Source organism: Populus alba, chromosome 1, assembly GCF_005239225.2.
Source record: "Populus alba chromosome 1, ASM523922v2, whole genome shotgun sequence".
Classification (NCBI taxonomy): Eukaryota; Viridiplantae; Streptophyta; class Magnoliopsida; order Malpighiales; family Salicaceae; genus Populus; species Populus alba.
Window position 1 is genome coordinate 44,271,019 of NC_133284.1, and position 61,058 is coordinate 44,332,076.

Sequence of the window (61,058 nt, forward strand, 5' to 3'; positions counted from 1 at the left end):
ACAGAGGATCCATTTACCAGCTCTTTCTCCATAGATTCTCTATTTGTAAAGGTGATGACTGCTTGGCTTACTCCCAAAAAACGAAACCCAACTGTCTGCTTGACATTTTTTAGCACCATATGCTCAAGCTGAGCATAGTCCACATCTGTGGCTATGAATCCCACTAAACTTCTCTGAAGCCATTCCTTGTCATCGGGGATAGACTCATACGTCACTGTTTTCTTTGGATGCTTTGTGATAGAAAGAGCTTCAACGAAGGTCCGGGTGTCTCTGAAGGTGAGTTTTGGGCATGGTTTTTTGGTTGTGGTTTTTATAACAAGGTCTGTTTTTTTGTCTAGAGGTTTCTGAAATCTGACCGGGTTTGCACGAATTTTGTATGAATCGAACCAGATAAGGTTCAAGCTGTCACAAATGTCTGATTCTTTTAAGGTGGAGAGGAAGGAAACAAACCCAAACCGTCTCCCTAGTGATGTTTTTTTCCTGGAGACATAAAGATTGGTAACAGGACCAATCTTTGCAAGCGTCTTTTTGAGGTCATGATAATCTAACCATGATGGGAAACGTTCAATAAAGAACTTAGAAGGGGTAAAGGTCGGGAAGGTTGTGTTAGAAGAAAGCTTATTAACGTTCTGGACGTTTATTGTGTGGTGCACAGGTCTCGGTAGGCTTAGTGTAACAGGGAAGGTTGTGTTTAAAGGTGTTTGAGAGGCTGTATTATTCAGGTGAGGTTTGAGTAACGTTGCTACGGTCTGGTTTGCAGGGGTGAGCGAAGGCTTTTTGGTTGGGAGCATTTTGGGAAATCTTGTTATTGTATCGTTGTTCTTTGGGCTAGGAATACTGCAATTGTGTTTAGAGGGTGGTTGCTGTTTTGGGCAGAGATGGTTGTTGGAAAGGGATTTTTGATTGTTTGTTGGTTTGTGGGATTTTGGAAATCAAACCTGCGATGGGGAGGCTGTGTTTTGGGTGTTTTGGTGTTGGTTTGTGGGATGTTTAGTGGTTGAGGGGGTGATGTTAGCTTTGGGTGTTTTGGGTTTCGGATTGAAAGTCATGACAGATTCCGGACAGAGCTTCAAACATCAATTACTCACGAACAATTCAATCAATATCAAATCCCAACGGTACAAAGATAAACACACATCTTATGCAGCATATATCCAAATATCAGCTCAAGTTAACGGTTGGATCTCCCTAGATCGGAGTTAGACCAAAACTGACCTGAGATTGACGAGCCACCATTTAGACATTCATAAAACTTTGCTGGAAGGGTTTCATCTCATCTCCACCGTTCAGAATGTTTAATAAAACCATAAGCATAACATATCCAAAATTCAGATTGATCCAACGGTATAAAAGTGAGAAAAAGGCCGGCGGAGCTTACTGTTCCGAGAGTGGTTTGTCCAGAAATCTTCAAACAATTAGATTTCTTAAACGGCAGCATATATGAACGATCCCTCCGGTCTGGATGTAGGAACTATGGAGACACATAACATACCCAAAAATCAAGTTGATCCAACGGTAGAATAATGAGATATCGGCCGACGACAGTGACAGATCTGGTCTGGGCGATGACGAAGGTGGTGGCTGGCCAAAACTTCCCCTCCACTTCTGTTTTCTGTTGGGTTATTTCTAGTCGTTCTTCACTGTTTCACCTTGCGCGTCGCGATCTATCAAGTAGCTGAGGCTGGAACGCTGGAGTTGCAGCTTGTTCACGGTGCTGTGCAGGGCTTGGAGAGGTCCACGGTGCTACTGATGAAGAAGCTACTGACGAGCCAGTGTAGAGCTGATTCTACGAGATGCCACTGCTGGAAGTGTTCATGGAGCCTCACAGCTGCACTGCGGAGGAGGAATGGTTGGAACTCTGGAGCTGTCGCTGGAGAAGAAGAGACGCTTACTTATATAACCATTGACATCGTTAATTAAAACTATAATCAAAATGCGCGATTCAGGCAGGAATATAAATTTCAATTTTCTTGGCCGAGTAAAAACAATTTTCTGTTTTCATTTTAACTCGTTGGAGGGGCACCTACAATATTTGGCCCCTGAGGAACGGTCTCAGGTAATTAAATAAATAATATTATCACATAAAAAAGGCATTCAACATTGAGGAACAAACGTAAACAATATATAGTGATGAAATCCAAACCCAAACCCTATCATTTACAGATATATCAAGTAAAAAAAAAAAAAGATGTGCAGGATCGCACATCGTAAAATGTCTCTTCAGCTGTGTGTACCATCGAATCTACATGGTCAACGCAAGAACTCATAATAATACAAACATTTTAACAAGTCAAGCACTTTATTTTCATTCATGGCTCCACAATTATCTTCCCAGTTGCATGACCATCGATAACCTTAGCCCAAGCATCTTCAGCCTTGCTTAATGGATGCTTTGAGTCGATCACTGTTTTAAGCTTCCCTTCCTTTACCAGATTAACAAGACATTTCAGGTCCTCACCCTTGGGAGTAAGAAGCAGCGGTATTAGCTGCTTCTTGGAGAAAGTAAGTTTCTTCACAGCAGAAGTAATCATGGTACTGGGGCTAGGAGATATATGTACGTATAACCTTCCCATTTTCACTCAGATTTGGCTCAAAAGTACTCCATGGAATTCCTGGACTTCCTGGTGCGCAGTGGATCACAGCATCATATTTCTTACCAGATGGGCTCTTCAGAGCTGCTCCTTCAGGGGTTTTGTAATCCAGAACCTCATCAGCCCCCAAGTCCCTGACAAATTCAAGGTTACGAGCCCCGCAAGTGGCTGTCACATAAGTGTTTCCGAGCTTTGCTAGCTGAACTGCATAGTGACCCACGCCACCTGAGGCAGCAGTGATCAGAATATTTTTCTGGATTCCACTTCCATCAAGCTGGACCCCAGCACATTTGGTGAGAGCCTCGTAAGCTGTGAGCCCTGCAATAGGCAGGCCTGCAGCTTCAGCTGCTGAAACTTCAGGTGGCCTTGCAACCGACAAGCTCTTCTTAGCCACTGCGAATTCAGCTAGTCCACCTCCACTCTGATATTAGGATTACATAAAACACTTAATCAAAGAAGCAGAACGAAACAAAATTCAGAGACCAAAAACACATAAGATTGCCAGATGCTAAAATGCACTACTCTCCATATGTGTGCAACCAGATTAACAGCAGGTGCCAATTACGTCCCATGTCCATACTCTTACATAACACTAGTTAATGTTATACAAGATCCAGGAGCAAGGCATTTAAGCAAAATAATTTCCATAATGCACCTCCAGTTGGCAATATTACAAACTAGTAAAACTCGAACTTCATAAACATCAAAGGCTTTGACCTGTTTGCTTTAGCCAAAAAGAGCAGTTACAATGATGTCATTAAGGCATAGGATTATGTGAGAGGAAGGTTGGCTCCCGTTGTGTACATAGCCATTAAACCGAAAAGGATAAACTAAAGGTAATGCCTCACCAACGTAAATCATTTGAAAAACTACAAATTAAGACAAGGAAAAAAATAATAATGAAGGAGCACTTACAGAGGCGCCAAGCACAGCTACAACTTTGTCACCAGTTTTGAAATCTTCAACTCCTGGTCCAACCGCCACAACCTCTCCCGCTATATCAAGGGCTGTTGCGATAGAGATTTTTGCAGCCAAAAAGCAAATGCGGCGTGTGTGTGTGAATGCATGCTCGGCAAACACAGAATATTGCTAAGACTATGAAATTAATTTATTAGTATGAGATTCAAAGAATGTTATGCACATGGATCACGAGCTATCTTTGGGAAGGGTGCTGGGAATATAGTTTAAATCAGTTGCTTCTCCGTCTATACTCGCTTTCAAAGTTATGGTGTGAGCCACTGAACTGATAGAATGGTGTAAGTCCTAGAGCAGTGACTGCAACTACCCTCTTCTTAAGCTTTTAGATTGCCCGAACCACACCAACTAAATCACCCACAGGTCATCAGAACTGAAAGAGTGTAACTATGAAAAGGAAACCATCTGCCAAACAATACCCAAGAAGAACAAAAATTCCCAAAACTTTGATATCACAGGCAAATATTTGAAACTGTTGAGCATGGATTATTGTATTCACAAAGTCATATAACATAAAAGATTATTGTATTTCAAAGTTCTCTCATTCTGAATGGTAAACAAAGGAACAATAAATCCCATTTTAAAATCAGTTAAGATGCAACAGTCGAACACTTAAAATCCAAAAAAATATTATGCTTAAGCACCCAAAGGAAGATAATCATGCAATCAACTAACATTATCAAGAATAACTTGCTTGCGGTTAGAAACTGGAGAGTGTAAAATAATTAGTAGAATAGATCCTACACACACAAAATATATCCACACCAAGTGATGAATTACCGGGGATGTAAGGGAAACTTCTAGGCAGAAAAGGGCGCGCCATATGGGTTTAGACTAGCTGCTTCTAACTTGAGCAAAACCTCGTCTTTCTTGGCACTAGGAACTGGAACCTCAGCATGCTGCAAGAAGCAAGAGAAACTAGTTATATAATAGTAACCCGTAGTTCATACATCAATGCCTTTTCATCCGGCAACAAAGAATCTGACCAAACCTCACAAGTAATAAACTGTAATTCAGTGTTGTTATTATTATCACAACATTTAATCCAGAAACAAAAATCTAACCTTCATTTCCATAACCTAACAATTAGCTAGTAATACAGAACCAGCTAAGTACTGGCCATCACAGAAAAGTGACATAATTACGCTAACAAATATGCAGGTTTTTGTTTTAGAATAGAACCTTTAAACCGGCGGCGCCTCCGCCATAGCTATCATACTGCAAGGCATGCATTAGCTTCCGTGCCATGTCCATTAGAAGCAATGCGACAGACAGAGAAACAAAGAAGGAGGGAAGGAAGAAAGGAGGCAGGCAGATAAAAGGAAATACTTGGTGTAGGAGAGTAGGCGTGGCTTTGCGGTGTTCACTCTTTAAATAGGTGTCACAATTACCAAATAGAAATGACAAACTCTAGTATCTATCACTATCATCAGCCTTCTGCCTTTTTTTATTATTATTATTGGAAGCAACTAGATACATGTCAGGATATGTGACCCGTTCTCAGATGAATACAATGCATAGATTAGTTTACGTGTGCTTCGCGCTACGCCCAGAGGATGATTTTACTATTATTAACATGTTTCATGTTGATGATATTCTGTTCAAGGGTAGTAATTTTGTTATATTCCATCACCTTATACGGTTACTTCGCTCTGAGTTCAATACCAAGTTGAGAATAATGGAATGTATTGGGTTGTGCCTTAGCCAACCTTCATATTTATATAGAGGTAACAGAACACTGCAGTAACTGTAATGATTACAACATTCTATATTAGAATCATATTTTGATAGATACATGAGTAACTATAATGATTACAACATCCTATATTAGAATCTTATTCTATAATATGCCCCCTCAAGCTGAGGGTGGGGGATCAACCCAAAGCTTGAATCGAAAAGCAGTAAAGGATGCAACAGGAAGCGGTTTAGTGAAGACATCGACAAGTTGATCCCGAGAGGGAACAAAACGAATCTGAATTTCTTTCTTGGCAACACGGTCACGGACAAAGTGATAATCCACTTCAACATGCTTAGTACGAGCATGAAAGATAGGATTTGCTGAGAGATAGGTAGCACCAAGATTATCACACCAAATGGTAGGGGTAGAGATTGAGGAAACTTGCAAATTTGTTAACAAGTATTGAAGCCAAATGACTTCAGCTGTACCATCAGCAAGGGCTATATACTCAGCCTCAGTAGAGGAGCGAGCAACAGTGCGTTGCTTGCTGGATTTCCAAGAAATCGGCGTCTGACCAAAAAAGACAAGATAGCCGCCCGTAGACTTGCGATCATCAATACTACCAGCCCAATCTACATCTGTAAAGCCATGTAGAGCAAAAGAGGAGCCTCGAGTGATATGGAAACCATAAGATGCCGTACCTTTAAGATAGCGTAAAATACGTTTGACAGCGGCCCAATGAGAATCTATAGGAGCATGCATAAACTGACAGACTATGTTAACAGCAAAGCATATATCTGGACGGGTGAAGGTAAGATATTGAAGAGCACCCATGATTTGACGAAATCGTGTAGGATTAGAGAATGAATGATCCGGTAATAAAATGACTTTCGAAGGGGGGACTGGAGTATCAATTGGTTTACAGGAAGTCATACCAGCTTGGGTGAGGATGTCAAGAATATATTTATGTTGAACAAGGCGCGCTTTATAGCTCTCAATACTACCATTAACACGACATTTGATCCGATATACCCATCTACTACCAACAACGTTCATCGAAGGATGAAATGGAACCAAAGACCAAGTGCGATTTTCGCGTAAAGCGGCAATGTCATCACACATAGCATTATGCCAAACTGCATACCGGTCAGCATCAGAGAATGCAAAAGGCTCAGAAGAGGGAGAATACAATACCCGTGTGGAGGTAGAAGTAGCGGTAGCGGAAGCAACCAGATTAGCTGTCTTCGGCTGCCGCGGTCTAAGAGTTATAGGATGTCTGTTGTGTGCTGGTGGAGACGCAGGGGAAGACGGTTGTAGTGAGGAGACCTGTGGCAGCTAATAAGAAGACAAATCAACCATAAGTTGCAGACCAGTGGGAGAGGATGATAAAGAAGCAGCCTTAAGCACAAGACTATTAACAGAGGAGGGGCTGGAGGTAGAGACTGAAGCTGCAGGAGTGCTGGCCAGGAAGGGTGAAGCAGAGGAGGGACTAGAAAGTGCCCCAAGACCATGAGGAGAGGAGACCAGTTGATGATCTGAACCTGCATCATAAGGGTTAGATAAACAAGCATGGGATGATGGCCAAGGGATGGGTGGAGGCTGTGGTTGGGTGGCTGTTTGGAGTGGCAAAGTGGAGTGTTGTGGGCTATTTGGGTGGCTAGTGAAAGTGGGTAGCGGTGGGTGGTTTAGCAGATTTGGGAGGGTGACAGTAGCGGGTGGGGTGGGGATTATGGTGGAGACCTTTGCAATCTGTTCAGAATTATCAAATGGAAACACATGTTCATGGAAGCGGACATGACGGGAAATATAAATATGGTGAGATGCAATGTCAAGACATCGATAACCAAAATGCGAGGAACTATATCCAAAAAACACACATGGAGAGGAACAAAAATCCAATTTATGATTATTATATGGACACAGAAAAGGAAAACAGAGACACCCAAAGGTATGCAAAAAATGATAATCAGGAGACCGTTCAAATAAACAATCAAACGGAGAGCGATGGGCAAGAATAGGAGTAGGCATGCGATTTATAAGATAAACAGAGGTTTCAAAAGCATAATTCCATAATCGAAAAGGTGCTTTACATTGTCCTAAAAGAGTAAGACCTGTTTCCATAATATGCCTATGACGACGCTCTACTGTTCTATTTTGTTCATGAGTGTGGGGATAAATCAGACAATGATGAATACCAATGGTCTGAAAAAATATGGATAGTTTTCGGTATTCACCACCCCAATCAGTTTGAACAGATTTTATTTTTAATAAAAATTGACGTTCGACAAGAGTCTGAAATTGATGAAAAACAGAGTAAACATCAGACTTGGCAACGAGAGGATAATACCATACATATTTAGTATAAGCATCAACAAAGATAACAAAATAACGATAGCCATCTGAAGAAAAAAGAGGAGCAAGGCCCCATACATCACTAAAAATTAATTTAAGTGGAGCAAAAGTTTTGTGACCTGTAGATCCTAAAGACAAACGCGATAATTTTTCTAAAGGACAACTTTGACATTGAAAATTAAGACGTTTGTTGTTACAAATGATCTTATTTTTCAAGATTAACAATTGAAAAATACGTGAAGTAGGATGACCTAGTCGATGATGCCATAAATCGACAAAGGCAGAAGTGCAGGGAGACTAATAGGCTTGAGGAACTGACGTGACGGAAGACTTGGTCAGGGCATAGAGACCATCTTTACTCTGACCTGAGAGGAGGACTTTATGGGTGTTGAAATCCTTGACATAAAACACACGAGGGTGAAATTCAAAATAAACATTATTATCAAGACAAAATTTCTTAACAGAGAGCAGAGGTTTTGTGATTGCAGGAACATGAAGAACATTAGATAAGGTGAAAGAACGATGTGGTGTATATATTTTTATATGACCAAGATAAGATATAGGAAGGCCTTTACCATCACCAACATGCAAATTATCATTACCAAAATACGATTCTAAAGCGGTCAAGGTAGCAAGATCAGGTGTGACGTGTTGATTGGCACTGGTATCTGGAAACCAATCAACAGAACCGGTTGAGGAGAGATTACGCTGCACCAGGTTGGCAGTAGGTTGTTGGCCATAACCTCGCTGCTGGAATTGAGGGCAATGGGGAGCTGTATGACTGAAATTCTGACACAGTTGGCAGCGTGGATTCTGCCCCCTATTGCGCTGCCAACAGCCCTGCCTATTGTCACCAAAGGAGGAGTTTTGGGAGCTGCGGTGATCAGGTCTGGAGCTAGCAAATTGGTTGCCTCTGTTGTTGGACTGGTTGGGACGCCAACCACTGTTGAAACGGCCCCTGCTGCGGCCAGAATTGCCAAAAGTCTGGCGCTGCGCAACAAGAGCAGAAGATGGAATGCTGGGTGTAGACAGCAGAGGAGCATGTATGGCAAAAGAAGATTTGTGAAGAAATTCATGTGTGAGGAGATGGTTGTGAAGATCTGCATATGATAAAGGTTCAGCCTTGGTAATAAGACTGGTAACTAAGTCTTTAAACTCTCCCCGAAGACCACTAAACACATATAAATTGAAATCTTCAAGCGAAACTGGTCGACCAGCAGCGGCCAATTCATCAAATAAGGCCTTCGCTTTTTGCATAAATTGAGTTACTGATTAATCACCTTGTCGAAGATCCTGAAGAGAGCCGTGAAGTTGCATAATACGAGAGTTGGAGGTGGAAGCGAGATTTTGCTCAAGAGTGCCCCAAGCTGAACAAGAACTTTGATAGCCAACAACAAGATGCAAAACTTCCATAGATAGGAAGGAAAGAAGAGCACTTAGAATGAGTTGGTCATGTTGTTTCCAGGTTTGAAAAAGCGGATTTACCTGAAGAGAGATACCATCATGGGCAAGAACATGTGTTGATGAACATGTGTTGGAGCCATCAACAAAACCAAAAACTCCTTGGCCTAGGAGATAAGGTAGCATTTGCATACGCTAATATAAATAATTGGTGTTTGTTAATTTGAGGGAGATGACTTGATGAGTGTGAGAAAGGGAGATAATGCTTGCGGCAGTAGAGGCAGCAGACGTGGGCTGCAAGAGGAGGCGTTCACCAGCCATGGCAGAGGAGAATCGAGGCGGTGACACAGCAGAAGAAAGCAAAGGAGCCGCTGCAAGAGAAGAGGGCTGCACTGTCGGAGAAGAAGAAAGCTGGACTACTGGTGCTGCAAAATTTGATGTATGTGGCAGCTGTTCCATTGAAGAAGGGAGGCTGGGAGGCTGGGAGAAAAGTAGGTTTAATTTATTTTAGGGTTTTGTAGCTCTGATACCAAGTTGAGAATAATGGAATGTGTTGGGTTGTGCCTTAGCCAACCTTCCTATTTATATAGAGGCAGCAGAACACTGCAGTAACTATAATGATTATAACATCCTATATTAGAATCTTATTCTATAATATTAACATGTTTTTCCTGTAGATGCACGTCTAAACCTAATCTATTTAACCTTTATTTTTTCTTATATAAATAAGAGGAGTTAAGCCAAGGTTCTCTTGATGGTTAATTAATAATGTTTGTTCATTCTCTCAAAAAATAATTTTTTGAGAGTTCACATTTTAAGGTAAAATTTATTAAATTACTTAGAATGTAGGTAGAGAATGCTTTTTTAAGATGATTCCGATGAATGCACGAAATCTATGTGGAGAGTATAGTTTTTAGAAATGTATGAAGAGAAATTTAAATGTACAAAAGGATTTAATTTCTAATAATATAAAAGTTTTTATTGAAATACTCTTATAGCTGAATAAATAAATAAAAAATAAACTTAGAGGAAGTCATTAATAGTCGCCCATTAAAAAGTACTATATTCTAAATAGTGTTTTATGAAAATTTATTTTTTATATGTTTTTATATCATTTTAATGTGTTAATATTAAAAATAATTTTTTTAAAATAAAAAATGTATTTTAATATATTTTTAAATAAAAAATAATTTAAAAAAAACCATTATCACACTTTTAAATACCCCTTAAACAGAGTAATCACTATTTTATTGCAAAAGAAGAGTTTCAAGATCCTTGCTCCAAATTGAATACATCCACAACACAGTTGCCCTATAATTGAAACACTGGACAACGCATGTTGTTTGACCTGCTATCATCAATCAAATTGGATTTAAATTGAAAAAAAAAAAAAAAAACAGTAGTCATGTGCATTATGCTTAGCATATGTAGTTACCACCGATACAATTCGTGGTCTGCTAACACATATAATTACTAAAAAAGGCTCTACGCACATATAATTTATTAATTAAAGCTTATAACAAGCGAATAATGACCTAAATATTGCTGTAAATTGGATCTATTCTTCAAAAACTGGAATTGGACCACCTATGCAATCTGGATTGTTCACCACCACTTCAATTTGAAAAAAGAATTCGTTAGCCACCAAATTTGATTCATAGATGCCTTCCTCGAACTCAGCTTCATAGTTGAAAAACTTGAAAAAAGTTGGATTCAAAACGATCGCATTTCTCATGCATAGTTTGACCAACCCTTCTACTTGAAAGATGTAATGGTTGGATTCAAAATGATCGCATTCAAACTGAAGAAGTTTGATGTCAATGCAACTAAATGTTGTTGTACCTCAGCGTTAATGCATAAAACATGTCTATAACAAACGACTAAATGCAGAAAACTCAACTAAATGTCTATGCAAACATGGCTCTATTGTTTATGGGTTTTCTTTACCAGAAGCAGTTACGAGCTACTTTTTATAGACTTGTGGTTGTACTACAATTAATGATGGGATCTATCAGTGCAAAATTGTGGTAAGATCATTACCAAACAATAATATTTATAACAGCGGATGAACCTCATCCACAGCCACAATATTAAACAGCATCTATGTGCTGTACCTCAACGTTACTGCTCATCATCCACTTATGTCTTCACTTCACAGACAACATCCCCCTCTCCGTTGCTATCTGTTCTTTATTTGCTTCCATTCCAAGTCCATTGTCCATTGATCTATGCGCTAATTTCTATAGAATATCACTAAATATCAACAAAAGCTCTCGCTCTTGTAGAAAAGAAAAGGAGGGCAAAAAGTAATAACAGTAATACCACCTATAATTTGTCTATCTAATAGTGATGAAAACAATGAAGCACAAAAAAATGATATAGACTGAAATAATTGGCGGGCTTAGGTACTTGAGTGCCAACCTGCCTAGTTCTTGAGAGCTATTCGAAATCTTAATCTCTTTTCCAAATAAGTTCTTGAGAATGGGATGCTCTGCTTTTTACGAAAATTCATGTTAAAATTCAAAATTAACATCGGAGGATAATAAAGATACTATGTATACTAATGTCCTCAAAGAACTCACAATTTAAGCAAATAGGATGCGTATGCCGTGGACGCCTCTCTGTGTTCTCTTCCAATCAAATTTCTATTTGATACAAAATCTATTTAATCTACTGGGTGTACCTCTCTCAAGTAAAATTACATCAAAAATAGAATATATATCTATATATATATATATATATACACACCCAAAATAAACATCCTTCAATTAATTATTAGACAGAGTTGAATTGCAAGATTTTCATTGGCAATAACTTAATTGGAGACTTGAAGAAACAATAAGGACCAAATCATGTAAAGACTAGGCAAACTGTTTACAATTTATTTTAGAATGCACTTATAAGAAATATTATAGGTATACTATATAGGAAATATTATAGTCATACTCTTATGTGTAACCTCTACCATTACTATTATATATTGCCCTATACATATATATAGAGAACATTGGTTAACCAATAGGTTAACACTCCTAATTATAAAGCTAAATTTTAAGATAATTCAATATTAAAGGATGAAATCTGAAAAAACAAAATGACAAAAAAATCACTGAGTCAATCCAAGTTAGTATGACAAATTCGTAACCCAAGTCATGAGGCTAGGCCAAAAAAAATAAAGAAGTTTGATCTTTCATAAATCTAATATTAAATGATAAAATTAAAAAAATAAATTGATGTGAAAAATAAAATAAAAAAATCAAAGTCAATTCGTGTTAAAATTTCATAACAGTGGCCTAAGTCATAAGACTAGGATCAACACATTAAAAAAATTATGAAGTTCAATTTTTCAACCAATCCAATATTGAAGATAAAATTAAAAAATAAAAAATCAATTAAAAAAACAACTAAAAGAATAAGGATCAAATTTAATATAAAATAAAATAATAAGTGGATGGAATTGAAAAACAAATATAATCAAGAAAAGGATTTAAAAATAGCAATAAAAAAATAAAAACTAAAATTTATATAAAAATTATATAGCATCAAATATTAAGAAATAAAATTAAAATAAAAAATCAAGACAGATATAAAGCAACCAAAAAAATGAGAACTACAAATAAAAACAAAATGGGAGGACTTTGGCTGGGTTAGCATGAAGTTTAATGACAGGAGAGATAATGATAGAGGAGAGAAAAAATTCAACTAACGCTAAACTATTGTGAACCACCTTATACGTGGTGTCCCATTGAATGAGTTGCTACTCGATGCTTTAGATGACACGGAGGTTAGCTATTTTTGGTCACTATGAGGCACTATAGGAGTGGCCCATAGAGTGTAGGCGCCTCCCATGTAACAACCACAATTTCTTAAATACATAATCACATGACTATCCTTTAGGTTAATCCTGAAATGATGATGATTTTCTTTTTAATTTCATTCATTCTAAAGGTATATTCTAGTTATTTATTTATAAACTTATCAAAATTTCAATAAAGTTTTCTTTATATTTAGATCATGCTAAATTATCAACAAACTTCTTTCTCATCACCATTTATCAACACGAATCATGATTCAATCATCCTAAACCTTATCTCATCTCATTGAAATCAGGGTTTCCAAATATATATAAATTTTTATGATGCACAAAACATGTTGTTTACATCAACATATGCATCAATATTTGTTCAAAAAATAATCAAAAGTATTATAGATAGTTAGTTTTAGCGATATAAAGATGTGAATTTATATGTTATATGATCCAAAAATATATAGAATTATGTTATATATTATTTTGATACCATATGAATTACATAGTTAAACCTAAATAAAAAGTAAAAGGAAATGGTTCACTAATCAGCCTTAGGATGAGAACATGTATCAGCCAAATATTTTAGTTATTGCATTTAATTACAAAATATTTTAAATAATTAGTCTCATGCACAACTATTTTACCTATTAGTTCATTCCTTAAAACAATTTAATTCATTACCATGTTCTCAAATCATGCATATCAATCATGTATATATTATATTCTCAGAGTTCAAATTCCCTAACAGTCAAATAACTTCTTCCAAAATTTAATTGAATTTTGATTTCAAATTTCAAATCAATATTGCAGAAACTTAAGGTTTTCTTAGACACATCCCCATTCATTTATATGATCATCAATCTCATTATGTAATTCATACATATAACATGGTCATAATTGTTTATTAACAACTTTGGTCCCCTTTTCTTCTTCATTTCTTTCAAGGTTGGCTTCTTTAACAATACATTTCAACAATTTTCTTTCCATTTTCGTATTCCATTTTTAATTTCATCATATATTATAAGAGTACAAAAATACATGTCGATCTACTTGATTCATCCATCTTCTCAAAGAATATAAGACTCGCCCCCCCACCCCCACCCCCCTGTATAAGGGAAAAACACCAAAAATCCATTCAGGTTTTTCTTCATAATGCATTCATCAATAACTATCTTATCTATATCCTAGCATAACAATGTCAAGAACAACAATTCAATTCCTTTTTATTCTTCTTGGCCAACTATAGGCTTCCTTTCAAATTTTTGTAGAAAGGGCGTACCCTTTCTAAAATACAAAAATCTCATTTATTAGTGTAGTCGACAATCAACTAAGAAAAAAAAAAAAAAAAACCTTCCAATCTTTATCTAAGGAACAAAATAACAGTGACCCCATTTTACTAGCTTTTCTTATTGATTAGGAGCCTTTATGTAACCCACATGAGTAGAATTTAATTATAAGCAACTTGATTGGTCAAGGTTTACCACCAGGGAAGAGAGTGAAGGTGACTTCCCAGGCCCCTATGTCCACTTTATCATTGTAAGTGTAGACCTTCACATTTCCGTCTACTCCGAGTCGAAGGAATGACAATGTGCTGTTGTATTTGGGTGTAGCGAGTATGGCATTCCCTCCAGTAGAGAACTCCAAAGCCAAATCATAGGAAAATCCCTCCTCTGTCACGGGTTCGCTTTGGAATGTAACGTATTGTAAACGACCATTCTTAACAGTAAACCTATCAGATGTGTAGTAAAGCTTGGATTTTGAGGAGCTTGGGCTCTTGTAATAAATGGCCAATCTCTTGGGCTCCATTACCAGGCTATACGCTCCATTTGAGTTTTGCTTCTCAGAGCGTCGACTCACAAGCCTAGCTGCACCTCCAGCGCGCAGAGACTGACCCACCAACAAGGTATCAGTGGGATAGTCAAAACTTTGCCAAATAAAGTAGCCCTTTACGTCTTGAAGAACCATGTTACCGTTGGGTTGCACTTGGAAGTGAACCACTCCTTTATTAGCAGTGTTGGTTTGCCAAGCAATCCTGCCATCAGCATCCGCCAGCACAAGGTTTCCATCCTCTCCAAAGGTGAGGGTGGCGTTTTCTCCAACAGGGTTTCCCCGGTTGGCTTCCCATACCCAACGCATTGTTGATGTAGACCTGACGGTACCCATGCGCAGAGCAAGGGTGAATGCATTAGGGGTGGTGTTATAAAAGCAAAGCTGGAAAGGAGAATTGAAAGGATCTAGGACTCGATAATTTGCACCATACTCTACAATATAATCCCCGAATTCTCCTTCATTCACATATTTAAATGTGGAAGATAGAGGGACACTCACTGCTGTAGCCTGTGCAATTATGGAAATGATTGAGAGCAATGCCAAAAGAGAGACTCTAAGCTGGGAAGACATTGTTTTTTTCTAATTAGGTTCTTGGATGGAATGGTTTGAACATGTGAAATCAAGGCCTGCAGGTTTCCCTTTTATAGCAGTTAAAGGTGGCTTTAATAAATCATTTTAGACCTGTTCTCTTCACGACAAGGTTTTCTGAAATTGTCATCCATCAACATTATTATTGCTGCTGTTCTTTTGTCTTCTATTGCCCACGTAGTTCTATAACGGTGTGCTCTTTGGTCAATAAAGTTTTTGCCCTCTATTCTATGAAATCCAAATTATTTATCTTTGTTTCTTTTTGAGTGCTCCTGTGTGATTATGTAATCAGTTCACTGATTGTAATTATTTACAATCACATAAAAATCATAATAGCCATGATCGCAGAAATGATTTTCACACATTCAGGCAGGAAGATGATGCGGAACTCATATAATTCATGAAGCTTTTCTTCTCTCATGGCTTTAATTGCTACTGAAAACCAAACAAATCGAGCTGAATCGTCCAAAGATCTCAAAAATAATGGAAGGAATCGCAATAAAGGATAGCCATCATGTACTTCTAGCCGCCATGGCCTTGGCGTTTAGTGGCAGAGACATGCGTCCACTGCTATAACTTCTATTTTTATCTTTAGTTTCGGGCATCCAATATGGAATGTCTCGTAGTATACCAGTTCACGCTCAGTCTTGGTCAGATTAATTTTAAAAAAATATATAAAAGAGAATATTAAGAGCACAAAAGATATTTTGATAATATAATTAAACTTGGTTAAGTAAATTAAATTTAAAATTTATCGTCACAGATCTTTGTTTAACTTAAATTTTCAATTGTAATAGGTTGTGAATTAAAGTTTATTATTTGTTTATTTTTGAAAAAATATTTTTTCTCATATTATCATGATCACTTAAAAAAAATTAATTCATCTATTGTCGATAAAAAAAAGATAATACCAACTCTAATTAACCTGAGTTATCATGAAAAACTTGTAACCTAGGTAATTAGAGTCGAGTCAGTTCAGGATATCTCACCTAACGATCCAGATTATGAGATTAAAATAACCCAATTAAAAAAATAAAAAGCCCATTTTACAAAAAAAAAATTATCAACCTATGTTAAGTTGATTGATGAGTTGACGAAGTTATGGTCCTCTAGAACTTTGACTTATGATATATTGAGGAAACAAAATTTTGTTATGAGGGCGGTTTTGATGTGGACTATCAATGATTTTCCAGCTTATGGAATGCTTTCTGGTTGAAGCACGCATGGAAAACTAGCATGTCCATACTGCATGAAAAACAACAATGCATTCATGCTAACAAACAAAGGTAAAGCTTCTTTTTTTTACTATCACCGTCGTTTCTTGCCACCAAATCACAGGTACAAAAAAAACATAAAAGATTTCTTTGTTGGCAGAGTTGAAAAGGAAGTTGCATCCCCGTGTCTTTCTGGTGAAGAATTGCATGATGTTGTATCATAGTACGGTGACATTGTGTTTGGTCTTCAATCAGGTAAACAAAAGTTTCTTGGTTTTGGTTTAATCTATAATTAGGTAAAGCGAAGTATCTTTTGGGAGCTTCCTTATTGGAAGACCAATCTGCTCCGCTATAACCTTGACGTTATGCACATTGAAAATAACGTTGTGAGGAGGGAGTGGGAAAATCACGTGATAACTAGGTAACATCGAAAACAATAAAAAAAAAATTGAAAAAAATTTATATTTCAAAATCTAATTTCTCATTATGGAAGTAGGTTGCATGATTTTTGGTATGAAGCACAAAAAAAGATAAAAAAAAAAAAACGCGAGAGATAAAGGTCTCCAAGGCTGGAACGACGTGGCAATTTGAATGGATTTCAAACCGCTATACATCTCGGCAAATATATGGCTGCAATATCTTGAGCACGTGATGTCTAAGTGGTTCACATGACGCTCACAGTCTAGTGCTGGCAATCGGAACCAGCCAATTCATGGCTCGATGACAACGCACACTAGTGACTCCATTATGTTTGTTGCACATGTGAAACAAATGGTAAAATTAATTTAAATGAAATATATTGTTAAATAATTTGTTGTTACTTAATTATTATTTTTTTCATTACAAGATACGTCTCTTGGATGTGAGCCGAACTCAATGGAGCTGTTTGTTGAGACGCACGTACGGAGTCAAGACTGCCAAAAGAGGGTGCAATAGTTCGTTGACAACCGCACTCAACACTTTGTGGTATGTTCATTCAACCATTTTATTTCATAAGTTATTATTTTTATTGAATTGAATATGATGATGATGATTTCTTTTTTCGTTTTCAAGAGACCTATAATAGCTGGTTGAGGGAGAGATATGGGGACAATCCTTCGACCCATCCGGATTTCGATCAGGATTTGTGGATGGAGGTCGGATCGTTTCAGTGGACTCGATAAAAATCGGGTGTACAGGCTCTCCAACACTACAGCCGAAAACTTGCGGTTGGCCCATAGAGTCTCAACCGTTGGGAGCTCCAAATCAGTATCAAGCACTCAAACTGAGGATATCATGGCCTTGAAACAACACACGGCTAATCTCACCAAGAAAAACGAGCAACTCTCGGCAAATTATAAACAACTCCGACAAATGGTCATGAACATGAATTCACAGAGTGGTGATATATGTTCACCCCCTTTTTGGCTGTATAACAACCAACCTCCTCCTCCTCCTCCTCCTCTGTCATTATGCTAATTTAATATTTTTTTTTTTGAAACACATTCAATTTATAATGAATATTATTTAACTTATTTTTTTTCTTAATGTTTAATAAAATTTTATTTGCATAATTGGTTTTTTTACTATTAATTTATATAATTTTATATTATTTATTCTAAATAATTTTTTTTTTTAATAAAACTACCCACAGAGGATGTGCCGACAGATTGTATCCGTCGGCATTTGACACAGAGTGAGAAATGCCACTATCACATATGACTTTATAGATGGATTGTATCCATCAGCATTTCACAAAAGCTTGGTGGAAATGCACACTCACCGATGAATTTACAAACGGATACCATCCATCGGCCTTTCACCAATAGCTAAAAAATATTTACTATATATGTTACAATCACCGATAGAATAAATCCATTGGTAAGGTTCCAGCGGGAAGTTTTTTTTTTTTTTTGCACATAATTTTTGTCTGTAAAACTATCGGTAAATTTTTTTTTTACCAACAACCTTAGTGATGGAATGCATTACCGACGAATGGTATGCTGACGACTATTTTCATCGCCAATTTAGTCAGTAAAAAAATTATCAATGAACTCTGAATCTCATACCGACGAAATCTATTTGTCGGTAAAATTGTGAAATCTTGTAATGAAGTGTCAAGATTAAAAAATTAATAAGTAGCATAATCTCAAACAATGAAAAGAAAGATTACCAAATCATAGGGAATTAACATAATATTATATATTTGGCAAGTAAAAATAATAATAAATAAATATGGATTGCCTTCAATAAAGGAAAAGTTCTCATAAGGTAGGTATTTTAAAGGAATCAAATGATTATGGGAAAATCAATAATTATGAAACACCTTCCATAAAGAGAAGTTCTCACATGGTCGCCATTTAAAAATAAATAAAGTGGAAAATTAATAGTTTCGGAAGAAAGAATAAAATTCTTGGATTACCAAGGTAGAATTTTCTTTAAAGATAAAATTAAATCTATAATTAGTTTTTTTGGTTTCCTAGTATAACGGTAACTTTTAGGTAAATTCATGTATTTTGATTTAAATTTAAAAAAACATGAATAAATAAATAATAGAAATTAATGGAGTAGAAATTATTATTTAAGGAGGTTAATGTTGGACAAAGATGAAATTGAATAAGTCAAACTTTTGGGCCAAATTATTTTAAAACAAAACAAGGAAGTCCTTAAATGAAAAGGGGAGAAAAACTTGTAAATATTTAAACAAATAGAGAGTGGAAATTTAGTTATATTTAGCCAGCCATGTTAGGGCTTGAGGGGGAGAAGAAATTGAGTGAAACATTATCAAGATTCATCCAAAACAATTAAAAAAAAAAAAAGAGATAGAACTAGTGATTAAAGTATACTAGGAAAAGTTTGAACAAGAAAATCTTGAAAAAGGGAACAAAGAATTTTTCCTTAAAGGGGGCGGCATTGAAAGGAAAATAAAAAGGGAAGGAGGAAATAAATTTTTGTGGTGATTTCAAGGTTGTCATTATTTATTTTTTAAAGTTAGAAGGTAACAAATCATTCCCTCTTAATTAAATTGATCAATTTAGTGTATTAAGATTTTATTAATTGTGTTAGTGTATAATTATGGTATGAGTTGTGAGGTTGATTGGGTTAATCTATGAAATTGTGATGAATTAATATTTAAATAAATGAAATAATAGTGGATAATGTTTCAATTTGTAAAATTAAAGAAAAATATTATTTCCCTTCCCTTTCTTGAGAAAGGGTTTCGGCCTAGAAAAAAAATGAAAATATTGAATCAATAATTGATGATAACATTATTTGGATGACTAGTATAAGGGTGTTAGATTAGTAGGAAAAAAATCAATGAAGAAGACATACCTATATTAACCACCCATGGCCAATCAAAATGGTATAAAATATGCATATAATATAAATATGTTTATTTGGTTTGAATTGTGATTTAGCAATTCATAATATTAGTTGTGAGATGATTTGATATTGTTGATTGATAATTGAATAAGTTATGTGGTAATGTTGTTGATGAAGTAATTATACTAGTGATGAGTTAATATTGTTGATTGATAATTAAATAGGTTATGTGATAATGTTGTTGATGAAATAATTGAATTAGTTATGAGTTGATATTGTTAATTGATAATTAAATGAGTTATGTGGTAATGTTGTTGATGGAGTAATTAAATTAATGATGAGTTGATATTATTGATTGATAATTAAATGAGTTGTGTAGTCATATTGTTTGTGAAGTAATTAAATTAGTAATTAGTTAATATTGTTGATTTGATAATTAAATGAGTTGTGTGGTCATATTGTTTGTGAAGTAATTAAATTAGTAATGAGTTAATAGTGTTGATTTGATAATTAAAGTGGTTGTGTGGTGGTTTTGTTGATAAAATAATTAAATAATACAAATTAAATTGGTAATGTGGTGACATTACTGATGTAGTAATTTAATTGGTAACAAAATGAACCTACATGAGTAGACAAGGTTATAGAAACCACTCAGCAAAAAGTTTAACTAGCAGGATAGAAATATCAGGTAAGTGTTTAACACCTTGAATATTTTTTAAACTTTATATATTTAAATCATCTCTATGATCAATGAAAATTTTATATGACATGATGATAAATTTTACATTGTTAATTTATTTTCTGATGGACGACTACTAGTAAACTAGTTATCCTGGTTTGGAACTAGCGTACTTATAGCATGGAATTTTAAATTTTAGATTATTAATTTGTGACTAGTACTATGGAAATGGATTATAAATTTAGAAATTTCTTTGTACTAATATATATATATATATATATATATATATATATGTATGTATGTATGTATTATCATAAATTTAATTTATATTATAAATATAATATATAGATTTCTTTGAGCTAACAATATAATTTTTTCATAAGAATCTTAATTTGAATAAAATAAAATTAATATTCTAAAATTAGAATATAATATTACAAAAGATCATTGTTATATATTATGATTATGATTTTTTATGAAAAATAGTTGTAATATTAACATATTTCTTATTTTTATAATGAAAAAATCGACTTTATTCTTGAAGAATGAATTCGTATTTTATTTTTTTCATTAATAAAAGAAGTCAAAAAAGAAAAAGAAAAATAGTTTTATATCAATCAACATATACTAGATATGTTGATGCTGGTTTCAAAGGCAAAAAAGAAAGTGTCAGACAACACATCAGCTAGTGGTTTTTGAAACTTAAGGTGAGATAGTCTGATAGACATCTGACAAGGGAAACCCAACTTTGGTCAAAGAAGATTGGGTACGATCCAATCTGTCGGTTTTTTGGTCAAAACTTACGGAACAACCCACATAATAATAATAATAATAATAAAAAAAAAAAAAAAAAAGTGAGACAGGGACCTAGCTATTTCCCTTTTGGATTAGTATGAGGGTAATAGTCCATTCCAAGAGTTTTTTACTATACTAGCATTCTAAGAAAAAATAAATTAAACTAATATAACTGAAAAAAATTCTTAAACTAGCACAATAATTAATATACCATAGCATATGCATGTTGCATTTGTGCAACTCACATTTCAATTCTCTTCCAAATTAATTCCATGCTCTCAAAAGATAACCATGCAATTTTTATAAACATTTAATGCTATGAAATAAACAAATTTAATGACTAAAAAATGACATGACAAAAAAAACAAAAAAAAAAAAAGAAAAGAAAAGAGAATGAGGCGTTGGAGACATATTAGAGCTACAAATATTTCTAATACCTTCGTAAAGATATTAATAAGATAAATCTATAGATATTATGAAAAGCCAACTTCAAAACTAGTCGTGAATCACACATGCCATTTAAAAACAACAATATGCTTACTTACTAGCATCTCATCATCAATTTCAAAAATAACATTTCATGATGTTTATGAATTCATTATCTTTATGATAATATCGAGAGTGTTATTATTAGAGTTCTAATGTGTCTTCAATATTATTTTTTTTTTTTTCTTTTCTTTTTTCTCTTATCCCTTTTTTTTCATGTAATTTTTTTAAAATTATTTTTACTCATATTTCATGTTCATTGATTGTTTATAAAAGATGCATGTTGATTTTTTAGAAGAAAATTGAAATTTGAGCTATGCATGCACTACATGCGCAAAACACCTAATCTTGCATTCGTTATCTGCACTTATTACTTATTAATTGTTGTGCTAATTTAAAAATTATTTTCTCAAGTTGTGTTAATTCTGAAAAATATTTTACCGTTTTAAAAAAAAAAAACCTCACCATTAATTACTAATTTTGCATTAATGGCTGGACATCTTGGTCAGAACTTTCCAAAAACAGCTTGGCCAAGGACCAAGTTGATGGATTTCTTAAAGACATCAATCGAGACCAATGATGATTTATGTCAGCGAAAGTTAAAAGGGATAGGTAGCCTGCCTCCTACATCTCTTATTTTTTCCATCTTCCAAGCTGTCATTCCAGATAGATTGACTAGTATTAGTTTTCTGGCCACCGCCACAGGTCAAATAAAAAAAAATAAAAAATAATACAAATTAAACTCGACCACGAGGATTAATTTTGAATTATATTGAACCGACCCTAGTCTAGTCTGATTAAAATTTAAAATTAGTTTATATAATTTTGTAAATATAATCTAATTAATTTAATTGTATAATGATAATTTTAATAACCAATAAAAAACATGATTTAGTTTTTAAAAAATAAAAATAATATTTTTTTAATATTAAAATGATAACATATTAGATTGACATGGTCTTCACATCTTAATCCATCAAATTTATAACCCATATCATAAATTCTATTAAGTTTAATAATTTTATTTTTTTATTAAAAAAAAAATTTCATTATATAATAGTTCATAAACTAGCCCACAACTAGCTAGCAATATTTTTTTTTGTCAACGAAGAAAAAAAAAAGATGCCATCAAGAATTATTATAATATGTTTTTGGATATTGAGACCATGACATTTTTTATTCATCTTTGGGTTAACCTTGTCATTTTCTTTTCTATTACCATCAAATAGAACTTTATCATTTTCAATGATTTAAGTAATATGCATGGTTAAACATAATTTCATAGCTTTTATCATATAATTGATAAATAATTAGCAAATTATGTTTCAAACTATTTACAAGAAATACTTTTTTTCTATTGATGAGAGATATGATTTATCTCTAATATTGTCAGCTCAAATGATCTTTTCTTTTTTAGTTGTCTTCATATGTGACTTTTCCATCACTAATCTTTGTAATGCTTGATAATAATGAATTATCTCCGGTCATATGTATTAAGCAAGCACTATTTAATAACCATTTCCATGGATGAGAGATCAAATTCATCATACAATATCTCAAATTCATCATGCAATTCATTATAAGAGATCAAATTCATCGTACGAAGAGATTATCTCATTATCGCTTTTAATTTTCCATGAAACACATGTTTGCTCATTGAATTTTTCATGCACATGTTTTAAAATGTTTTTCTTCATCATTTAAGCTAGAGTTTGAGTCATCACTCCATGTTGTTTTCAATTGCTCATTTGTGATGATAATTTTTTTTTTTATTTTAAGGAGAAAGAAATCAACATTTATATGTATCGATGATGTCAATACACCATCACTTGCAAAACAAAACAAAAAAACACACAAATAGTTTGTTTTACTTTCATTTTATTTTTTTTTTCTGATTTTTCTTCTTATTGGTTTTAATTCTTCTTTAGGTGGTGTTGTGATCGAGAGGAGTAATTAGTAAGAGAAGGAGGCTAGTATGGTAAGGCTATATCTTGATGTTGTTGCCGCTATCAAGAGGGAAAAACCTCCAATCAAAATATTTTTGTCGCCCTCATTTATTTTTTATTTTTATTTTTTTTTTATTTTTTTAATTACATTTTGTATTTAAGATCTTTTTTGTTTCTTATCTAATGAATCCAAATCATAGATTTGAAATGTTGAAGTGTAGGTCGAAATTTTTTTTGGTTTTTATTCATTTTTTTTTAATTTCATCATTTAACATTATTATTTTATTTAAAAAACGAATTGGCTTTGTGGTTTTTCTCAAAAAAAAAATTATATCGGGTTATCTCGATCTCATGATCTAAATCACTAGGGCTTTGCAAGTTAACCCAACCTAGGTTGGGTTACTTTTAATTATCCAGGTTACATGTTTATCACATTAACTCGGATTTACTCGAGATTTTTTTTTTTTCAGTTTGATAAGGTCAAATAACTTAATGTATTTATCTCATAATTTTTTCAATTTCATGTTTAGTTGTTATTAATAATTTTTTATTTATCAATATAAATAATTCTTAATTTATTTAATTAATTACATACATGAGTTTTTTCATCTATAGTTAGAATTTTTTATATAAAAAAACTTTTTTTTTTGAAAAAGTCTAAATATTTTTATTTTATTTTATTTTTTTGTCGTTGGAAAAAAAATATCTAACCTGATATAAAGCAGAGGTCCTATAGCCAGCAAAATAACAGATGTGGTGGTGAACAAGGACTCCACGTAAACCCATGTCAAAAAAAAAAAAAAAAAAAAAAATAAAAAAAAAAAACTGATCTTACTTTGGAAAATTGCTCTGTCTCTCTAGAATGAATCGCAGTAATCAGCCCAGCAACATTTAAAAAGCAACATGTGCTTGACTTGAGATGTTTTCTTGACACCAAGATGTACAAATAGTCAAAGAACCTCATCCTTCAAATTACTAATATGTCATCCTCATCCGCGCTATAAAGGGCGGTGTGTCTGCCTGGTTTTATATAAAGTCCACTTGGGAGCTACATAGACAAGCAGATGCAATCTTCCACCTCTATGGAACGGTCACTGCTCTTCTCTCTTTTCTTGCTCTTCTCAGTATCCATCGTTGCCCAATCTACTGTCCCTTCAAATTCCACATTTAAGAAAGTCAATACTGGAGAGTGGGCGGAAGCCATTTCAGAGTACCGTTCAGATTTTCGTGCCCTGGACATCTCTACCTCCGTTTTCCAAGTTTGCTTTTATAACACCACCCCTAATGCATTCACTCTCGCAATACGTATGGGTACGAGGAGGTCACCGGCAGTGAGGCGGTTTGTTTGGGAAGCCAACCGAGGCAACCCAGTTGGTGAAGATGCCACTCTCACTTTTGGTGAGGACGGAAACCTTATCTTGGCCGATGCTGATGGCAGGGTTGCTTGGCAAACCAACACTGCCGACAAAGGTGTTGTAGGGTTGCAAATGCTACCGAATGGTAACATGGTGCTTCATGACTCTAAGGGCAATTTCATCTGGCAAAGTTTTGATTATCCCACTGATACTCTTTTGGTGGGTCAATCTCTTCGTGTTGGAGCCGTAACCAGGCTTGTGAGTCGAGCCTCTGACAAAATGAACACAAACGGAGCCTATAGTCTGGTATTAGAACCCAAAAGAATAGCCATGTACTATAAGAGTCCAAACTCTCCCAAGCCATACGTCTACTACACATCTGATTTGTTTAGTATACAGAAAGGGCGTCTACAATATGTGAGGCTAATCAATTCGGCTAATGACCTGAGTCTTCAGTTCTCTACCGGTGGTGGACCCTTGCTCTCTAAGCCCGATTTCAACAGCACGTTGTCATTTCTCCGGCTTGGGGTAGATGGCAATCTTAGAGTCTACAGTTTCAACAACCAGGAAACTTCAGCTTCTTGGGACGTGACTTTCACTCTTTTCTCCAAAGATGTAGGTGTTTGGGAAAGTGAGTGTCAATTACCAGAGAAATGTGGCAAGTTTGGGCTCTGTGAGGACAGCCAATGCGTTGGTTGCCCGTTACCAAATGGGCTCGGGAACTGGACCGAGAGCTGTGAACCTGTGAAGGTGACTGTATGTAACAAGAACTTCCATTACTATAAACTAGAAGGGGTTGATCATTCCATGAGCAAGTATGGAAAAGGAAATGGACCCTTGAAGGAGAACGATTGTGAGAAGGAATGTTCCAGTGACTGCAAGTGTTCAGGTTACTTTTACAACACAAAGACATCTATGTGTTGGATTGCTTATGATCTGCAAACTCTGACGAGGGTTGCAAATTCTACACATGTGGGTTACATAAAAGTGCCGAATCACCAGTGAAGCTGGCCTGCTTGTTTTCACCAAGGCATGTAGTAGAATACTGAGATCGTTTACTTGGCGAGGCTAGTTTATCGCTTGCTGACATTTCTGGAGCAGTGTTTGCTCGCAAGTGCCTGATCTCTCTGCTTACTGTTTCCTTCTGTAGCAAAATAAAAGTGGTAATAAAAAACATTTGAGCATTTCAATTTCTTTCTTTTCCTTTTTAAATTAATGGGAGGATTCCATTAATTTCAGCCCTAGATGTATTCAGGGCCGATTACACTAAATATATTGTAAAAATAGATTCTCGCTTTGTTATAAAATATTATTATTTTGGTTCTATCAAATAAAAAATATTATTGTTATTTTCTTATGGCGAAACTTAAGATTTTAAATATATTGTGCACTGGTATATTAGATAATAATATAAATTATATATTAAAATTTTATTCAATTATTTAAGTTTTTGGGTTAAATTTGTTCTTTGACATAGTATTAGAATCTTAATGATCAAGCTTTTAGGTTGAATTGGTTTGAATCTCATCATTCTTATTTTCTTATTTGTTTGATAAAAAATAATTAAACACAAGGTAATGTAGACCTATGCAAGTTTCAAATCTAAAAAGCTTTTTCTAAAGAAAGATATATTTCAGGTAGGACTATATTTTAAAATAAATCATATTTTAAGTCTCACTTAATCGCTTAAGTTTTTGGGTTAAATTGATTCTTTGACACGATATAACAGTATATGTTTCAGGTATAACTGTATTTTAATTTCAAATGTAAGGGATGTAGACATCATCATTGTTTTTTTTTTAATTATTATATAAATACGATAATTTTAAAAATATATTAACTAATAAATAAATGAATGAATGAATTCTAATTAAAGACTAAAGTAAAAAAGTTAATTTTACTAACAATGAGTATTTTATCTCAACTGTCATTTTTAATTTATAAATTTCTTTTTATCTATCTTAAAAAATTACTATGAGTACTAAGTATATATTATTATAATTTACCCTATCTTTCATTTCCCATTACAACTTGTGTTTTATAACACCACCCCTGATGCATACACTCAAGCTCCGCATTATTGAAATTCCCTATATAGAGATTCAGAGTTAATTTATAGTTTTCCAAGTTAGCTCTCTCTCTCTCTCTCTCTCTCTCTCTCTCTCTATATATATATATATATATATATATATATATATATATATATATATATATATATATTTTATTTTATTTTATTTTTCCTTACTAATTTTTTTAAAAATAGAAAAACCAAAATTTTTTTTTTTTTTCATATTGAAAACATGGTATAGAGCTTGGTTGATGAAATCCTTGAACCCTAAGTCATGAAGTTCTTCTTGATAGTTAGCGTAGTATGGTCACCAACATCAAATTATTAGTACTAAGAACTTTCAACATAATTTTTACTTATGCTAGAATTAAGAATATCAATCTTATTCAGTAAATATTGCAATGCAAGTGATACTTAGACGAACCTCATCAAGGCACCTTCCATGAACATCTTCTAAGATTTATGTTAGGTTTAATGGGCTAAACATAAGCTCATAAATCATTCATTAACTTGACTTGATCAACAACTAGTCACGAGTTGTGATCAAGAATGCTTAGAATTGTCAATTCACTAAGGATAAGAACTGAGAGTGGTAAAAAATTACCAAACTATATAATGGTTATGTTTAAACCAACAACCAGGGCTTAACTCATTGTAGTAAACCCATTATCATCTTATATATAGACCACTGATAGACTATAAACAATAAATTTTTAGGAATCAAAGACAAGCATTTTATTTTTATAACTCTTGTCATTTTCTTTGTATCCATATTGGTTTTTATGAGTCATGTTAAGCCTTTAAAAGACAGATCTGAGTACAAGAAGTATTGATCTTATATGACAAGCAAGTTTAGAACTAAATTGTTAATATATTCTAAATGCTCATAAGAAGATGACTTATCATGGAAGGACACGTATGTAAAATCTAATTATAACAACTTTTTATTTATGAATTTGCAGTAGAGGATTTCCTCAACATTATTAAGATCTTGCAACCACCCTTAAGTATCTTCTGACAACTTGTTATTTACATCCATCTCTTGAACCTTCAACATTGTTCGAGTTATTTCATTTTATAAAATTTCTTTGCATTTGTCTTTAAAAAAATCAATAACCAAAATGAAGACTAAAATCTTAAGAAATCTTGATGAAAATGAAGTGAGTGAATGATTGCTTTTAGTTAATTTAGCAAAGAAATAAATCAAAACCCAGGACTTGGATAGCAGAGCCCAAGGTTGTTAAAATCACATTTTGACTCATAAAATTGTACTCGTAAAATCATACGATTTTACGAGTCGAAACATGTTTTGCATGCTAAATTGTTTGAAAAAATCAAAAATGGGTAAAATCAGGTGAAATCATGATTTCAAAACCGATTTCGCTATTTCACCAAAACACATGCACTGAAGAAAAATGTTCCCCCACGCTCCAGTTGTCCGGCGCCTATTGGCTGTGCAAATGCACAGTCACGCGGCGTGACAAAGTCTTCACTCCAGTGAGTCATCGCGCGGAACAAATCTCTTCCTTTTCACCGAACAAATCCCTAATCCCCTTCTCTAATTAACCAACCGGCAACCACAAAAGCGGCGATGATCACGGTCACAATCCATTCTTCACTCCTTCTCTTTCTTCACTCCATTCATCAGTCCAGTCTTCACTCCAGTCATCAGTGCTCATGATCGCGACTTCCTTTTCATCAACAGCAGCGACGGTCTCCTCAACAGCTCACGGCTTCCTCTTCAATCTTCATCAACAGCGGCAAGCCGACAATGATCTCTTTTCTTTCCCATCATCAACAACTGACGGCTTCCTCTTCATCAATAGCAGCAGGTGACATTGCTCTATCCTCTTCAGCCTTCATCATCAACGGCTCTTTTTCATCGTAAGTTAATTTTGCCTTCAAAATGTAAAACAGCAATAGTTGATTTTGCCCTATAATTGTATATTCCCCTCATAATGTAATTATAGATTTTGATTTTGCCCTGTAATTGTATGTTGATTTTGCCGGTCCTGATAATGATTTTGAATAACAATTGATGGAATGATTTTGTCAGTCCTGTAATTTGTCCATTTATAATGTTTTTATGTCCCTTGAATTGAATTGAATTGAATTGAATTGATGGAATGAATTGAATGGAATTGATGGAATGATTTTGAATGTTTTTCTATCCATTTATACAGTGGAGTGTGGACTATTGAATTGAATTTAATTAATTAGTTGTTGTTGATTATTGCTCTGTATGGTGTGGACTGTGGAATGATTTTAGGATGCCATTTCAGTATTATAGTTTTGTGAATTGTTATGTATAACAAAAAGTTAATTACAATCATAAAATGTTTGGAATGATTATAGGGTTGATTTGAGTTGATTCTTGAATTGTTAAACTTATGGCATCTAGAAAAAATTCTTTTGGTAATAGACTTAATGTGGGATGGCAACATGGTATAGATATTGATAAGAATTCTAGAAAAGTTCAGTGCAAGTATTGTCAAAAAATTATCAGTAAAGGTATTTTTCGTTTCAAATAGCATTTAGCTTGCACTCGTAAGGATGTTGAGTCATGTCAGCAAGTTCCAAAAAATGTTAAGCAAATGATTTTGGGTGTTTTAGTGAAAAATCCAGAAGTAAATGAAAAGAAAGGAAAGGCCTATCAATATAGTGCAAATGATGATAATGATGATGAAATTAAAGAAATTAGCTCCAAGGACAAAGGAAAGATAGTAGCTAGTAGGAGTGGAAGTACACAAACAACCCTAAATCAATTGCTAAAAAAGAATATTAGAGAATAAGCATGTCAACAAATTGCAAGGTTTTTCTATACTAGTGCAATTCCATTTAATTATGTAAAAAAAACCCTAAGTTTGTAAAGGCACTTGAATTGGTTGCAAAGCATAGGCCAGGTTTCAAGCCTCTATCCTACCATAATATTAGATAGAAGTATTTGAAGCAAAAAGTGAATCAAACAATGACATTGCTTAAGGAGTACAAGCTAGAATGAAAAAAAAAAAAAAGGTTGTTGAATAATGTTTGATGGATGGACAAATAAAAATAACGTATTTGTAACTTTTTGGTTAATAGTCCTAAAGGGACAATTTTTTTGTCATTAGTGGATACTTCTAATATGTCCAAGACTGCTGATAAGGTATTTGAAATGTTAGATGTCATTGTGGAAAGGATTGGGGAGGAAAATATTGTTCAAATAGTCACCGATAATGCTGCCAATTATAAGGCAACGGGAAAATTATTGATGAAAAAAAGAAAGAATTTGTTTTGGACACCATGTGTTGCCCATTGTATTGACTTAATATTAGAAGATTTTAAGAAGAAATTAGAGGTTCATCAAGTAACTATAGCTAAGGGGAGGAGAATCACCTCATATATTTATTCAAAAACTATTCTTATTTCCATGCTAAGACACTTTATGAAAGGAAGGGATTTGATTAGGCCTACTACCACTAGGTTTGCTACTGTATATTTGACTCTAAGATGTTTGAATAATCATAAAATGTAACTGATGACTATGTTTACTTCCAAACAATGGAGTTCATGTAGGTTTGTAAGAATAGAAGAAGGGAAACAAATTAAAAATTGTGTTTCGGACAGCAGGTTTTGGCATGATGTCACTATATGTATTTAAAGCAGCGTATCCTTTAATTAAAGTTCTTCGATTAGTTATTTAAAGATGAGAAACCAGCTATGGGTTTTATATATAAAGCAATGGATGAAGCAAAAGAGAAGATACAAGTGAATTTTGGTTCTGTGAAAAAAGGTATATATCTTGCTAATTTTTATTTCAAATGTTATCATTTATTAATATAAATGTCTTTAGAGATACTTCCAATTGAGATATTCCTAGATTGTAATGATATTTTTATTGTTTTTTTTATATAATTATATACCTATATGGAATATTGTTGATGCAAGATGGGAACTTCAACTCCACAAGCCCGTACATGCAACAGCTTATTATTTGAATCCTTATTATCATTATAATCTCAATTTTAAGTTTAATGACAACATTAAAATTTGATTATATCAATGCTTAGAAAGGATGGTGCCTAATGTAGGTGAAAGGTGCAAAATTGACTTGCAACTTGAATTATTCAAGGATACAAAAGGGTTGTTTGGCATTGAGGTTGCCAAGACAGCGAGATAAAAAAAAAAAATCTCCAACTCAATGGTGGGATTCGTATGTTGATGAATGTCCAGAATTACAAAGGTTTGCAATCCAAGTTCTAAGCTTAACTTATACTTCATCTAGATGTAAGCGTAACTGAAGTGCATTTGAAATAGTGAGTTTTTTTATTTTATTATTTTAAATGTTGAAATATTTGATAAAAATCTTATAAATTTGAATGGGTTATTTAAGTTCATACAAAACAAAGAAATCGTTTGCACCAGAGAAAAATAAATGACTTGGTATCTGTAATGTGCAATCTGAAATTGAATAATAATCAAGTCAAAAAGTAAGCTGATGATTTTGGTGTAGAAGATGATCTTTTATCTGATGATGAATTGGATAACCAAAGGGAAAAAAACATTCGAAACATTGATTTGCTTAATGCTATTAACAGTGCAACACGAAAAAAAAATGATAATGAAAATGAAAATAATAAAGAAGAAATTCCTGATGATGCTAAAATAAAAAGTCATGGTACTTGAAGATGATTTTAAAAATTCAAATTAATGATATTGATGTTGGTACTAGTAGTAGCCCTAATTGATGATATTAATGATTGTACTAGTAGTAGCACTAATATTCATCACATTGATGAATATCCGAGGAATAATAAGAAAGATGAAGACAATGAAACTGATTTTAGTTTATATAACACTAAAATTTTATTTGAACCTTATGTTTTAAAATATTTGATCTATATATGAATTTTTATTTGAAACATTTATATTAAAATACTTGTAAACTATGTTAATTTTTTTTTTGAAGCATGAAATTTTTATTAATATATTTTAAAATTTCTTGCAATTATACCATTCAAGTTGGTTTTGTTGGTTTTGTGTTTTCCATGCCATGTTAAAATCATGATTAAAAAAAACCAGACTGTAGATGCAGATCATCAAGATGGTGCTCTCATTTATCTCTCTCAATTGCAAGAATTGGGCATTGCAAATCATTTAAACAGCTCGAGTTACAAAACGTGACAACAGATTCCGAAGCCAAGACCACAAACAGCACAAATCCATACACACTTATCACGCCTAGCTTGCCTGCCCACGACTTCTCTTTTCCTCGATACCTGACTGAAAAAATCTCTTCCGTAGAACTTCTAGCACCTCTTCTATTTTTACACCTTTAACTGCCATTAGAACCATGGCATGATAAAGAACATCCCCCATTTCAGAGGCGGTCCGCGCCTGGTTTTCATTCTCCTCTAGCGTTCTGCATAATTCATCTGCCTCTTCCCTGTAAACCAAAATACAGGACAGTATGATCTAAAACTGAAGACATTAACAGAAATCTTGACCTTAATGGTAGTGAAGTATAAACTGGACAATCAATTAACACAGTAGAGGATGTAACAGCTCCCTGAAATTTGATGATCTTAATAGTTCTGAGATCTATATTAAGCTTTCTCAAGAGCAGGAGGATAACTCTTACATATCAGTTCAAATAAAGCTAAGTACCTGATTTTCGAGCAGAGTAAGTCATGATCAAGTAGTAATCGTTTCGTCCATGAGGGTTTTCCAGTTTGTGGCAATGCTAATTCAGCTTTGCGCTGGGAAATTATGGTTTCCAAAGAGTACAAAGTTGTCAACGCCAACTTATTTCCATCAACCTGCCATCAATGATCAAAATTTAATAAATATAGAAATAAAATAAACGGGGACATCATTCATAAATAAAATAAAATAGAAGTGATTAGATATATAGTCACCTGTTTATTTTCTAACAAGTCCGGGACTGATGTGTAGTAGCAAGTTTCTGACCCTGTGTGGCAGGTAGGTCCATCCGGCTTCCCAAGGTAAATTATCTGAAAAAGAACCCATTTAAATCAATTCCATGCACAACAAAAGATGACAGTTAATGTATTCCAACTACAGAATTAACATACAGAGTCACGGTCACAATCAAGATAGATGTCATGAACATTGATAAAATTCTTCGATGTTTCTCCTTTTGTCCACAGAGCTGAGCGTGACCTGCTATAAAATGTTGCCTTCTGAGAGGAAATTGTTGTAGCTAGTGCATCCCTGTTCACAAAGCCTTGCATTAATATTGCTCCGGTGTCAATATTTTGAGCTATGCCCACTGCAAAACCTTTGCCGTCCCATTTTACACTGTCTAACAATGTCTCGACCTAAAATCAGACAATTAGATGTCTCTATTTCCAAGTGTTTGTAGAGGAAAGTCAGACGTATATTTATACAAATAAATAAATAATCTGTCGTATATTTAAACAATCAATGAGCAGCACAAAGCAAATTAACAGTTCAATGACACATAGGATGAGATTTCCTTCTAGTTCAGATAGACACGGTTGGGAATAATAGAACAGCTCAAATTATTAAGACGTGCAACCTCTTGAAAAAGAAACAAGAAAATAAAAGAAATTAATTTCCGTTGGCTGGAAATCATGTTCATATGATCTAAAGTAGCTATTAAAATCAAAATACCAGAACAAGCTTAAAACCATGGCCCTTGTTTGATGTTTATAAAAGACAAAGAGGCCAGGTTCACATTACCAAAATATAAGAACCAAATACGTGCAATATTAAATTTTAAATGTAGAATCCAGATGTAGCTCAAATAACAATCAAATGTATATTATTGGGCAACGATGGACACTTTCAAGAGGGTTAAATGACAAGTGGGAAACCCATTAGTCAAATTTCCTTCTCTCTCTTCATTTTTCCAGACATGTAACAATCTCTACAACAATAAACACGGTAGACATCTGACTTATGTCTGATTTCACATAGAGCTAACAAACGAGAAATAAATACATGACTCGATCTGTTTAAGATGTACAGCCTCTTGCAAAAGAAATCATAAGAAAAACCAAAATGTTACGTTCATTGAATGGAAATCATCTTCACAGACAAATTGAACCAACCATTAAACCAAAATGCCAAAACAGCTAAATTTAACGCGGATCATCATCATAGTTTTTAAAGAAAACAAAAGTTACAAGGAAATACAGGGGGGAAACCGAGTGTGCCCTAGACTATGGGTCCTGACTGCCAGCAAAGTTGATATATACAAACCATTTAAAATTGCGTAGGTTATGTAAATCCATTGCATGTATCACCAAAAAAGAAAATGGAAAACTAAAGACACATCTCTCTGAATATATTATCAGCACAAAGACACCATTGTTCAAAAATGTAAATGGTATTTCGTCTGACATGTTTCTTCTATTCACAAAACAGACTTTCAGGTTATTTGTTGGTAAAGAGATCAAGGTCGCATTACCAAATTACATGAAGTCGAATGTGTGCAAAATAAAATTTGACATGTAGTGTCCAGATGTAGCTCAAATAACAATTAAATGTATGTTATTGGGCAACGATGGACACTTTCAAGAGGGTTAAATGACGAGTGGGAACCCCATTAATCAAATTTCCTTCTCTCTTCTCAATTTTCCAGACATGTAACAATCTCTACCACAATAAACACGGTAGACATCTGACTTATGTCTGGTTGTAAAATCTTGGGCAGTCCCAAACATAAAAGAAACTATAAAAACATATCATTACAAGCAAAAATGCATTTCTTTTTGAAGTACCTTTGATTTAAGATAGAGCTCTTTATCAGATTTTTTATCAGCAGAAGCAAAAACTAGAAAACCCCTTTGCTTCTTGTTGATAATATTATATCTGTTCTGATCTCCAATAGGAAAGAAAACATGGGTTCTTGATGGGAATCTAAGAGCTTGAATACAATGAAAGGCAGCCATTGAAACACAACTATGAAAGTTCTCTACTTTTTGTTTGTGCCCATGTCAACAAACCTGGAAGCAAAAATGTAGTACCAGATAGCATTAACTCATGTTTCATTGACATAAGAAATCTTTTTTGCTTACCAACTACAACAATCTCGTTATCATCAACCAAAAAAGAAGCAATGGAGATTACCTTAAGCTAGAAGAGAAGCTTGCGTGCTGCGTCCAGCCGTCACGTTTCGTGACTAGGGTTTCACTTTGAAAGTTCTAGTTGTGTCCGTTTTTAAAGAGGGGAGCGGTCAAAAAATGGGTTAACAAAGTCTAATTAAGTCCATTGGGCATATGGCCTCGGCTCATTAAAGCCCATGTTTCTTTACTGCATCCTTGCTTCTTAATGGGCTTCTACGAGGCCCAAATACTTCACACCATTCATTATTAGTACTTGTTTTGCATTGAAATAATATTTGAGTATAAAAAATAGAGTTTAAAAAATACATGCTTGTGAGAAAAAAAATTAAGTTTGGAAAGTGTTTGGTTACCTGTGTTGGTGAGTAAAAAGTTGTTCCAGAAATATTATTATAATGACATAAGAGTATATGCATTGTTTGTAGAATTTAAATTAAAGTGTCGCACCCGACATCGCGGCGGCCCACAAAATAATTCTCTAATATGGAAAAAGAACAGATTTCTTGCATCTGGTTCTTTTAGAAAAAATGTCTTGTTTGAGGAGTCGTCACGTAGTATTATGATTACTAAGAACCCTAACTGGTCAACAGAGATTCTATGGTTCGGGATTGGTTACGTAAAAGGGAAGATATTATCACCCCTTAAACATTCTGCCTAAGGCAAACTGCATTGCTATTTTTATCTTAAATTGCTAATTTTTTATTGGTTTACATTTTAATGATTTATTCACAACATTCCTAACTCTGGCGTTAGTGAATATTCAACTACGGGTAATTCCAACTCTGGCGTTGGTAACTATTACGTAGCTATAAAATAAATTTAGATTAATATTTTTTTATTCCTGAATCTAACGCTAGTGAATGAACAAATAAACTAAATTTACGCATTCACATATTTTTCTATTTTTTATGTGGTTAAAAAAAAATAATTAAATCAGTGTTTTTATTCCTGACTCTGGCGTCAGTGAATAAATAAATTTATTTTTTTATACATGCACATATATTTTTTTTTTGCTAAATAAAAATAAAATATAACGAATAAAAATAATATAAACTTAAACCAGTATTTTATTCCCGACTCTAGCGTTGGTGAATAAACCAGTAAATTTATATTATTTCTATTCATTCATACACATATTTTTCTATTTTTCTATTTCTCCTATTTTTTATTTTTTCTATTTTTTTATTATTATTTTTTGGGCTAGGCCCAGCTCAGCCCATATAGGCTGGGCCACAACACGCATGACCCAACGTCATGTGTGCATGGCACTGTGCGAAGGTTCACACAGTGCTAAATGCACTTGAATTTCAAAAGTTAAAGAATGAAGAAAACAAAGGAAGCTTACCTTGTTACAGGTTGCTTTGCCGGAGTGTCAACATGTCGGGCGACGATCAACGATGGCGTCCGTCAATAGTAAGCTAGAATTCCTCCTTTGACCTCTGCCTTACTGCCCTCTGTTTCCTCTGCCCTCGTCTGAAAAATTAACTCGTGCTCTTTTTTTTCAAATTCTCACCACTCCCTCTCAGTTCGTTTCTGTGTTCGCTGCCTTAGGCTAGTATTGGTGAGGAAAAGGTTTAATTCTGGTGTAGGATTCTAAAAAAAAAAGGTTTAAAAAATCAGCTGGTATAAGTGTGTTTCTCTCTTCTGGTTTCGTTCGTCCCTCTCTCTCTCTAACTCTCCAACCAGCCCCTGCCCTCGGTGTTGCTCGGTTTATATAGGGCTCGACGAGTGGTAAGAGGCGGTAGGCTGAGGGTCGACCACCATTAAGGCGACCATAACTGAAGCCAACGGACGACGATTATTGCTGCAATGTTCAGCCTCCTTTATTGCGGCAACGGTCATTGGCTTAAAGGAGAAGATGAACAGCCGACAACGTCTTCAAAACAACGCCGTTTGGAGATAAAAACCGGCCATTTTACTTTTTGACCCATGCAGTTTTTAAAATCTTGTAATTAAGCCCCTGTTTTAAACTGTAATTGGCCCCTAAATTTGCGCGCTATTTTCAATGTAATCCTTGGATTTTAATTTCACAATTTGGACCCGAAACGTTAATATTTCTTCAATTAATTCCTTGATTTCATTAATTCAATTAAATCCAAGTCCAATTAAGTCTCAAAACGTATCAATTCTCCAATTAAACCCTTGATTGGATTAATTAAATTAATTCCAAGTTTAATTAAGTCTCAAAACTACTTATCAATTCTCCAATTAACCCTTGATTGGATTAAATAAATTAATTCCAAGCTTAATTAAGTCTCAAAACTTATTAATTCTCCAATTAAATCTTTGATTGGATTAATTAAATTAATTCCAAGCTTAATTAAGTCTCAAAACTTATTAATTCTCCAATTAAATCCTTGATTGGATGAATTAAATTAATTTCAAGCTTAATTAAGTCTAAAAATTTATCAATTATCCAATTAAACCCTTAATTGGATTAAATAAATTAATTCCAAGCTTAATTAGATTAATTCCAAAGTTTAATTAAACCCCAAAACTTCCATTCATATTGCCCTTAACCCAAAATTTAATTCATTCTTCATTTATTTCATTTTACTTGTTTTTTCATCATCATTATTATTTTTTTTAATCAATTTTATTATCCTTTTCAATAAATAAAATAAAAATAAAATGGTCAAAAATTGGGTTATGAAATAAAGGATAATATTTTATTCATTTAATATAAAAACAAATCAAGAAATAAAATGAAATTAATTTAAGAACACCATATATACAATTTTATAAATTTTATTTTATGTTTATTTATTTCTATTTTCTCGATTTGCAACTTTTAATGTTACAAATAATTAATGATAATAACATGCCATTTCGTGTATGTGTGTTGAGTATTATACATAACACTAAATGGTGTGGGGGAATTGCTGTTTTTCCACACCCAAAATTATTGTAGATTACAACAATAATTCATAGTGCATTCCTTTTTCTTTTCTTTTCTTTTTTGCATTTTTCATTTTTGTTTTAACTTTTCCTTTTTTCTTCATTTTTTTTCAACTTTCCTTTGTTTTGTTTTTTTTCATTTATTTTTTTTTCAAAATTATTTTTGTTTATTTTACTTTTTAAATATTAAACTAGTTAAATTTTCGCTTTGTAATTTTTTTTCCTTTAAAATACTGCGGAATTCTGCGGTGTTTCCCACATAGTTTTTTTCATTTTTTTTTCAAAATTATATTTATCGATTTTTTTTTAATATTGAGCTGATTGAGAATTTTTTTTTATGATTTTCTTCGAAATTATTTATTTTATTTTTTAATATTGAGCTGGTTAAAAATTATAATTACAATATGTGAGGAAAGCACTATAACTTTCCTTGCAAATTAATGTGGATTGCTGCAGTGTTTTTTTCCACATGAATTTTTTCTGTTTGTTTATGTTTTTTTTCTAAAAATTGTCTTTGACAATTTTATTTTTAAAATATTAAGCTGGTTAAGAATTGCAATTACAAGTAAATACAAGTTTTTTCCACTCAAAACACTATGGACTGATACAATTTTCCTCACATGGTTTTTTCCAGTTTCTTTTGTGTTTTTATTTTTTTGCAATATTTTTTTCTAAAATTATCTTCGTCGATTTGTTTTTAATATTGATTTAGTTAGAATTTAACTTTGTAATAAAGCTTTGTCATGTGGGGAAAGCATTGTAGCTTTCCTCACAAAACATTGTGGATTGCGACAATATCTCTCCATATGATTTTTTTTCTTATAATGTTTTTTAAATTATCTTTATCAATTTTTTTTTTAATATTGAGTTATTTGAGAATTACAATTACAAATCATTACAAATAAGACTAAATCATGTGGAGAAGCACTGTAGCTTTCATCACAAAACAATGTGAATTACTACAGTGTTTCCAACATGATTTTTTCCCTTTTTTGAATTTTTTTATTTGTTTTTTAAATTGTCTTTGTTGATTTTATTGATTTTATTTTTTTTATATTGAGCTGATTAAGAATTTAGCTTATAATTTTATTTTATTTAAAACACTGTGAATTGTTGTAGTATTTTCCCATATGATTTTTTTTATGATTTTTTCTAAAATTATCTTTGTTGTTTTTTTTTTTTTTTAATATTGAGTTAGTTAAGAATTATAATTATAATAAGCTAAATCATATGGGAAAAGCGTTATAGTTTTTTCTCATAAAACACTGTGGATTGCTACAGTGTTTCTCTAAATGGTTTTTTATTTTATTTTATTGAGGAAAACATTGTAGTTTTCCTCACAAAACATTGTCAATTGCTACAACGTTTTTTTTCGTGGGTTTTTTTCCTTCAAAAATTAACTTTGTTGGTTTTTTTTAATATTAAGGTGGTAGAGAATTTAGTTTTGGAATTTTTTTTTCTTTTTATTAACAAAAAAGCTAAATCATGTGGTGAAAGCATTGTATCTTTCCTCACAAAACACTATGAATTGCTACAAATCATTTTGTTCAGTCTCTAAGTTTTTTATCACCAACACAACCTTTTTTTCTGTCATGAAATATTTTTTCCATCATACCTTTAGTTTTTATTACTTATCTAGTGCTGATTCATAATTATAATACTATCAAGTACATTTATTTTATAAGCCTGTGGTAGCGCACAGATATATCATCTCGTATAATTTATTTTGCATATGATATATGCGGATAATCCAATCCAGTAATTTAAGAAAACCCAACGTCTAGAACGGCACATTCACATGTGTCATTGCTTTGCCTGGCCTTTGCTTAATAAATTCTCAGACAATGATGTAAAGTTTTAATGTAATTTTCTTGCAGCATTACACTTTAACATAATAGGTTCATAGGTTCATGTATCTTATGTGTTTCTAGTTCTTTGACCAATAATATTTAATTTTCATGAAGCACGCTAAACACTTGCTAATCACGATTGGACCAAAAACTACATGAACAAATAGTAGGGATGTTTAAAAAAATCCAACTCTAAATTATCTTATTTGACTTGATTATTCAACCTTGAATAACATGGATATTATGGATGATAGTAGGTTAAAAAAAATCTAATAAGTAAATATCATAGATCAAGTACTAGTTGGAATTTTTAAAACTCAATCAACCCAACCCAACTTATGTAATTCAATGCAAGTAACTCAAGTTCTTAGTATTAATATTATTTTTTATTCTCTCTCTATTTTTTTCTCCCTTGCCTTCACATTAACAACCACCTTTTATTCTTTTAGGAAGTGTTTGTTTTTACAATCCAACTGTGTTTTTGAAAAAAATTTGAATTGTTTTTTTCATATTTAATTTTTCTTAATGTTTTTTTTATTATTTTGATGTGTTGATGTCAAAAATAAATTTAAAAAATAAAAAAAAAAAATATTATTTTTATGCATTTTCAAGTGAAAAAAATACTTTGAAAAGAAATATCTACCACAATCTCAGACACGCTCTTAATCTTTTTCCCTTCTATCTATTTCTATTTTTACACAAATTATAATTGTTAATTTTAAAGTTTGATATGATGAAGCAATGATGCATTTTATAATTACAATCTTTTATATTTGATAATCAAGAAATCATAAGAAAAACAAAAAAAAAACTTTAAAAATACAGATTGAACTTCTATTTTTCTAATTAAATCACAAACTCAAAAGCATTTTATAGTCTTTTCCAGATAGTCCATCTTTGTATTATGTTGCACCATCACTGTTTTGATAAAAATGTTTGGCTGTAATTTTTGCTTTGTTTTGTTTTTTATGTTGAAAATATGATATTTTTTTTATCTTCTCTTTAATATATGTATTTTAAGGGTCTTATCTAGTTTCAGTAGTTGTAACCTGATCTTCTTTTTTTTCTTTTTTTATGATCGTCAAATAATAAGAGAATTAATATGTCTAACTCAAGATATATGCAATCCATAAAATTTTTAGCCTAATATGATATATCTAACCAAATCGGGTCCAAAAAAAATTGAACTGGTAAGATTATATTCTATAAAAATATCAAAAGTTAAGTTAGATTCAAATATATATCAAAACCCAATCCCACTATATTCATTAACACCCTAATAAATAATCATTTTTCTTGTAAATTGATTTAAAATTGCACTTGTGAGGAGTTTGTTGTGAGTAAATTATTTGATAAAAAAAATAGTTTTATGAATTTTTTTTTGTTTTGCTGTAAATTATTTTTATAAGAAAATCAAGTAACTACAAATTATAGGCTCCATTGTGTTTGCTGGAAAATAATTTTTTTTTTGAAAAATGAATTCCGTGAAAGTGAATTATTTTTTGATGTTGGTAGTGTAATGAAAAATAAGTTGGAAAACAATTTTCAATGTTTGGTTATGTCATGGAAAATGAGCTGGAAAATAACTTAATTGATGTTTTATTTTTTTTTCAGTTTATTAAAATAATGAGGAACAAATCTTACAAATTAAAAGGTTGAATGAGAATGAAATTGAAAACAAATATAATTTCATAAATTATCTCAAATAAAATAAATAATAATCAAAATAATAGAGATCAAATCTAAAAAAAAAATTGAAAGATGAAGAAATTAAAATAATAATAATTACCATTTCATAAATTATTTCAAATAAAATAAATAACAATCAAAAGAATAAGGACCAAATTTGATAGATAAAAAATTTCAATTAAAAAATGATAAGGAAAAAGCAAATAATAATTATAAAAATGAGGACCAAAGTTAGTATAAAAAATTAAATTCTAAGGGATGAAATTAAAAAAAAATATTCAAAATAAAATATATATAGCAATCACAAGTTTGAGAACCAAAATTTAATATAATCAACAGATAATATAACATTTCTAAATTTTTTATAATTTCTAGAAAGTGTTTTCCGTCCAAAATAAAAGGAAAATACTTTCCTGGAAACCAAGTCAAATTTTTCTTTGATCGAAAAGTATTTTCATTGACCAACTTTTTTAATAGCACACAAACATAGGAAAGTTTAGAAAATACTTTTCTAAAAATCACTTTCTAGAAAACAAATGCCCCCATATTATTAATTTTTAAACTACTTTCATTTATTTTAAAAATATCTATAGCTCTAAAATATTTTTCTAATAATTATCCATTTATATTATTTAACTATTTCAAAAAACCATCATTATTCCACGTCAACCACAACCTTCATCCTTGCCATTGATATACCACCATCACATCCAGTCCAATTGGCATCACCACCGTTACTAGGATATATCATCACTCACTGTTATTTTACTGCCATCGTGGTTTTTCTAAAACTCCATTAAAACAAATAATCTTCGTCCATGCATATCTGTTTAAAGTTACACCTGAAAAGAGTTTGATTTGTATAAGATATTTTTATAAATTTTGTTTTTCTAATTTATCTTGTGTTTATTTTTTGTTAAATATTTAAAAAAAAAATTGAGTAACAAAAAAAAATTATAATCAACCTTTAAATTTATTTTATTTTAAAAAAAATATTTTCACCTCTAAAGTATTTTTTCAGACTTTTTATAATACCATTTAATTATTTTAAAAAATCATCACTACTTTACTATTTACAATAACCTTTATTATCGTTGCCACTATTATATCACCATCGCATCCACCGCCGATTACTATTATCACCAAGATATATATTATCATCATTATTCTACTATTATTGTAAAACTTTTCCCATGTATTTTCCATTAGGAAGACAAACGCAGAAACTATTTTTATTCTTGTTTATAGGATGAGTAAAAAAAAATTTAAAAATAATTAAATCAAGAAAATAAAAAAAATAACCAAAAAAATTAATTATGAAAAAAAATTAATTAAACCAATTAAAATTTTTAAAAAAAACTGACCGGTTCAATTTGATTTCAGTTTTATAAGCTTAAAATAAAAAAAAATCAAACCGAACTCAAACCGAAAAAACCAAGTCAAACAAAAAAACCAAGCTAAACAGAAAAAAACGAGCTAAATCAGAAAAAAACCAAACCAAATCAAAACCGGTTGGTTTGGACCGGTTTTGGTTTTTTTTATATATAAAAAATTTAATTTAATTATTTTTTAACAAACACCAAACCAAAATAAAAAATGATAAAACTCGAGCTTATCTCTAATTTCAAATTTCCAAACAAAAGTGCAAAATATTTGCATGCACTCATGAACAGCCTGTTAAGCTGGACTACCACGGCCCATTAAGAATGGATCCACCAACTTCCAAGTCCTTGCATTCGGTTCGGAGAAGAATCATATGGTGCTTTCTAGCTATGAAATCCTTATTTTATATATATATATAGTTGGTGCATAAAATGGGTAAGTAAATAGGTCAATTTCATATTCAAAAGGGAATTAAACAAATAAAATTAATTGGGTTATAAATATATGATTGGTAATGTTGAAGCAACCGGTGATGTTCTTGTCACATTAAAGACACCATAAAATTTCTTTCACACAATTAGTATTGATTTGATTTGGGTCATGGGATTCTTTTTTTTAATGCAAGATAAGTGGGACCTTCTACGATTTGGGGGCAAAATAAGCTCACGAGATGGAATTGAAGAGGCACGAGGGCATGCATTTCGTTGTGCTTTTACATGTTTACATTCACATCTTTAAACTCTATATTTATCATGTTACTTTCTCTAAACTCTAAGACAATATGTGGGTGTGGTCTTCCATGTCCGTAATTGCTTGTCTCCTAAATTTGAGAAAACATTTTATTTTTAATTTTAAGTAAATTCCTCCTTAAATTAGAACTTTCTGTAGTTATATTTGCAATAACTTTGTTAATAATTATATATGAGCATAATATGCAATAAATTGTAAAAAGAAAAGTGAACATAAATATTTGATGAGGATAGTGTGTGAGTTGTTAATTTTTTTATATAGTTTTCATAAATTAGTTATTCTTTCATAATTTTTTTCAAGCATCCACGTAAAAATTATGATAACATTATGTTTTTTTATTTTTGTTTGAAACTTGCATTTTAGATTTCGATCAATTTGTTTTTTTTTTAAAACATGCTGCTAATATAAAGTACATGTATTTATAAAAAGAAATTAATATGAAAATGGGAGTTTTGCATCAATAAATATTTTTTTTTCTCCTTATGAATTCAAACTATTTGATATTTTTGAGAAGATGTTTACTTTAAATTACTTTGAGTTTCCATTAAAAACAATGCTCTTAATAAAGAAGAAGACATGTCCTGTCGAAAAGAAATACATAACTAAATAATGAAAAAAAATCAATTTAAAAAACACATTTTTTTCAAGATTTAAATTTCCTTAAAACTTTCACAGATAATGAAATTAAAACTAGCTTTAAATCTGCCTCACAACATCCAGAAACGAGTCCTCTGTGATCTGAGCTGGCTTCAAGCACCACCACCACTGCCGGACAGTTTCACCAAACATTGCTTCTTTTCCAAATTGAAACACGGCAGGGACGGGAAGATATCATAAGAAAAACAAAAAGGGAAAGCGTAATCTGTAGCTGGATAGTCCGTTACACAAGGGAGACTGCTTTTTTTTCACTTTATATTGACTTTCTTCTCCCTTATAGAGATCTCCATGCTTAAGATTTAGGGTTCTTTTCTTCATTTTCATCTCATTTATTGCCATTAATATTTAGAACGTTCCTTCGTGCTCTAAAGATCGATTTTTTACAAGAATCGCATAAATAAAAGATCTTAGATTTATAATATTTTTATCTCTAGATCTGTGTTGAATATGAATTTTGATATCTGTAATATTTTGACAGTGAAAGAGTGTTATATTTATTGGGGTTTTGGGATGGAGTTGAAAGAAGATAAGATCTCGATCAAGATATAATATATTTAAGAGTAATGAAATAAATAAATATAATAAATAAAAAATATAAAAGGACAATAAACAGGGAATAAAGCCCGGATTAATTTACGTCGGTAGGGGGAGGTGGGTGGGCTCCTCCGCTTTTGTTTTTTTGAGTTGATTACTGTTCCAGCATGAAGGCACGGGACTGAGGGCGGTGAGCATGTACAGCAGGCTACTTCTATCTCAGCTTTGGTCCAACATTTTCACAAATTCCAAGGCAATATAGCAGCCCCACATGTCTTGTCTCCCGATGAGAGCGGATCCAGACAAATCACTTTCCTCCAGAGTGTTTAGACCAAATCAAAATGCAACCTTAGTTTTTTTTTTTTTTTTTTTTTTTTTTTTTTTTTTTTTTTTTTTTTTAAGTAATGAGATTTGTTAATTTTTAAATTGTTTATATATATATATATATATATATATATATATATATATATATATATATATATTAAAATAATAATTTTTATTTTTTAAATTTATTTTTGACATCATCATACTAAAATTATTCAAAAATACATAAAATTAATTTTTTTTAATTTAATTTTTTTAAAAAAATCAAACATACCACAATCACTCCTAAAATATTTGACCTTGACTAATGAGATTTTTTATTGATAGAAAACTCTACTTTTTCATGGCAACTAACTTTTTTGAAAACAAGTTTCTTAAAAATTTTATAATTTTTATGTTTCCACCTATAAAGGATTTTTAGAGAATTATATTTTTGAAAATAAAATATTTGTCCTTTTTTATTACAAACTTATGAGTCGTAAAATGCAAGATAGTTAGGAAAAGTATTAATATATTTAATAATTAGTTAATCTCTCAATTCAGGCAAGATGATTCATTCTCTCTTGATAAAATATTTGGTGACTTGATATGAAAAATCTAGGTTATTGGTAACTGGTGGTGCTTGGTGAGCTAAAGTGGCTATTAGCTGGTACTTGTCAAAAATATTCTTTAATAAATGTGAGAACTATTAAATGATTAACTTTATAGAGATATACAAGATATAATGATATTTTAGAAAGATAGGCTCTCAAAACATATATACTGAAAGTGTTAAGAATAAAAAGATTATAAACTTTAAATTTAAAGGATTCATAATGTATCTATAACCTATGAGTCTTATATTTTTATATATAAAAAAAAGAGTTAAAGTGTAATCTTATCCTTGTGATGTTTTGAATTATATTCTATTTAAAATAATACATATTGGATCAATATAAAAATACTAAGGGATCCACGTGAAGGTTTTGAAAAGATTTTTGAGTGTTGGGCTCGAGAAAGGTGTATAAATCTATTAAGTCTATCAATATGAATAGTTTTTTGTGTTGTGATGCACAATAAAAATACATTCTTTTTTATTGTTTTATTAATAAATAAGTGAGTGCATTGATTGATAGATGGATCCTTCTTGTAGGATCTTCATATGAATATGGATATTTATAATAATAAAAGATTGACATTTGAAATTAAAATTGTTTAATGAATTAAATTTGTAATTTCCTTAAACTAATTAATCAGCAGGGTAATTATTGGAATTAGACCGATAATCATTCAATTTAACTGAAAAACTTAACTAATCTTTATTAACAATCTCATAGCTTCAAGTCTACAAATAAGATTATTTACAACAAAATAAAAAACATATCAAAACATGATATTTCTTTTGTCTTTTCTATGTATTTTTTTAAAAGGAGTTTAGGAGCTTGTCGTATCTCGAAGATGTTATTTAAATGAAGAACAATTAAAAACAGTTTCTCACGCCTCTAAGCCAAATAGTTTTTTAGCTTCACAGTGTAACTAGACCGGGAGTGCTGTTCTCATTTTGCTATTTTTTTTTTTTTTTAAAGGATGAAAATTTGACTGTGAACTAATAAAATAATCTCTCTTCTCTCAATAATTGAGACAACTTATCATATAAGTCAGGGAATAATGCTGAATAAAAGAGTCACCAAACGCACATGACAGCTTAAACAATGTTTGTGACAAGAGAATTATTGAGTTATATGACTGTTAGTTATTATTTTATTGTCATTTTATTTAATTTTTTCTCCATCAATCTGTCACTTCAAAATTATAATAATTCGGTGTAAGTCAACTTAATGGAAATTTTGTTAGCTGGTTACATCAACATATATTTGAATAGAGCTGGCCAAACCACTATTTTATTATAGCTGCATTATAGTAAGCTGGCGATTGTATTTGTGGTGTTTCTGTATTTTTGAAAAAATAGTTTAAAAAATGATATTAATTTTTATTAAATTTTTAGGTTGTTTTGGCTTGTTTGATATAAAAAATAAATTTTAAAAAATAATAATTATTTTAACATATCTTCAAGCGAAAAGTAATCTCAATCATAATATCAAACACTATTTTAGTAGTGTCTGGAAGTATCATTTTTTTTTTTTATATGAGCTTGCCATCTACTTCGATTCTTTCCAAGAAAACCTCTTGTTTGCACTTAGCGTGTTTGGGAGTATGGTTGATGTTGCTTTTCAAAGTGTTTTTTTATTCAGAAAAGCATGCTAATAATATATTTTTTTATTTTTTAAAAATTATTTTTGAGATCAGTACATCAAAATGATTTGAAAACATTAAAAACATATTAATTCAAAGCAAAAAAAAAATTTCAAAATTTTTGAAAAGAGCTTTTCTACTGCCTTACCAAATGGTCTCTTAAATTAAAAGGTGTTTCTGGCATTGCGGTAAACCCATGTTTTAAAAGTATACTTGATATAAAAAGAGACTTTTTTTTATAATTTTAATATACTGATATTAAAAATAAAAATATTATTTTAATATATTTTAAAAAAATATTCAGAAGCACAATAAATAAATAAATAACACAAACTAAAGAAAGAAAATCGATCCCATTTCCTTGCACCTAATTTCTACACATTTTTTTCCAGGTAGTGTGAAGTCTGCTTGATAGGTCCTATTCATGCAGTGGAAATTAATGACTGGCCAGTTTTGCAGTCAAAGCCCTTAACAGCAAGAAAAGCGGCAAGAAACAAGAAGAATCTTCAACATCCACATGGAATATGCTAAATAAATGCGAATAATAAATTATTTTTTTGACAATATTCAACTAAATAGAATTGTAGTTTCTATGCAGGAAGCCAAGTCTAACATGAATGTCCTCGCAGCCTCCTACACGGTTACCCTTTGCAGCACTCATATGCCAAAAATCTCCCATTCCTTGCGTACCACCAAGGAAAATTGCGAGATTGGTGGCCATGGAAAGATCCATAGCTTTTTCTTATTTTATTTTATTTTATTCAAATATGACCGTGGAACTTGAAGGAGAGGACGGCGCTAGGGCATCATGATCATGCTTTTCAATGCATGATATAAAAGATCCACCTCGGATGGATGGCATATTCCTCCTCTAGCCCAAAAAAACAATCAAATTGGAATCTTGGAAATAAAGGTCAACCTCATGAGCCATGCCGCTAAATAAGTTATGTATATTTTTATTATTATTATAAGTGTTCGGTCAGTTTTAATATACCTCGATTAATTTTATAAGTTTTAAAATTAATAATTATATAAATTTTTAGTTATCATTATATTAATAATCACATAACTTGAATCTAAAAAAATATATATTTTAATATGAAGTTTTTACTATTGGACTTCTTGTTATATGCTTGTCCATGCACATGTTTTCAAGCGTGGAGTCCATGCTACTCAACCTGATTAGATGTAGGAGTAGAGTAGGAGTATTTAATTCAATTTGAGGTGGAGAATTTCATTCGATGTAGAAGCTGATAAGCAGCGCGCTGTATCAAGTCAAGTTAATACGCTATCTAGACCATAAGTGGAATTCATGCAACGTATCAATGGCCTCCAACATGGTGAAGGACACACAGTAGGTTCGATGCACGTATATCACCACAGGGCTAGATTACTTTTTTATATAATCTAGAGAGAGAGAGAGAGAGAGACGTGAAACGATAGCTTTTTGAAATCCACGTAAAAGCCACCATTAATGTATTATTTATAGTAATTAATTTTCTTAAAATTTAATATAAAATTTGAATTAATGAGAAAAAAACATTGGCAATACATAGAAGAAATTCAGGACTAAAATGGTATATATAAAAAAAAAAAACAGTTTCACAAGATTTATCTTATTTTAAAATTTACTAATAAAATATTATTTAATTATTTTAAAACTTATATTATATAACAATCAAGTTTTTTAATAAAATAGAAAATCACTTTTGTACAGTATGAGATTCGTTCCTGATATATTATTTTTCGTATAACAGTTTGTGTAATTTTAGCTTTAATAATTACATTTAAATATAAAAATAATTATTAAATACTATGAAATAGATTAAGGATAACATCATTAATTTTAAAAAATAAAAATAGTTATTGAGTGTGAATTATATAAAAAAAATAAACTAAAAAAGATCAATATTTCACTAGATATAGATTTATTATATTTTGGAATAGTATAATGATAATTTTACCTTTCTAAACAAAAATCATTAGCTTGGCTGAAAAGATAATACATTTTTTTTTTCCCACAATGTTCATTAGTTATTATCAGATTGATTAAGAACAACTCAATTTTTTCATATATTTACAACATAATAAAATAATTAAATTTACTATTAAAAATAAAATTTCTTTAGCTGACATCCATGAGTTTTTTTGTTTTCTTTATCATATGTTTCTAGTTATAATCAAGTTGATCTAGAAAAATTTTGATATTTTATTAAATATAAAATAATATTTAAAAAGTAAAATTTATTATCGTGTGCATTGCATGCAATAATGCGTCCGCTTCTATGCCATGTTTAAGCAACGTGTGCAGAGAATTTTGGTGGCCAAAGACGACCTCCCTGGGTGATGCACATGACTTACTAACTTCTTGTCTGACATCCACGACCTTTTCCTCTCTCCTCCTTTGTTTCTGCAATTGATCCTTGAAGTTTTCAAAGCATCCCTTAATTTTTTTTTTCCTTCAAATTTAGTCCATGATCTTTTTATTACTATTTATCTTATTTAAAAATAATTTATAACATTAGATTTTTTTTTTTCAATTTTATTATTCTTTAAATTCTTATTCTATCACATTTGATCCTTATTCTTTTGATTGCTAATTGTTTTATTAAGAAAAAAAATTTAATTTTTTTTTTTATGATTTGATCCTTGAACATCAAATTGATTGGGTATTGAGGTTCCTAATTAAGATCAGGTATATGATTTCATGGATTACAAGTTTGGAACATTAACTGAGGTTTAGGAAATTCACTCGTGTTTTTTTTTTATTATTATTATTTTAATTTCATCATTCAACATTTATTTAATTGGAGATTGGGCTCTGTTATTTTTTTTATTTTCTATAGGTGTTTTCATAAATTTTAAAAATAACCTAGATTATCTTAGATATTTTTATTTATCGTTCTTTGTTAAATTTAATTTTTTAAATTATAAAAATCTAAATCAGCCGCCCCATGCCACTCCCAATCACCCACTGAATCAATCTTAATCGCCCACTGAATCAATCTTAAAAAACTCAATTGTTGAGATTATAAAAGTATATTTGTGAACATCACAGCTGACATTTGATGCAGACTAATTAGATCCACGGGTTTTAGCATAAAAAAAAGGAAGAGGAGAAAGAAGAAGACGTGACAAAAGGGTCGTAGAACAGTACGCAAGCATGCATGCAGAGATCACAGGTGACATCTGAGGCTGCGTAATGCTGCATGCTTTTTCGCACAGGAATCCACTCTCTCGGAAAGTTGACTTCTCTTAAGAGACGTGAACAGTAAACTGGTTCATGCATCTGTGGAGTGGCACAGATGGAGAGGATCTGTACCTGTAATTGTCGAGCTGATAGTACTTTTCCAAGACATGCCCTGGACCGGAGGGGCTTGCTCCGTATAACCAATGTCAGGCTCTCCGGACACAAGCTTCTTACCGCACGCACAAGCACGTCTTTGACTTTTAATATATTTGTTTCTGCAATTACTTCCAACCTTTTGAGGTTTGAACATTATTTCGTTTTAGGCGATTAGTGCCACGAGGATGCCATCAAACTGAAAAAAACTTTTGCCCAATAACAAATATATAATGAAAATCCCACACGTTTTAGTATATAAATAAATGGATGGTTTGTTGTCAATACTCGGAAAAATTCAGTTTATGCAAATAAAGAATTGTATTATTATTATTATTATAACAACAACAACATATATCTAGTTTTTGTAATTTGATTATTCAATTTTTTAATGTATATCTTATTTTTTTCTCAGTTAAATAACTAGGCATGTCGTTGTTGTTGTAAGTTGTAACATTGGAAACGCTTCCTCGCCCTCTTTCTCTTCAAGTGGTTAATGGGCAGTCTATTGTCGATGATCGTTACGAGGACAAGGAATCCTATTTATGTAAATAAAGTTATTTATTTATTTAATTAAAAGTGTTCGCCGATATTTGTCTGAGAGTAAGCTTATCTGATATTAAACTTAAAATCCAAAACGTTACCAATATAAAATACTTCGCAGTGCTTTCTTTAGAGCAAAAAAGACATGATCTGCGGAATTATTGGAGTTACAGTTAACAGGGACCAAATGCATGTAATTCAAAACTTTAGGGAAAAAAATCAGGTTTTCCCCTCTAAAAAAAACACCCTTTTTTTATCATTGTTAATTTTAGTCATTATTCTTTTAATTTTCTTGACAATAGATTTAAAATAAAAATATATACATTAAGCTATGAAAAAAAATAGAAAGTAGAAATTAATACATCAATTATAATATACTCAATAACACACAAGATATGCTTGAGAATATGAATATAAATATAAATCTATACATCAAACCATGAAATAAGACCTTAGAAGGATAAAAATGAAAATAAATTAAGTGCAATGACCAATTTGTGAAGAAGTAAAAATCTCATGGATCAAGAAGTAAAAATTAAGTACAATATTCAATAGGCTAATGTGAGTACATGAAAAATAACATTACAATAATCTTTCTGTTTTCCATTGTTTTCAATTAAACCAAATAAAAAAAAGTGATAAAATCTAATTATAAATATAAATATATATTTGGTATTTTTTTGTACCTTTTCAATCGCAACAAGATTTTGATCTTACTAGATTATTTTAAGAAATTCCATTTGTAGGTTGGTAAATGACATGAATAACAAGTCTCAAGGAAACAAATTGAAACTTACCAATAACATCAAATTTAATTTATTAGTGTTTTGTGTAAAGAAATTAATTTTCAAATAGAATTAAGAAGAAGGGAGAATTTTGTTTGGAATAAAATCGAAATCATATTTCTATTGAATGTCTATTCCCATTCATAGTAAAGTTGTCAATTCCGTTTCGATAGGTGTTTTATTTTTTTCAATTGGAATGAAATGTTTCAATTTTGGAATGTTTCGACGTGCCATTTTGGGGTTGTACTATTCATATATATATATTCAACAAACATAATTCAAATTCAAGATAAATTAATTATAAATTATACAATACAAACACAATGCCAAACAAATATAATTTTAAAATTTAAAATATTTCTAAATAGTCAAGATTAAATAGATCTTTAACTTAAAGTAATTCAATTTAAATAAAAATATCAAAATATTATAAAAGTAAAATGTTTTAACAAAAATATTTTAAATATAAAGTTAGGTCAATATTATCAAGTGGCTAATGGAATCTAAAGCATTCCTTGTTTTGCTCAATTTCTTACAAAGTATAAACATGAAAAAAAACAACATGAATATAAACCATATATATTAGTGATAAATCTAATTTTAAAAAATTAATATCATTGTTGATGAAAATAGTAATAATAATTTTCAATATTATTATTAATATCATTGCTATTGAAAATAGTAATGAAAAAGAGCCTTTTCTAATCAAGTGGTTTAGTTAATGAAATTGAGTAAGGTTCAATTTGATTCAATGGCTTTTCAAGAGTGGAACGGAACATGTGGAATGAAACCGGAACGTTTCGGGCGGAATTTAGCCGAAAAATCCGGAACGGACCGAGATTTAAAATGAGATAAAATTTGTTTCGTTTTGTTTCGTTTTTTGAATTGGTATGAAATGTTTCGGTCATTTCGGGCGGAACGGAACAAAATTAACAACCTTGATTTATAGGGGTGAGCAAAAAAACAAAAAAAACTTATGAAACCGAGAAAACCATAAAAAAATAACCGAAAAAACCAAACCGTGAAAAAAAACTGATTAAACCGATTAAATTTTTAAAAAAACAACCGGTTCGTTTTTGGTTTTATAAGTTTGAAACCGAAAAAACAAACCAAATCGAAAAAAACCAAGCCAAACCTGAAAGACCGAGCCAAACCGAAAAAACCAAGCTAAACCTGAAAGACCGAGCCAAACCAAAAAAAACCAAGCCAAACTGATTTGAACATGTTTTTATTCAAAAAAATCAAGCCAAATCAAAATTAGTTAGTTTAAACCGACATCAGTTTTTTTTAAAATAAATAATTTTAATTTAATTATTTTTCTAATAAAAATTAAATTAAACTGAAAATAATCATTCTTATTTATACCTGTCGAACACGGTCCTTATATACCGCAACAGATCTTTATATATATATATATTAGAAATCATTAAAGCAATGTCTATTCTTTCTATCTTTCCTTTTCCGTTTCCTATTGAAATTTAAAAAGCTATTAGATATTTAAAAAGAATAAAATATCCCAAATCCCATCGATAGTAAAAAAAGTAAAAAGAAAAAAAAAATCAATAAAAACAGCATTTCCGAAAGCATATTCTGTTAGTAACCACTAACCAGCAACCAAAGTCTGAAAAGACAAGCACAAAGGTACAAAAAAAGAAGAAAGCTATCTCTCTCTCATTAAAAGGTTTAAATACTTAGAGAGATAGATAGAGAGAGAGAGAGACTGTGATACGTCAGTTATAGCAAAAGTTTCGCCTGTTTTCTTTTTTAGAAGCAGCATTATCCTGTTTTGCTTTTCCGTGAAAAAAGTTTTTTATTTTTTATTTTTATTTTTATTTTTTTTATAAATTATTTTATTATTATTTAAAATTAATTTTTATATATAATAATATTAAAAATAAAATTTTAAAATACAAAATTATTATTTTAATATATTTTTAAGTAAAAAATACTTTAAAAAACAACCACCACTACATTATCTAATAAAATATGATAAATATTATTTTTTAAAGTATTTTTTTATTTATAAATATATTAAAATAATATATATTTTTATTTTTTAAAATTCATTTTTGATAATATAATATTAAAAATTTAATTTAAAATTAAAAAAATAAAAAGTTTTTAATTTTTTTTTAAAATAGAGTTGGATCTTAACAACGAACATCACTGTAATGCCACAGTTCCACTACACTAGTTGTCATTGTTCTAATAATAATAAAAAAGAGATAATCTTTTTTAAAAGTAGAGGTGGATCTCAACAAGGAACACTACTGTAATGATACAGGTCCACTACACTAGTTGACATTGTTTTCAACGAAAAATAGAGAGATAAATAATCCCCCCCTCCCTCCTCTGTTTCTTTTATTCTATATATAGGCTGCTTGTTCTGTCTCTCGATCTCACCCTCCGCCTCTGCCTCTACCTTCCCTTCTCCCTACTTCCTTCTCTCTTCCTTGTCAAAATCTCACCCTTCCAGATTCAGGTAATTCAATAATTTCCATCTGGGCCTCAACAAAACCACAACTTTTTGACATCATATACTCTGTTTCCTCTGTTCTTGCATGCAACTCATTGGTTCTATCAAACCTACTCTTTTTTTCTTGTTCTTTACACGAGGATTTTGTCATATTGAAATCTTGGTTTTGCAGGCTTAATTCTATTAGGTTGCGATCAGATTTTTGTGATTTTTGTCTTCTTTTTTTGCGTGTTTGTTTAAATTTTAACGGTCTTTTTTTTCTGTGTTTGATTGAAACAGAGAGGTGTTGAGTCATGGCTCATAGTCATGCTAGGAATCTAGAGAAGATGGCATCGATTGATGCACAGCTTAGGCTTTTGGCTCCTGGAAAAGTGAGTGAAGATGACAAACTGATTGAGTATGATGCTCTGCTTTTGGATCGGTTTCTTGACATTCTTCAAGATTTGCATGGAGAGGATCTCAAGGAAACGGTGAGCATTATTGAACTTGATCTCACTTTTTTTTTTATCATTAAGAGAACAAATATGTTCTCAAATTCGATTTCTCCAAGGCGCAAAACACTAAAATATTACCTGATTGCTGAATTTTTCTTTTGGATATGCTGTAAATTTGAGATCTTTATGGTTTTTTTTTTTTTTTTTTTTTTTTTTTTTTTTGTCTTTTGGGGTTTTGCTGGGATTTTGGATGATTTAGAAGCATCAAATACCATATTGTGTACGGTCTTACTTAGTTTGATCAAAAGTTTCACAATGAAATATACATCCTTGAACTTTTTGGGCCTTACTTTGGGACATGATGAATAATGTTTATGTAGTGATGTATATTAATTTACGAAACTCTTAATGCATTCTGCTTAGGTCCAAGAGTGCTATGAGCTTTCTGCTGAGTATGAAGGGAAGCATGATCCCAAGAAATTGGAGGAGCTTGGAAGTGTCCTGACTAGTTTGGATCCTGGGGACTCCATTGTTATTGCGAAGTCTTTCTCCCACATGCTTAACCTGGCCAACTTGGCCGAAGAAGTTCAAATTGCTCATCGTCGACGGAACAAGTTAAAGAAGGGAGACTTTGCTGATGAGAACAATGCTACTACAGAATCAGATATTGAAGAAACTCTCAAGAGACTTGTTAGTGAAATGAAGAAGTCTCCTGAAGAAGTTTTTGATGCTTTGAAGAATCAGACTGTAGAGCTTGTCTTCACTGCTCATCCTACGCAATCAGTCCGAAGATCTTTGCTTCAAAAGCATGCAAGGTTTGTTTTCTAACCCTACAGTTCTGTTTTGAGATTTCAGCTCTTGTCGTTTCCCATTGAGGAATGATTTTGACGGCATCCTGTTTTACTTACTCTTGTTGTCCAGGATACGGAATTGCTTGGCTCAGTTGTATGCCAAAGACATCACTCCTGATGATAAGCAGGAGCTTGATGAGGCTTTGCAGCGAGAGGTATCTATTTGCTTAAACTCTGTTTTGAGTTATACAAAGTACAGTTTATTCTGTACATTTGTAAACCAACCTTTGTGCTCTTGTTATTTCTTAAACCTTTGATTCTGCAGGTCACTCTGCATATATTCTATTAGAAACCTCTTGTATATATTTAAATGAATATGAGTGCGAACATTATATTGCATGCAAGTTTATAACTTTGTAGCAATCCCCTTTACCCTGCAAGAAATATAGAAATGTAAATTTCTCTGCAATTTGAAAGAACATCTCCTATGTCTAAAGATTATTAGCTTGATTAACTGTTAATAACTTCAATCGAGTAGAATATGTTATATTCTAAATGCATAAACTAACTGGATAATTGAAGTGAGGGTGATAGATTGGTTTTCTAGTACAGAAATTTTGATGAAAGGACGCATTTGGTCACTGAACAAGTGATTTTTCTGAGAAAGAGGATCTATGATAATTCCTCTTTTGCAAAGCCTTCCTATTTGTTTTATGTCTTTGAGTGAGTATATAAACTGCCCAACAATTTGTCAAATTCCTAGACGAACTACAGACTCGACTTTATCACGTGTTTTTTTCTTCTTCTGGTTATTTGGCTTCTCATGCATTACAATGCAAAGTATAAGTTTTGACTTTAGAAAGTGGCTTTTTGGGTAATACAACTTGAATGGGATTGTTGTTTGTAAATATTCCATCAGAACTAAGAATTAGTTTGCAGCATGCTCCAGCAGATGCCCTCGTACTAAAAACATATACAGATCAGTTATGTTTTACTTCATAGAACCAAAAGAATTGCTAATGTTCCTTCCCCTTTCTGTGTATATTTGTTTTCTGTGTAGATTCAAGCTGCTTTCCGTACAGATGAGATTCGAAGAACCCCTCCGACTCCCCAAGATGAGATGAGGGCTGGAATGAGCTACTTCCATGAGACAATCTGGAAGGGTGTCCCAAAGTTCTTGCGCCGTGTTGATACCGCTTTGAAAAACATTGGTATTAATGAACGAGTTCCTTACAATGCCCCTCTTATTCAATTCTCGTCTTGGATGGGCGGCGATCGTGATGGTATGATCTTTTCCTTCTATGAAAATGTTTCCACTTAGGCATGGGAATATTTGAATTTCTTGTATGAATTTAAGCCTGTGACTCTCTCTTGCTCATAGCCAATATTTGCTTGATATGAAAATGTAGGTAATCCAAGGGTAACTCCTGAGGTCACGAGGGATGTTTGCTTGTTGGCAAGAATGATGGCTGCTAACTTGTATTATTCCCAAATAGAGGATCTGATGTTTGAGGTTTTCAGTCCCTCTCTGCTAGTATTTTGTTTGAGCTTTGTTATTTATAGAGAGACCTTTTCTAACATATTACCTTTTCATTGTCATGGTGCTAATTTCCTCTCTTGTTTTTCCCTGGCAGTTGTCCATGTGGCGCTGTAGTGATGAGCTTCGTCTTCGCGCAGATGAACTCCACAGATCCTCTAAGAGAGATGCAAAACACTACATAGGTAAAATCCGGAATGTTATTTTGTTAATTTCTTATTTCCATTTCACGTAACAATACGCTGTTTGTTCATAGATGACTTTTTTAGCGAGCTGTTCCTGTTTTGTTATGGAACACTGAGAAAAAGCAATTCATATAAACACACTGTCATGATGGTTTATTTTTTATCAACAAAATATGTTTTTTACTTCTTTTTCTTCAGTTAATTAGGAGACCACTAGGCTATGGGCTCCATAAGGCATAGCTGCCCCCATCCCATAAAACCTCCCAACCCAACCAATGCTTTTGAAGAGACATGATTAACAAAATGTGTTCACAGTATTTTGTTATAGTGGTGCGCTTATAGTTATCCCTTGCTAACCCTACTTGGGGAAAAAGGCATTTTGTATCCTCAAAGTAGGAAACCCTATTAAAATTTCCTAAGCTATATAACCTTCTGTTTATTAAATATAGCTTCCCCTTGTTTCTGTAAATTTCATTCTTAATCCATGACAGTCTCTTACCATAAATTAGTTATCTTACTGATGTGATGATCATACACATTATTCTTGTTGCAGAGTTTTGGAAACAAATTCCTCCAAATGAACCCTATCGTGTGATTCTTGGTGAGCTGAGGGATAAGCTGTATCAGACACGTGAACGCTCTCGTCAATTGCTATCCCATGGGATCTCTGAAATTCCAGAGGAAGCAACTTTCATAAATGTTGAGCAGGTATCGTATCTTTGGTCACCTCCCCCCTCCTATTTTTTGTGTTTAGTTATATGTAAATAGACATGGTAATGATTGGGTTTATAATTTCATGTAGTTCTTGGAACCTTTGGAACTCTGTTATAGATCACTGTGCTCTTGTGGTGACCGAACAATTGCTGATGGAAGCCTTCTTGATTTCTTGAGGCAAGTCTCCACCTTTGGACTTTCATTGGTGAGACTTGACATTAGACAAGAGTCTGATCGTCACACTGATGTCTTAGATGCCATTACCAAGCACTTGGAAATCGGTTCCTACCGAGAGTGGTCAGAAGAACGAAGGCAGGAATGGCTTTTATCAGAGCTCAGAGGCAAGCGCCCACTGTTTGGTCCTGATCTTCCAAAAACAGAAGAAATTTCTGATGTGTTGGACACGCTTCATGTCATAGCTGAGCTGCCAGCAGATAACTTTGGAGCATACATCATCTCTATGGCAACTGCCGCATCAGATGTGCTTGCAGTTGAGCTCCTTCAGCGTGAATGCCATGTAAAACAACCATTAAGAGTTGTTCCCCTATTTGAGAAGCTTGCAGATCTGGAGGCAGCTCCTGCTGCTTTGGTTCGGCTTTTCTCAATAGATTGGTACAGAAACCGTATCAATGGAATACAAGAAGTCATGATTGGATACTCTGATTCTGGCAAGGATGCTGGAAGATTTTCTGCAGCCTGGCAGTTATACAAGGCTCAAGAGGAACTTATAAAGGTAGCTAAGCAATATGGTGTGAAGCTAACAATGTTCCATGGCCGAGGTGGGACTGTTGGAAGAGGAGGTGGTCCCACTCATCTTGCTATATTGTCTCAGCCACCAGACACTATTCATGGTTCTCTTCGTGTCACTGTTCAAGGTGAAGTTATTGAGAAATGTTTCGGAGAGGAGCACTTGTGCTTTAGAACGCTTCAGCGTTTTACAGCTGCCACTCTTGAGCATGGTATGCATCCCCCAGTCTCACCAAAACCAGAATGGCGAGCACTGATGGACGAAATGGCAGTTGTTGCGACAGAGGAGTATCGTTCTATAGTTTTCAAAGAACCACGATTTGTGGAGTATTTCCGTCTTGTAAGTAAAACATCTACTATGTTGTTACTGATTCCATTTGAGTTATTAGAAGCCTGTAAATAGTGCTTGTTTTTCTCATGATTGTAGGCCACACCAGAGATGGAGTATGGTAGGATGAACATTGGAAGTCGTCCATCTAAGAGAAAGCCTAGTGGGGGAATTGAATCTCTACGTGCAATACCATGGATCTTTGCCTGGACACAAACAAGATTCCATCTTCCTGTATGGCTAGGCTTTGGAGCAGCATTCAAACATATCATTCAGAAGGACATTAGAAATCTCCATATGCTGCAAGAGATGTACAATGCATGGCCCTTCTTTAGGGTCACCATTGATTTGGTTGAAATGGTGTTCGCCAAGGGAGACCCTGGAATCGCTGCCTTGAATGACAAACTCCTTGTTTCTGAGGATCTATGGCCATTTGGCGAGAAGTTGAGGGCCAACTATGAGGAAACCAAGGGCCTCCTTCTCCAGGTAAATTCACCAGGATAGAATTCCTCTTAATCTATCCATCCTTTTCTACATTTTGCTAATATCTAAACAACAGAAAGTCGAATCTTTTCAATGTTGAGTCCCTACCAAAATTCGACGCCATGCCCCCAATTACAAATCTTGTCCTAATGATCAAAATAGGTAACTAGCAGTTGATTTAAAGAAGTTGGAAAAGCTAATACATTTCCTTTTCAGATTGCTGGACACAAGGATCTTCTTGAAGGAGACCCCTACTTGAAACAAAGACTGCGGCTGCGTGATTCATACATCACAACCCTCAACGTCTGCCAGGCCTACACACTGAAACGGATCCGTGATCCAAACTACAATGTAACAACACGACCACACATATCAAAGGAAATAATGGAATCAAGCAATCCAGCTGATGAACTGGTGAAACTGAACCCTACTAGTGAGTATGGACCTGGTTTGGAGGACACTCTTATCTTGACCATGAAGGGTATTGCTGCTGGCATGCAGAACACTGGTTAAGAACCTAGGAGGTGGTTACGGGCTGTTATCCTTTTCCTTTCCTTTTCTATGGATGGGTTTTGCCCAAAATACAATAAGCTAATGCTATCGACAGGGATGCTGTCAAAATTATCGGCCTTGTGGTCTAAACTTTGGGGCTATATTGCCCACTGTATGATCATTTTTCTGTGCTTGAATACTCTTTTGAGGCCAATGGTCTTTGTTTTGGCCACACCAGAAGATAAACTCTTCACCACTTGTGTTTTTAATGCAAAATAGAGTATATATGCTATATGACTGTTTGTTGTCGTATGCCTTGATACAATACGAACGATGATATGGTGAGTTTTTGGTCATGTTGTGATTAAACTCAACTTTTGATCTATTATTTCCTCTGTCATTCCTTAAAATTAATCTTCTTCCACATGAACAGACGCATGTGAAAGGGATAAAAAGTTGGGTTTAGACCATCTCCATTCATGCACTATGCATGATCTTACGTTTGTTAAAGGCTTAAAAGCAGAAAAACAGAGCCTCTGCCCTCTGTTACTCCACAAATACCAAAAAAAAAAAAAAAAAACAATCTTCTGTATTTTATGGTCAAATACTAAAACTATAAAGTGGTCTTGCAATTAAGAAACTAATAAGTTAAAGACTCTTTAGGAAAATTATAGAGTAATTACTCAAAAGGTCAATCTTTATAAAAGAGATGATAAAAGAGAAA

The 61,058-nt window shown here is 32.4% G+C and overlaps 4 protein-coding genes and 1 pseudogene across 8 annotated transcripts; 2 read left to right on the top strand and 3 right to left on the bottom strand.

The window, feature by feature from the left end:
* Positions 1-2,100: 2,100 nt before the first annotated feature.
* Positions 2,101-4,900, bottom strand: LOC118043392 (chloroplast envelope quinone oxidoreductase homolog; annotated as a pseudogene).
* A 9,105-nt stretch (positions 4,901-14,005) lies between these two features.
* LOC118043393 (epidermis-specific secreted glycoprotein EP1) lies at positions 14,006-15,257 on the bottom strand. Its single transcript, XM_035051359.2, has one exon. It carries the CDS (start codon positions 15,203-15,205, stop codon positions 14,276-14,278), a length of 930 nt encoding a protein of 309 aa, XP_034907250.1. The 5' UTR covers positions 15,206-15,257; the 3' UTR covers positions 14,006-14,275.
* A 9,405-nt stretch (positions 15,258-24,662) lies between these two features.
* LOC118043395 (epidermis-specific secreted glycoprotein EP1) lies at positions 24,663-26,356 on the top strand. Its single transcript, XM_035051360.2, has one exon. It carries the CDS (start codon positions 24,711-24,713, stop codon positions 26,004-26,006), a length of 1,296 nt encoding a protein of 431 aa, XP_034907251.1. The 5' UTR covers positions 24,663-24,710; the 3' UTR covers positions 26,007-26,356.
* A 5,762-nt stretch (positions 26,357-32,118) lies between these two features.
* On the bottom strand, positions 32,119-35,275 carry LOC118043396 (histidine biosynthesis bifunctional protein hisIE, chloroplastic). Of its 2 annotated transcripts, XM_035051361.2 has the most exons (6): positions 35,167-35,267; positions 34,818-35,042; positions 33,144-33,389; positions 32,967-33,062; positions 32,716-32,867; positions 32,119-32,494 (listed from the first exon to the last, which is right to left on the bottom strand). In XM_035051361.2, the coding sequence occupies exons 2-6, from the start codon at positions 34,986-34,988 to the stop codon at positions 32,290-32,292; spliced, it is 870 nt and encodes a 289-aa protein (XP_034907252.1). In that variant the 5' UTR covers positions 34,989-35,042; positions 35,167-35,267; the 3' UTR covers positions 32,119-32,289. The 2 variants fall into 2 exon arrangements, with proteins under 2 accessions (XP_034907252.1, XP_034907253.1); XM_035051362.2 differs by lacking the exon at positions 34,818-35,042 and having other exon boundaries at positions 35,167-35,275.
* Positions 35,276-54,470: 19,195 nt separating this feature from the next.
* Positions 54,471-60,646, top strand: LOC118043397 (phosphoenolpyruvate carboxylase, housekeeping isozyme). 4 transcript variants are annotated; one of them, XM_035051364.2, is made up of 11 exons: positions 54,471-54,629; positions 54,903-55,093; positions 55,481-55,872; positions 55,979-56,063; positions 56,909-57,131; positions 57,258-57,361; positions 57,483-57,570; positions 58,124-58,278; positions 58,373-59,371; positions 59,459-59,845; positions 60,059-60,646. In XM_035051364.2, the coding sequence occupies exons 2-11, from the start codon at positions 54,917-54,919 to the stop codon at positions 60,353-60,355; spliced, it is 2,907 nt and encodes a 968-aa protein (XP_034907255.1). In that variant the 5' UTR covers positions 54,471-54,629; positions 54,903-54,916; the 3' UTR covers positions 60,356-60,646. The 4 variants fall into 4 exon arrangements, with proteins under 4 accessions (XP_034907255.1, XP_034907256.1, XP_073264754.1 ...); XM_035051365.2 differs by having other exon boundaries at positions 54,515-54,629; positions 54,907-55,093; XM_073408653.1 differs by having other exon boundaries at positions 54,550-54,700; positions 54,907-55,093.
* Positions 60,647-61,058: the final 412 nt, after the last annotated feature.

Bases quoted from the DNA above. Each gene is read 5' to 3' on its own strand.
- LOC118043393 (XM_035051359.2), bottom strand. From the start codon at position 15,205: ATGTCTTCCCAGCTTAGAGTCTCTCTTTTGGCATTGCTCTCAATCATT.
- LOC118043395 (XM_035051360.2), top strand. From the start codon at position 24,711: ATGCAATCTTCCACCTCTATGGAACGGTCACTGCTCTTCTCTCTTTTC.
- LOC118043397 (XM_035051364.2), top strand. From the start codon at position 54,917: ATGGCTCATAGTCATGCTAGGAATCTAGAGAAGATGGCATCGATTGAT. The intron at 58,279-58,372 runs GTATCGTATCTT...AATTTCATGTAG, and splicing joins CTTTCATAAATGTTGAGCAG to TTCTTGGAACCTTTGGAACT. The intron at 59,372-59,458 runs GTAAGTAAAACA...TCATGATTGTAG, and splicing joins TTGTGGAGTATTTCCGTCTT to GCCACACCAGAGATGGAGTA.
- LOC118043396 (XM_035051361.2), bottom strand. From the start codon at position 34,988: ATGGCTGCCTTTCATTGTATTCAAGCTCTTAGATTCCCATCAAGAACC. The intron at 33,063-33,143 runs GTATGTTAATTC...GTTCTTTTTCAG, and splicing joins TTGATTGTGACCGTGACTCT to ATAATTTACCTTGGGAAGCC. The intron at 32,495-32,715 runs GTACTTAGCTTT...TTTGGTTTACAG, and splicing joins TTACTCTGCTCGAAAATCAG to GGAAGAGGCAGATGAATTAT.